Here is a 71,251-nt window from a genome sequence, read left to right on the forward strand (position 1 = left end):
CAGGTTCATTTCCAACTGTGCTACTTACATGCTGTGCAGGGCAGTTGGGGGCAGGTCCCTCAACAGCTCTGTGCTTTGTTTCCTCGTGTGTAAAATGGGAATGATAATGGTACCTACTTTATAGATACTATTCACACCAGTATTTCACAGGGTTCTGGGAGCACTAAATATAAAACTGCTCTGAGCAGTGCTTTGTACTCGATACATTTCTATTAGTCTTCTCCTCTCCAGAGACTTCTGAGTCTCAGAGGGTCCCTCTAGCACTGAGGACAGCAGCTCCCCAGCCAGCGCAGCCCCTGACACTCACTGTGCACCTGGATGTTGGACTGACGACTCCGCTTGGAGACACTGCGAGATGCTGTCATTGCCTCGCACCAGTAATTTCCGGAGTCTTCTTTCCATAATGCTAAGGTCCAAAAGTTGGATGAGCTCTGGGATTTTATGGTGTGGCCATCCCTGAAGAGGGAGTACTGAAGCTGGGTCCATGACCTATCTGAGGGGAGTCGGGTATCACACGACAGGGTCACCGAGTTCTCCTCAATGGGGTGCAAGGAGCTGACTGTCAGGGAAGGTGCTGGAAACAGCTCTGCAGGGAAGAATTAAACAGAGACCCCGTCAGGGAGCTGTGGAGCTCCTGTTGAGAAGTCCCTTGTCTTCTCAGCCCCAGTGAGCAGGACACAGTCCCAGACTCCCACACACACAGACACCCCAATTTCTGCCTCTCTGGGCGGTCTCTCCTCTGCCCTGCAGCCTGGGCCTCCCACACAGGCCCTACTTTTCCCCAGACTTTGCCACTTGAATAGTGAGACCCTCACCTTGGACAGTGAGCCGTCGAGAGCTTGATTCTTCTGTCACGTCTATGAAGAGGAACTTTTGCCTATCTGTCTTACAGTAATAGGAGCCGCTGTCACTGGGTCTTGCATTGGAAATGGTGTAGCTCGAGGCGCTAGAGTAGGTGGCTATCCGAGATCCATCCTTGTAGTACATCAGTCTACGTATTTTACCATTGTCTTCTCCAGAGCACCTCACAACCACCCTGTCTCCTTCGTAGGCGTAGCGCTGCAGATCGATGCTGAGCCAGTCTGCGAAAGACGCAAAACGGCTTGTAGCCCCGCGGCACGCCCTGCGCCGGCATTTTCACATCTGTTCCTACAGCGGCCACACGTTCCTTGGAATCTCCTGGCCTTTCTGGCTTCCCTGCTCAGCAAAGGTGAGCGCTATTTCTTTCTCTTTCTTTAAAATATATTTTTTTATTTATTTCAGAGAGGAAGGAAGAGGGAGAGAGAGATAGAAACCTCAATGATAAGAGAGAATCATTGATTGGCTGCCTCCTGCAACCCCCCACCCCCACCCCCCAGCTTACTGGAGATTGAACCTGTAACCCAGGCATGTGCCCTTGATTGGCATCGAACGCGGGACCCTTCAGTCCACAGGGCTGACGCTCTATCCACTGAGCCAATCCGGCTAAGGTGAGCTCTATTTCACAGACGTCTTTTGTCTTCTACACATCCTGCTGGCTTTATGTCTGTTTTTGATTTATTCAAGTGCCAACAATATCGTGGACTAAATATGCATGTAAAACCAATTCCACTTACATCTCCTTATATCCTTTCCAGATGACCTCCTGTCCCCGGGACAGTCGCAGTTAACTTCCTCTGCATCTCTCAACTCAGAGAGACTCAGCCCAGCAGTACAATTCAAAGACCTTCCCTTTGTCACTCTCCCTAGATGACACCATCGGGGCCACTGAGACCTCAGCCCGGGGTTCTACAATGGCAATTATTTAGAATTTTCTACGGGAATGCGTTTGGCAGAGGCTTCTGGAAATCTGCTTGTTGAGTCATTGCCTCCCCTTGGGAGAGCGTGGTCAGCAGAGAGCTAAGGAGCAGCACGTGGTAGTGGATGGGCCCTCACAGGAAAAAGCAGCAGCTTTAGAAGCTGAGAGAGGGGCTGGTGGACTGTTCTTTACAAGCTTGTGCAGCCCAGCTGGTTTGGCTCAATGGATAGAGCGTCGGCCTGCGTACTGAAGGGCCCCAGGTTCGATTCCGGTCAAGGGCATGTACCTTGGTTGCGGGTACATCCCCAGTAGGGGGTGTGCAGGAGGCAGCTGATCGGTGTTTCTCTCTCATCGATGTTTCTAGCTCTCTATCCCTCTCTCTTCCTCTCTGTAAAAAATCATGAGAAACACCGATCAGCTGCCTCCTGCACACCCCCTACTGGGGATGTACCCGCAACCAAGGTACATGCCTTGACCGGAATCGAACCCGGGACCCTTGAGTCCGCAGGCCGACGCTCTATCCACTGAGCCAAACCGGTTTCGGCTAAAATGTATTTTTTAAAAAAAGCTTGTGCAGAGGGAGGAAGAGCCAGCCGTCACAGTGCTTGCTGACCCCGCCCTGAACCCTCGGGCAGTTGGGAGGAAATTTTTTAGATGGTAACTGAGCTAGAAATTCAGGTTCCAGTATCAATTTGGAATTGTAATACACTGGGCTAAATTTCAGGGAAAGTGTGTGCTGTAATAAAATGCCTAACCCCAGGCCTGAGCCATAGACCATGCCCCTTTAGCATAAAGAGAGGAAGTGTCATAGCCAGTCTGGCTTGGTGGATAGAGCGTCGGCCTGCAGACCGAAGGGTCCCAGGTTCGATTCTGGTCAAAGGCTCCTCCCCGGCCCGGGCCCTGGTCAGGGCTCAGACAGAAGGCAAATAATCAATGTGTTTCTCTCACATCGATGTTTCTCTCTGCCCTTCCCTCTCTGTTCCTCTCTCTCTGAAATCAACAGAAAATACCCTCGGGTGGAGATTTAAAAAAAGAAAAGAAGGAAGGAAGTGTCGGGCCTGGAGGAACACAGGGAGGAAGAGAGAACCAGGGTGGGAGAATATTGGCTCAGGCCGCCTGCCCGGTGTGTTCCTCCAGCCGCGACTGAGTGCAGAGGAAAGAAGAACCCACTCTCGGGGGCTTGTCTCAGAACAGACACCATCTCCTCATGGAGTTCAGATCCAGTCTCCAAAGTGGAATCCGTAAGGAGGTGGGGAGAAAACATTTAGAACTTCCATATTCTAGCAAACATTCCTCATCTTTCCATTTTTGTGTGTGTATTTTAACATATTTTTTAAAATATATTTCAATATAGGAATCAGCACAATGTGTTGGAGGCACAGACTAAAATTTTGTTCCTGACAGAGCAAAGTGGTCAAACAAGTTCAGAGACAACGGCTCTGTACCTTTTAGCCACTTTGAAAGTCACATTCTTAGACGGGGCGGTTCCAGGGACTGGGGGGGGGGGGGGGGGGGGCACTCATTCTGATTAAAGAGAGAGAAATCTTAAGCCCTCATGAAGGCCCAACATTTCCTTTCTCTAGGTAGATACTGGGCGAGGTTTTCTGTGAAGAGGATAGAGATAAAACCAACTTGATTAAACAAATGTTTGAGAATATTTAAGATTTATGTGACCAATTTGTTAATAATGACAGGGCTAGAGAGAGATGACCAATGATGACTCCTGACTATCCTGAGCCTGGAACAAGAATTTCACTGTAAGACATCTAGGTAAATGGCCTTTAATGCTGACATTTTACCTGTTCCTTACAAGTAGGGGCAAATGTACATTCATACACATTTTACCGTAATTTCAGGAAGTTTACTGGAGTGTATGAGGCTGATCCTGAGACCCTATAATGTATTAATAACATTCTTGCTTAAAATTACCTCAGATATAGTGCAATTTATATAGACATAAAAATGTATCAGATATATAAATATTACGTCTCCTCCCTGTAATAGAATACTTTCTCAAATAAAAAATTAAAGAAGAAAATGTCACTTTCCAGTCAAATATACAGTAAAACCAAGTTTTCCTCTTTATTTTATTACATTATAACCTTAATAATAATGAGCCCTAGCCGGTTTGGCTCAGGGGATAGAGTGTCGGCCTGTGGCCTGAAGGGTCCAGGGTTTGATTCAGGTCAAGGGCACATGCCCAGGTTGCAGGCTCGATCCCCAGTAGGGGGCTGTGCAGGAGGCAGCCAATCCATGATTCTCTCTCATCATTGATGTTTCAATCTCTCTCTCCCTCTCCCTTCCTCTCTGAAATCAATAAATATATATTTTAATAATAATAATAGTAATAATAATAATAATAATAATAATAATAATAATGGTAAAAGAGTTGTGCCTGGGTAGTTAGCCATCCGAGTAGAATGTGTAAGGCAGAGCATCTCCTGGTCCTCTGGCTCCCTCCTATCACAGGGAGTGTGTCTCCCTCCCCGCCTCCATTGCTCTGGCGGGGCTTGTGAGTGTCTGTGGCCATAACCAGGAGAGTGCCTTCTCAAGGGCACGTCCTATGGTTTGCTTTCCCTTCACCGTGGACGTGCTTTCTGTCCGGGGGCTTACGCCTAAAGAGAAAATAACTTACTTCCTTTTGAGCAGGCAGGCAGCCACGCAGAGAAGAAGGTGACGCTGGAGCATTTGTACCACGGCAAGGACTGGGGTGAGGGCCTGGCCCCCACTCTTTTCACCCCGATTCTGGGCCTGATCCCTGCAGCCCCGAGCTCAGAGGCTGGAATAGGCAGTACCTCCGTTGCCTGGAAGGCGCGCACGGTTCCCAGAGATCTCAAAGAGCAAAGAAAAGAGCAACTCACCTGGCCGGACGCCGGCAGGGCCTGTGTGGGAACAGTCGGGAGGTTAGTGCGGCACCAGGGTTGGTTTACCCTTAGAAAAAATTGTAACTCTCTAACTGCTTGCCCAACAATTCTCTACGTCCTGCTTTTCCTCTATATCTTCTTCCCCCGTCCCCACTTTTTATTCCCTTCTACCCTTCCTCCCTCGTTCCCTTTATTGTTTTCCCCCTTCATTTATCCCTTTTTCCTTCCCTCTCTCACAGACAACACTCCCACAGAACCCAGCGCGCAGGCCCTAACAATTTATAAACATCCTTCATCCGCCTTACCAGATGTTGGCTGCTCTGCAGGCAAATTCTCAGACGTTTCCCGCTGTATTTATTCCTCTCCCACCTTATCTTTCTAGAGGTTTTAAGACAGGTTATTTTGTTTGAGACACATTGCCTGCCTGGTGGCAACACAGAAGCCAGGCAAGGCCAGGAAGGAAATGCAGGTGTCTCCTCATACAGCATGGACCCCGCTCCTCCCCCGCTCCCTATTCTAGGTCTGGTGTCATGGTTGCATCCATATACGAGACTCATCTTTATCAGCAAAAGCCACAGTCAGCAGGACTGGGAAGCCTCGCTAAAATGTAAGTCTAGGAAAGTCAGAGTTCGGAGAAAACTGCCGTGTCCTGGAGTGGAAGTGGAGAATATTTCAGTGGTCTGGAAATAGAGTTTACCCAAACAGAACATTGCTCTGCTATCCTTTAAAGAAGTTTCCTAGAGATCAGAGCATTACTGAATGTGAAACAAAGGAAGGAGGAATCAGTATTTGGAAAAGAGATTCGTAGTCAGCTGGTTTGCCTGGGGACCTTGCTGTGCTCAGTAGCCATTGCACAATACTTGTTGGTCCTGAAGTAGAAGCTGAAGCCCCTTCGTACTCATCCCAGCAGAGAGACCTGTGCCCTAAAAGAGGCTCTGAGCCCTGGCCGGGTTGGTTCAATGGCTAGAGTGTCGGCCTGTGGACCAAAGGGTCCCGGGTTCGATTCTGGTGAAGGGCACATACCTCCGTTGTAGGCTCCTCCCAGGCCCTGGTCAAGGTGCATCAGGAGGCAACCAATTGATGTGTTTCTCTCACATCGATATTTCTGTCTGTCTTTCTCTCCCTCATCCACTCTCTCTAAAAACCAATGGAAAAATATCCTCGGGTGAGGATAAAAAGTAAAACAAAAGTAAATTTTAAAAAGTAAATAAAATAGCCCTATCCGGTGTGGCTCAGTGGCTAGAGCGTCGGCCTGCGGACTGAAGGGTCCCAGGTTCGATTCCGGTCAAGGGCATGTACCTTGGTTGCAGGCACATCCCCAGTAGGAGGTGTGCAGGAGGCAGCTGATTGATGTTTCTAACTCTTTATCCCTCTCCCTTCCTCTCTGTAAAAAATCAATTTTAAAAAATAAGTAAATAAATAAATAAGTCAAAGAGGTTCTGAGATGCCCACGCACAGGTGGTTCCGCTCCGGTCCCACCCACGTCCTGCTCTAGCTTTCTACCCACCGAGGGCCAGAAGCAGCAGCCACAGCAGCATGAGGTTGGAGGTGAGCAGTTCTCCCGGGCGGTCAGGGTCAGGTGCAGCTCAGGTCCCGGAGCAGAGTCTGTCCCCACAGAATGTGAAGCTGGGTCTGGGCACTGTGACTCCTCAGCAACTTTATAGAAACAGAAAACAGGAAGTAGAAAAGCTCTGTGTGCCACTCAGCATTCTCCCCGCTCACAGTCTCCTGGGGGCTGAGAAAGTCACTGTTCTTTACGGAGCTGCTCGGGTGTGTGTGTGTTGATCAGCAGTGCTCCTGGAAAGGTCAGGGGTCTTCCTCCTGGAGCTGAGGTCCCTCCTGGAGAAACTGTCCTACTTGCTTTGACTTTGTAGGAAACGCTGATTGAGCTCTGGAACCGATAAATTTAAATCAGTTGCTGTTCTCTTTCTCAGGGAAATCCCCTTCACCACGCGGGATGCATGCTGCGCTATGCAATTCCTGCTATTGTGACACCATGGCAACACTGCGTGGATGCTGCTCTGTGGAAATCCACCCCGACCATAGGAGGAGACAAACAGAACCTGGTTAGACATGATGGTGGGAGTAGGATAATATTAGAAGGCATTATGGGCCAAGGATCCAGGAGGATGAGAATTCTTCCCAACCCAAGGCATTCCTGCCCATGAGATGTTCTAGCCCAGTGGTCGGCAAACCCATTAGTCAACAGAGCCAAATATCAAAGTACAACGATTGAAATTTCTTTTGAGAGCCAAATTTTTCAAACTTAAACTTCTTCTAACGCCACTTCTTCAAAATAGACTCTCCCAGGCCGTGGTATTTTGTGGAAGAGCCACACTCAAGGGGCCCTAAGAGCCGCATGTGGCTCGAGAGCCGCAGTTTGCCGACCACGGTTCTAGACAGATACGTGCAGAATGGAAGAAGTAATACAAAATAATCTTTGGTGTTAACTTTGGGACATTAGCTCCAAACTACTGTACCGTGGTCTGGAGGCCTGAACACACACATGACAGACATGTCTTCTACTACTTCAAAGTTTAAGAATAAATTTACTAGTAAGAAGAGAGCCCTTATACCAGGTGGAAATAGAATTCTTCCTAGTGGTTAAAATAAGGGACTTTAATAAAAAGAATTCCTTACAAAGGGGAACAAGGTTAAAGTAAACCGGGATGATGAACCACCCACCAGCCACAGTGGGAAGCTGTTAGAGACCCCAGCACTGAAGAAGCAAGGGGAGAAAGGATTAAAAAGCCCAGTGGGGGAGGGGGGCCAAGATCATGGCAGAGTAGGTGGCAGTTACACTTCCCTCCTCCCAGGACCAAACTGGAGTTACAACTAAAATATAGAACAAGCAACCTAAAGAGTCCACTGAAGACTAGCTGAACAGAAGTCAGATAGCCAAGGATTTAGAGAAGAAGCCACGTCAGGACTGATAGGAAGGTCTGAGACGTGAAAAGGGCTGGACCCACTCCCACGGCGGTGGCTGAGGTTCCGGAGGGATAGCTCTGCTGCAAAGGTCCCACCTGCGGAGGGTGGGATCTCGCCCCCACACTGGGCTTCCCAGCACAAAGCACTAGATCCCGTAGGAGGCGCCCACGTAACATCTGGCTGTGAAAATCAGTGGGGATTCTGTCGGCCAGGGAGGGATCAGACTCTGCTAGACACACGGATGCCCTCTTAAAGGGCCAACAGACAAAATCTCATACACAGCCACTCCCCCGGGGTTTGTGGCTCTGGGGAGAGAACTGAAGAGATATCCACCAGGATCCCCATACTGACTCCCTCGCCCATACCACTGGCCATGTTTTTGGGGGGATCGATATGGCATCAGCCTGGGGTAATGCAATCGCCCCACACTCGGGACACCCTGTCACCCCACCTTGCAAAGATCACACCCAGATGAGGAGTTAGCTGCCTGACTTGGGGTGTAGAGGTTCAGGCAGACTCGGGGGGTGTCAATGACTGAGTTGGGTGGCTTTGGAGTGGAAGCCCTCAACTTTCTCACGAACAAGACTGGCACCTCCCAGTCACCAGAGACCTGCCAGCCACACCTTCTGAGCTCCTGGAGTCCCCACCTCGACTGCTAGTGGCCCCACCCATCCAAGCCCAAGTTCCCCAGAAGGTCCTCCCAGAATCTGGATAAACTGAGTGGCTGTGGGGCAGGGTGTGTGTGTGTTGGAGGGAGGCGTTCCCACCAACTCCCCCCAGCCTGACGGACACATTTCCCTGGTGGGAGGTCACTAGCTCACCCACCAACGCCTGGCAGCCGCCCTGCTGAGCCCTGGCTCCTGGCAGAACCTAGAACAGATCGAGGTGTGTGGCTCTAGGATGGGGCCATTTTTTTCTCACACGCCTGACTGGTGCAACGTTTTCGCTTCACTCGGCAAATCTTGGCTTGTTTGGGCCTGGTAAGCTCTGGTGGCCAAACCCTGATGACTCCCTGAGGCCCTGCCCTTCCCCCCCTCCCCCCCCCCACCGCACCCCAAAGCTATGCAGGCACCCACAAGTGGCAGATAGACTTGGTGTATACCGGGCCTTTTGCTGAGTGGCCTGAGACCAGCACTGGCAATGACAGTAAACCTGCATCCATCTGGGGAACACTGCTCGCTCCTACCTAGCGACTAAAGAGAATCCACCTCATGCAACTAGAGTGCCCCAGAGGAGTCAGCTGACAGGCAGAGGCAGGCAGCTGACAGGCAGGCAGAGCAGGCAGAATCAGATCTCCAGGTGCCTTGAGCCTTATGCTGACTGCCCTGGGCTTGGTGCTGGTGGAAGCTGGCCTTGGTATGCAGCTTCGTCCTTCCCATGCACACCCAGGCTCAGGAAAGGCAGCCACAAATAGTGGATCGTTTTGTGGCTCCAAACAGCTTGCTCAGGGCCAGTCACAGGCAGCATCTGACGTTGACCCGCACCAGAGTCTGTTTCAAGAGGCCCCAGAACCAAAACACCCAGGGGCCAACCACAGACAACCTAAGCGCGGCATCCGATGAGCTTCACAAGCCGCAGGTCCAAGGGGACATCTCGGCAGGCACCAGCCCCCGCCGAGGCGAATGACGCTTTTTGTGTCAGTGCCTGCTCAGCCGCTTGTACACTGTGGTCTGCGAAGATCCTCAGAGTCAGCCAGCCTGAGGGCTGAACACACAGAAATGGGCCAATAGAAATGAAGACTCGATTACAACAGGAGGGCTCACGCAACACACACTGGGGCATTCCCGGAGAGCCCAGCTCAGGTGATCGAGGACTCTGCATCCCAGGACATAAGACCATCCTACCAAGATGGGGAAACATCGCAGATCTACCTAATACATAGAAACAACAACAAAGAGGAAGCCAAACAAAAAGGCTGTGGCTTTGCCTGACCGGTGTGGCTCAGTGGTTGAGCGTCAACCTATGAACCAGGAGGTCACAGTTCAATTCTGGTCAGGGCATATGCCTGGGTTGCGGGCTCGTGCACATCCTCAGTGGGGGACGTGCAGGAGGCAGCCAATCAATGAGTCTCTCTCATCACTGACATTTCTATCTCTCTCTCCCTCTCCCTTCCTCTCTCTGAAATCAATAAAAATATGTTTAAAACCAAAAAAAAGCTGTGGCTTTATCTCCTATCGGCTCTGGTCTCCCCAACATCCAGAAGCCTCAACACCTTTAGTGGCTGGATGTTATGTGGGCTGCTGTTCTCGGCTCTGGTGTCTGGACTGGGGAGCCCAGCCTGGGGTCTGGGCCTAGATCCTCTCAGGGAAACACGCCCCCCTCCTGACCCCTGTGAAGCCCCTCTTGCAACCTCACCTTCCTCCCAGTTTCCAAGTGGTTTCTGCCCTTCCTTGCTATAAGTCTCCTCCTCAGCTGGGCCTCAGTTGGTAATTCCAGGTGCATGTTCCCCGATTTATTTCCAGTCTGGCCATGGGAGGAGGTACAAGAAAGGTCTGTCTACTCTGCCATCTTCCTTTTAATTTTTTTATTGGTTTTTAGAGAGAGAGGAACTGAGAGGGAGAGAGAGAGATTGATGTGAAAGCAAAACATCCATCAGCTGCCTCCTGCACACCCCCTACCAAGGGTTGAGCCCAAAACCTGGGCATGTTCCCCGAACAGGAAGGGTACCGAACTGGCAACTGTTGAACCGGCAACATTTTGATGCACAGAATGATGCCTAACCAACTGAGCCACACTGGCCAGGACAAGATCAGAAGATTTTAACTGATATCTTCAGAGCCTTTTATTCCAAAGCAGCAGAATATACATTTTTTCAAGTGCAAATGAATAAGTATCAATAAATTGTAAACATTTGAAATTACATCAAGCATCTTCTCTGACCATAATAGTATGAAATGAAAATTAATCACAAGAAAAAAACTGGAAAGCACAGAAAGTCTTGGAGGTTTGTTAGCATCCTACTAAATAGCATTCTACTAAAAAATGAATGGGCCGAAACCGGTTTGGCTCAGTGGATAGAGCGTCGGCCTGCGGACCCAAGGGTCCCGGGTTCGATTCCGGTCAAAGGCATGTACCTTGGTTGCGGGCACATCGCCAGTAGGGGGTGTGCAAGAGGCAGCTGGTCGATGTTTCTCTCTCATCGATGTTTCTGACTCTCTATCCCTCTCCCTTCCTCTCTGTAAAAAATCAATAAAATATATTTTAAAAAAAATGAATGGATTCACAATGAGATCAAGGGAAAAAATAAAAAGAAACCATGAAACAAATGAAAATGCGAACACAACAACCCAAAATCTATGGAATACATCAAAAGTTTTCTTCTTAGTTCTAAGAAGGAAATTCATAATAATATAGGTATACCTCAAAAAAAGAAAACATCTCAACTAAATGATCTAACTTTAATCATAAAGGAACTAAAAATAAATAAACAAGACCCAAAGTGAGTAGAAGAAAGGAAATAATAGCAATAAGAGCAGAAATAAATAAAACAGAGTCTAAAAATATATAAAAGATGAATAAAACCAAGACCTGGTTCTTTGAAAAGATAAATAAGTTTGACAAACTAAGAAAATATTACGAACAACTATATTCCAACAAGTTGGACAATCTGGACAAAATGGATAAATTCTTAAAAACATACAATTGTCCAAAACTGAATCAGGAAGAATCAGAAAATCTAAATAAACCACCACAACTAATGAATTTGAAGTAGTGATTTAAAAAAAAAAAAAAAACTACCAAAAAAAACCCAAAAGAAAAGAAATCCTGGACTGGATGGCTTTACAGGTGAATTTTACCAAACATTAAAAGAAAAACTAACAGTATCTTTCTTAAACTATTCCAAAAAATATTCAAGAGGAGGGAAATCTATCAAGCTCATTTTACAAGGACAGCATTATCCTAATTTCAAACCAAATAAAGACACTACAGAGAATGAAAATTAAAGACCAGTATCCTTGATGAATATAGATGCTAAAATCCACAAAAAATATTAGCAAACTGCATCCAACAATACATTAAAAAGATCATACCCTATGATCAAGTTCAATTTATCTCTGGGATGCAAGGTTGGTACAAGATACACAAATCAATTAACCTGATACACCACATAAACAAAATGAAAGGTAAAAATCACATGGTCATATCAATAGATGCAGAAAAAACATTCAATAAAATCCAGCAATCATTTATGATAAAACTCTCAGCAAAGTGGGACTAGAGAGATCATACCTCAACTTAATAAAGGCCATATGTGACAAAACTGCAGCCAACATTATTCTCAACAGGCAAAAACTAAAAGCGTTTTCCTAAGATATGGAACAAGACATATATCATGTTCATTGATGGAAAGAATTAACATAATTAAAATGTCCATAACACCCAAAACAATCTATAGATTCAACACAATTCCTATCATGATACCAATGGTGTATTTCACAGAACTAGAACAAATATTTCAAAAATTTATATGGAAGAATCACAGAACCTGATATCAAACTGTACTATGAGACCATAGTAATCAAAACAGCATGGCACTGGCATAAGAACAGACATATTGATCAATGGAACAGAATAGAGAGCTCAGAAATAAATGCATGCCTTTATGGTCAATTAATATTTGACAAATGATGAAACACATATAATAAGATAAAGAGAGTCTATTCATTAAATGGTATTGGGAAAATGGGGTAGATATATGCAAAAAATAAAATAAAACTAGATCACCTACTTGTACCATACACAAAAATAAACTCAAACTGAATTAAAAACTTAAATATAAGACTCAAAAAACATAAAAAATCTGGAAGAAAACATAGGCAGTAAAATCTTAGACATTTCCCCTAGCAATGTTTTTTCGGATATATCTCCTCGGACAAGGAAAACAAAAGAAATGGGACTACATCAAACTAAAAAGTTTTTGCACAGCAAAGGAAACCATCAACAAAGTGAAAAGACAACTCACTGAATGGGGGAACATAGTCGTCAATGATACAGCTGATAAAGGGTTAATATCCAAAACTCATGAAGAACTCATACACCTCAACACCAAAAACAAACAATCCAACTAAAAATGGGCAAAGGACCTGAATAAACACTTCTCCAAAGAGGAGAGATGGCAACTAGACATATGAAAAGATGCTCAGTGTCACTAATCATCAGAGAAATGCAAATTAAAACCACCATGAGATATCACCTCATATCTGTCAAAATGGTATCATCAATACATCAACAAACAACAAATGTTGATGAGGTTGTGAATAAAATGGAACCCTAGTACACTGCTAGGGAATGCAGACTGGTGCAGCCATTATGAAAAACAGTATGGAGTTTCCTCAAAAAATTAGAAATGGAACTCCCGTTTGACCCAGTGAATTTATCCCAAGAAACCTGAAATATCAATCAGAAAGAATGTATGCACCCCTGTGTTCATAACAGCACAGTTTACAATAACTAAGATCTGGAAACAGCCCAAGTGCCCATCAGTAGACAAGTGGATAAAAGAGCTGTGGTACATTTACACCATGGAATACTGTGCAGCAGTAAAAAGAAGGATCTCTTACCCTTTGAGGCAGCATGGAGGGACGTGAAGAGTATTATGCTAAGTGAAATAAGCCAGTCAGAGAAAGGTAAGTATCACATGATCTCACTCCTATGTGGAATCTAATGAACAAAATAAACTGAAGAACAAAATAGATTCAGAGACATGGAAGCATGGAACAGACTGCAGAATCTCAGAGGGAAGGCGGGGGAGGGCGGGTGGATGGCAAGAGATCAAAGAACTTGTATGCACATATGAATAACCCGTGGACACAGACAATAGGGAGGTGAAGTCCTGGGGCAGGTGGTAGGGGCGGGCTAGAAGGGGCCAATGCGGGGGAGAGAGGGGCATATGTGATACTTTCAACAATAAAGATTTAATTTGAGAAAAAAAATTTTAAAGACTGCCAAAATGGAGCATTCAAAAATGTCTTAGCTGAAACCGGTTTGGCTCAGTGGATAGAGCATCGGCCTGCGGACTCAAGGGTCCCAGGTTCGATTCCGGTCAAAGGCATGTACCTTGGTTGCAGGCACATCCCCAGTAGGGGGTGTGCAAGAGGCAGCTGATCGATGATTCTCTCTCATCAATGTTTCTAACTCTCTATCCCTCTCTCTTCCTCTCTGTAAAAAATCAATAAAATATATTTTTTTAAAAAAAAAAGAAAAAAAAATGTCTTAAGTAGTGTATTTCCCTCACAGCTAGTGAAGCTGGGCATCTTTTCACATATGGCCATTTATATGTCTTGGGAAATGTGCGGTATCTTTTCAGGCCCTTTGTCCATTTTTTAAAAATTGAATTATCGTTGTCGTTGTTGTTGATTGGTATGGGTTCTTTATCTATTTTGAATGTTAGCCTCTGATCATAGGTATCATTTGCAAATATCTCCTTGCATTCGGTTTCTTGCCTTTTTCTTTTATTGATGGTTTGTTACCAGACTAAAGGGATCCTTTTGCCTGCATGCATCAATGCTCATTTAAGACATGAACAGAAGCTTGCAGCAAAGAAAGTAAGAGTTTAGTGTTAGCAAGTGGCTCATGCCCAGAGTTCCCCATTGGCTTCCAGGTGATGGGTTGTGTGTATAGGGCAGTTAGGGCCATGGTCAGGGTTAGGGGAGGGGGTAGTGGGTCAGTTCATTTGGTCCTGATGTCAGCCATGGTGTCACTTCATCTCGTTATGCCCCTCTCTGGGCCTGGAGCTCAAACACAACTGAGGCCAGATGTTATCTCTAGTTTGACTGAAACTCTATATTTGGGTCCACAAGCTCGAGGTTTTGTTTCCTAAGATTACTTGACGCTGACCAAAACCTGGCTGTCCTGGGGGATTAATGATTAATGGAGTGGCTGTGCAAGGGAGAAGGAGGCAGGCAAGTGAAGGTTCCGGGTGAGGCCGTTTGAATATTAAAAACGGAGAAAAGGTCATATTAAACAAAGTTTCTACACAGTTACGGTTTCTTCCACTGTGCAGAAAATGCTGGTTTAATGCAGTCCCATTCATTTATTTTTGCCTTTACTTCCTTCGGTGTCAATTTCACAAAATCCTCTCTGAGATTAAGGTCCATAAATTTAGTACCTCCCTAGCCGGTTTGGCTCCGTGGGTAGAGTGTTGGCCTGAGGACCGAAGAGTCCCAGGTTCCCAGGTTCGATTCTGAGTTAATTTTTGTGCATGGTGTCAAGTTGCAGTCTAGTTTCATTTTTTTTTGCATGTGACTATCCAATTTTCCCAACACCATTTATTGAAGAAGCTTTTCTTTCTTCATTGTTTCTTTTTGGCTCCTTGATAAAAATAAAAAATAAAAAAATTAGTTGCCTAAATATGAATGAGTTAATTTCTTTTAAAAAAAATATATTTTATTGATTTTTTATAGAGAGGAAGGGAGAGAGATAGAGTTAGAAACATCAATGAGAGAGAAACATCAATCAGCTGCCTCCTGCACACCCCCTACTGGGGATGTGCCTGCAACCAAGGTACGTGCCCTTGACCAGAATCGAACCTAGGACCTTTCAGTCCACAGGCTGACGCTCTATCCACTGAGCCAAACCGGTTTCGCCTGTGTGAGTTAATTTCTAAGCTCTCACTCAATTCTATTCTATTGGTCTGTGTGTCTTTTCCTGCCAATGCCATTCTGTTTGGATTATTGTAGCTTTGTAGTATATTTTGAATTCAAGGAATGTGATACTTTTGGCTTTGTTCTTTTTTCTCAGGGTTGCTTTGGCAATTCAGGGTCTTTCGTGGTTCTATATAAATCTGATGATTTTTTGTTCTATTTCTTTTAAAAATGCCTTTGGGATTTTGATGAAGATTGCATTAAATCTGTATATTGCTTTAGGTTATATGGTAATTTTACCTATGTTGATTCTTCCAATCCATGAATATGAAATATCTTTCCATTTCTTTGTGCCTACTTCAATTTCTTTCAACAATGTCTTACAATTTTCAGAGTATAGGTATTTCACTTTCTTTGTTAACTTTATTCCCAGGCATTTTATTCTTTTTTTTTTTACAATTGTAAATGGAATTTTCTTCATTTCTTTTTCTGATATTTTGTTAGTACAGTGGTCAGCAAACTGCGGCTCGCGAGCCACATGCGGCTCTTTGGCCCCTTGAGTGTGGCTATTCCACAAAATACCACGGCCTGGGCGAGTCTATTTTGAAGAAGTGGTGTTAGAAGAATTTTAAGTTTAAAAAATTTGGCTCTCAAAAGAAATTTCAATCGTTGTACTGTTGATATTTGGCTGTGTTGACTAATGAGTTTGCCGACCACTGTGTTAGTATATAAAAACACAATAGATTCTTATACTGCTTCTGTATCCTGTAACATTACTGTATTATTTTATTTTTTCTAATAGTCTTTTGGTAGCATCTTTAAGGTTTTTTATATAGAATCATATCAACTGAAATAAGTGACAATTTTACTTTTTTATTTCCAATTTGGGTTGCCTTTTTTTATTGCTTAGTTGCTATGGCTAGGATTTTAGTACTATCCTATATAATAAAAGCCCAGTGACCATAACAGCAGAACGACCAGAACGACTGCTCAACCAGTCACTATGAGGTGCACTGACCACCTCTTAGTCCCTTTCCCCAGACAGAAGGCTCCCATCGCCAATGGCTAACGGGGACCTGGGGGTGGGTGGTGGGGGATACAGGCAGTGTCAGGCCAAGGCCCCCACCCCGTTGGTCATTCCACACACAGAGGGCGACCTGCGGCAGGGGCGGGTCCATGAGTGGGCGGGACCGGCCGACCTCTCAGTCTCCCCATCTACCACCCCCCCCCCCACGGCCTTCACCCTGGGTGGGTGGTGGCGGGGAGCGAGGCCTGCTGCAGTCAGCCAGGGAAGATGGCCCTGATCACAGGCTAGGCCTAGGGACCATACCCACCACAATTTCGTGCACTAAGCCTCTAGTGTTGAATAATAGTGGTGAGAGTGGGCATTTTTGTCTTGTTCCTAATCTCAGAGATAAAAACTATATATTTTCAAAGGTCAGACTTTTGAAGAATATAACTTTCTTAGCAGATAATTAAAGTTGATTCTTCTCTTTGTTAATTACATTAGCATTGTAAGCCACGAGAAGACATCTGTGTACTTTGCCAGTTTATTATCCGAGCAAGAGAACACAGAACCTGGAAGGTGTCACAGCTGCCATGGCTCCTGTTCTCCAGAGCATCCTTTGTCTTTGATGGAGAGGACATCCCTCTGGTGAAAACAGAGAGTTTGGAGCATCTGGTAACCGGCAGAAAAGGGATCCTTCCAACACCCTCTAGCTCCACATGCACCCTTTTCTCTGTAGAAGTCTCATCTTTCCCAGTTTGGGGCTTTCCACCTTAGGGGGGCACAACCTCGCCCAAAACAAAAAGAATGGCAGCTGCCAGTGGTAGGGGCTAATATGTTTTCAGAGGAAGCATGACCTTAAGAGCAGGAAAGCTCTTCTTTGTAGCCTTTGGCAAATGGGGCTGGACCGGCCATGGCAACTGACAGACATCTAATAACTTTGTGTCAAATGGAATGATACTACCCAGTGGCTAAGAACAAAGAAAGGGAGCTCATGAAAGCTCATATATACTAGGGGGCAAAGATTCTGGGATGGCCTAGGCAGGACTTCTCAAACTTTAAATCTTGCAACCCTCTGAGGAATGTTGTGAACTCCCGCCTGTCTTCTCTCCATGTCTGCCGGGGTTCTTGTCCCAGCATTAAGAAGGGTTCTGCAGGGGGCAATGGTAAGATATGTACACATATAATACCTCAATAAAAATAAAAATAAAAAAGAAGAAGCGTTCTGCAATCTGGAGAAATGCTGTGCAGTCAGCCAGGGAGTCCAAGGACGAAAGATAGTTTTGAAAGGCATTGGGGGTAAGAGGAGCTTCAGCTAAAGGAGCTAAAGACTACCCCTTGACTCAGGATCCCATGCTTTTTATTAACACAATTTTTCCTAAAGCAAGGTGGAGATAATACACTTCAAAGGGTAGGGTTTCAAAGGGTAGGGTTTACAGAAGCATTGTCAGATTGGGGAATAGCCTACAGCTGTTCAAGTGTTTGGCCAACAGGAGGCAATAACATGCAGATTAAGATGCCCTGAGCTGTCTGGCAGCAAGCAATCCTATTCAGGTTTGGGGGAGATGCTTTTTAGCCATTCCAACAGGTAATTACATATGTGGCTCAGCCCTTGTTGAGCCCCCCAAGCTTCATCAACCTTTTGATGAAACTCTTGTAATTATGACATGCTGGAACTGGTTCCTGGCACATGTCTCCAGTGTGGAGGCTATGGCCAGGAGAATGAAAGAGTCACAGAGGTGATAAGTAACTTCCCTCTGAAGCATAGTAATCCCTCCTTTGGAAAACTGCTGTTTGAACTACTCTGTTATTCTTAGTCCCTAATTCTGTAGGTCAACTCTGTTATTTTTAGACTGTAAAATAACTTTGTTTTTTGCTTGAATAGAAAAGATAAACTTAATTGTCTGACCTTGCAAGCTAGCCATCTAACTGATATGCTGATATTGATGGCAGGTGCCTGTATAGATATGATATGTACTCAAAGTTACAAGTTGTCTGTATAGATATGACAGGTGTTTGTTAGATACGATATGTATTCAAGGTTACAAGCTGTCTTACACAAAGAACTAGAAGGATATAAAAAGGAAATACTCCCTCCTGTGTTTGTTCAGAATTTGACAGAGGTAATCTGCTCTGAACCTGTGTGCAATAAAGATGACTCCTGACTAACTGGCTGATTGAGGTGTCTTGTCTAGCTCGTTGATTTGCGATACAACACCTCGACAGCAGGCCTTGCTTTAAAGTTCTATCATGTCTCCTGGAGCAGAGGGACCGTGAGCTTCAGAAAACAGATTCTGTTAAATTTGAAATAAAACTCCTCTCATGCTCTTGGAAACTTTGAAAGGAAAAGTAACCTTTCCCATATCTCTAGCAATACTTCAGGTGGCAGACTTTCTGTGTGGTATGACCAGTCTCAGCTGGTACATTTCCTGCAATAGCCTCCCATTTGATGCTGACATAGCTTTTCAAAATATTCCTTTTTTTTTTTTTAATTGGGGTCCCAATGTCTACCAAGCCTGTGAAGGATTAGCTGGTCTGTGGTACCTTTGGCCTGTAGGTTATGACCATGATAAACATCTTCTCTCAGCTGTATTCTAAGTGTACCCATTAGCCTAAACTAAACAGGGGGCAGCCCTGATCAGGCAGTGACTGTACCAGAGTCATAGTCACAGCACTATGCTAAATTCTCAACGTTTAGATGCCCCTTGCACTAATAAGAATTTCTATCTCTTTCCAGAACGGAGGGTAAGCAGGTAAGGTAACAGGTACAAGTTTCAGAAGCAGCTATTATGTAGATGTTTCCCAGGAAGATGGGACTATGTTGGAATATTGAAACCCGGCAGCACCCCCAATAGTAGAGATAAACAAAGCAAAGTTAAAAAATTGAAACTGAGCCTGGCCAGTGTGGCCCAGTGGTTAAGTACCAACCTATGAACTAGGAGGTCATGGTTTGATTCCCAGTCAGGGCACATGCCCGCGGGCTCGATCCCCAGTGTTCGGCGTGCAGGAGGCAGCCAATCAGTGATTCTCTCTTATCATTGATGTTCCTATCTCTTTCTCCCTCTCCCTTCCTCTCTGAAATCAATTAAAAAAATATTTTTTTTTAAATGTAAACTGATATTTAGGACCAACTTCTGCTACCAGGGAGAGGAAAATGGAAACATGTCAGCAAGTTGCAGCTGCCTGGGAAACCACCCTCTCTAGTTTAAAAAAAAAAAAAAACCCTACCATTTGTTTGTGAAAATCCCCAGTGTAGGATTTCGTTGTGCCCATCTAGGCCCATGCCAGTCTAGGCCCCTGTAAAATCAAAGGTCAACGCAAACGAGACAAAATCTTTTCTCCTCGGGACTGGTAGAACTGTGGGCAAACGTGGAAGTCAGATTTCAGCGGGTATGTATCATGGTGTTAAGAACTGGCTTAATATCATTTTCAGTGTTCTCCGTCATTAAAATCTGAGCTGACTCCATAGCAAGGCCTAATTTTAAGGTCTTTGGGGATTAAATACTGAGGCTGGCCCAGACCCAGTTTCAATGGTGGTGAGTTTAGAGCACTGTCAAGAGATTTTCAAAGAGTTGGTGGTGGATGCTCAAAAAGGAGACTATGACCAAAGACAGTGAGTCAATATCAAGCCCCAGGTGACTGCGTGGAGCAAGCAGGGCCTCTCTCAGGGTAAATCTAACTTTTGGATTGTGACGGGCAAAAACTTAGGTTGATGTTATGAAAAATTGCAACACCCATGAAGGACAATGAATAATTGTGTTCCAAGCACAACATTTTCCAGTTCTGAAAGAGTTATCTGAATATGACAAGGAAAAAACAATAAAACTGAAAAGGCCTATATTTATCACCTCAATATTTTTTTAATCCTCACCCGAGGATATTTTTCCTATTGATCTTTAGAGAGAGAGTGAAGGGAGGGAGGAGAGGGAGAGAGAGAGAAACATCGATGTGAGAGAGACTCATCAACTGGTTGCCTACGGTACGTGCCCCAACCAGGGCTGGAGATCAAACCTGCAACCACGGTAACTTGCCTTTGATGGGAATCAAACCCGAAACCCTTCAGTCCTCCTGCTGATGCTCTAACCACTGAGCAACTGGCCAGGGCAGTTCAAGACTTTTTTTAAGAGTATCAAAATGCAAACATGAGATGGATTTTTGCTTTTAGGGAGGGTGCAGGCCAGGCTGAGGAAACCGCCCCCCCTCAGTGCACAAATGTCGTGCACTGGGTCTCTAGTTGGTGTATAAAAATGCCATTGAGTGTCGGATGTTAATTTGGTATCCTGCTACTTTGCTGAATCCATTTATTAAAACTAGTAGTATTTTGGTGGAGCCGTTAGGATTTTCTATGTACAATATCATGACATCTGCAAATAATGACGATTTTACTTCCTCCTTTCCAATTTGTATGTCTTTTATTTCTTCTTCTTGTCTGATCACTGTGGCTAGGACTTCCAGTACTGTGTTGAATAAGAATGGTGAAAGGGACATCCTTGTCTTATTTCTGTTCTTAAGGGAAATGTTTTTAGTTTTTTCCCATTGAGTGTAATGTTGGCTGTAGGATTGTCATACATGGCCTTTATTATGTTGAGGTACGATCCCTGTATTCCCACTTTGCTGAGAGTTTTTATTAAAAACCAGAGGCCCGGTGCATGAATTCATGCACCAGTGGGGTCCCTCAGCCTGGTCTGCAGGATCAGGCTGAAACCAGCTCTCTGACATCCCCCGAGGGGTCCCAGATTGAAAGAGAGCACAGGCCAGGCCAAGGGACTCCACTGGTGCACGATCAGGGCTGGGGAGGGACGCAGGAGGTGGGACTGAGGGAGGGCTCCAGGGCGTGTCCAGCCCGTGTGGCTCAGTCCCAATTGGCCAGACCCCAGCAGCAAGCTAGCCTACCAGTCAGAGTGTCTGCCCCCTGGTGGTCAGTGAACATCATAGCGAGTGGTTGAGCAGCCTTAGCATATCATTAGTATATTACGCTTTGATTAGTTGAATGGCTGATGGGTCAACTGAACATTTAGCATATTAGGCTTTGATAGGTTGAACGGACAACCAGACTGGACACTTAGCATATTAGGCTTTTATTATATAGGATGGTGCTGAACTTTGTGGAATGCTTATTTTGCATCTATTGATATGATTATGTGGTTTTTGTCCTTCATTCTGTTTATGTGATGTATTACATTTATTGATTTGTAAATATTGTACCAGCCTTGCATCTCTAGAATAAATCCCACTTGGTCATGGTGTATGATCTTTTTAATGTATTGCTGGATCCCATTTGCTAACATTTTGTTGAGGATTTTATCATCTGTGTTCATCAGGGATATTGGCCTGTAATTTTCTTTTTTTGTAGGGTCTTTATCTGGTTTTGGGATTAGGATAATGCTGGCCTGGTAAAAAGAGCTTGAGAGCCCTCCCTCCTCTTGTATTTTCTGGAATAGTCTGAGGATAGTAGACGTTTATTCTTCTTTGAATGTTTGGTAAAACTCACCTGTAAATCCATCTGGTCCAGATTTCTGTTTGCTGGGGCTTTTTTTTTTTTAATTTACTGCTTCATTAGTTGTTATCAGCCTATTCAGGTTTTTTGATTCTTCCTAATTGAATTACGGAAGATTGTATGTTTCTAGAATTTGTCTATTTCACCCTGGTTGTCCAGTTTGTTGGCATATAACGGCTCATAGTATTTTCTTACAATTCTTTGTATTTCTGTGGTGTCAGTAGTTATATTGCGTCTTTCTGATTTTATTTATTTGGGTCTTTTCTCTTTGTTTCTTGGTGAGTCTGGCTAAAGGTTCATCAATCTTGTTTATCTTTTCAAAGAACCAGCTCTTGGTTTCATTGATCTCTTGTATTGTTTTTTTAGTCTCTATGTCATTTATTTATGCTCTAATCTTTATTATTTCCTTCCTTTACTTCCTCTGGCTTGTTTTCCCCCTGTTTCTTTCTATTTACTTTAGTTGTAGTGTTAGATAGTTTACTAAAGCTTTTTCTTATTTCTTGAGGTATGCCTCTAACCCTAGAAACTACTACACCAATGTCTATATCCATGGATTATGCATATAAATTCTTTGGTTAATCTCTTCCTGCCCCCTACCCCCTCTTCCCTTTGAGATTCATAATTGGCACTTTTTAAAAACCCACTATTGCTCACTTGCCTTTAAAAAAATATATGTCTCATTTTGGATCTGTTTGATGTTTCACATGAACTCCCAGCCAGAAAACTACATAAGTGATGCTGTATTTTGAGGTTTATTATGTTTATCTGCCTCTTACTGGTCATGTCACTTTCATCATCATTAAAACGTTTTCCAATTTCTTCTCTCTATAGTTACATTTCCCTTTGCACCTATTATGCAATTTATGGGGAGACACTTCAAGACAAAGCAAGCATCCTGCTCCTCGTGTCCAAGTTTTACCCTAGATTTACCCTATTGATTGCCGCCCCAGCCTTTGCCAAGATGGTAACAAATGGTAATTTCCCAACTGCACACTCCTGAACACTTAGGTGTTACTTGTCATTTATCGTTCTACTCTAAGCAAGGCTTCTCCTTCTCCTCATATAAACTTCAGTATCAATTATCTACCTCGGTGATGAGTCACCCTAACCAAAAACAGGTGTTTCCACTAGCTCAAGTCTATTTCTGTGACTTCAGGTGTGTTTTGGGGTTTTGTTCATATAGATTTTTGAAAATTTTCTGTTCAGTTAATTCCTACGTATTTCATGTTTTTATTGCTCTTTAAATGTTTAATCTATTGTGTCTTCTAACATAATTCTAACAATAATTGTCAACACTTGGGTATATAAATGGTATTGATTTTGCAGATGAGTTTTATATCTTATTACCTTCTTAAATTATTTTATTGAGTTAGTTTTATAATTTATTTTTCAGTGTTTTCCAAATATATATAAATTTATCTATAAATATCAATAACTCTATTTTTCATTTTCTTCTTGTACTTTTTACTACTTCCTCTATTTAAATTGCATTGGATAATAGCTCCAGAACAATGTAAAATAGATAAAAAGTAGTGGGCACTTTTGCCTTGTTCCTGATTTGATTGGAATTACTTCTAAAGTTTCCCCATTAAATAAGATCTTGGCTTTAAAATTTATTTTAACATGTTTAGAAACTATTCATAAATTTCTATTTTTTCAAGAGATTTCTGTGAGAAATAGATGTTGAATTTTTATCAATAACTTTTTAGCATTTATAAAGATATTCATATTTATTGCTTTAAGCCTACTAATATGGTAAATTTCAAGCTTTTCTTGCTAGGAAAATGGTGTTTCTCCCTAATCAAAATATACTTTCTGGTTTTGAGTCTATCTAAATTTTAAAGAATAAAAGGAGTTTAGTTCAAACATATATTTTTCAGCAGCTTAAAAATTATCATTAAAATACAAACATTTAATTCTTATTTTTAAAACAATTTTATTGAAATATGAATGACATGCACAAAGCTAAACATATGTAATGTGTGCAACTTAATAAGTTTAAATCTTTTGAACTTATTCATCTTGCATAACGGAAACTACGGTCTAAAATAAGTTTCCATTTTATTCTCTTGCGTGTGGATATTCAATTTTTCCAATATCACTTCTTGAAGACACTATTACTTTCCTAGTGTGTATTGTTAGCACTCTTGTCAAGATTGGTTGACTGTATATGTATGGATTTATTTTTGGTCTCTATTCCGCTGGTCTATATGTATGTCTCCATGCCAGTTTTAATTGAGTACTGTGGGATTGAAATACATTTTGTAATTAGAAAGTATGATGTCTCCAGTTTTGTTCTTCATTTTCAAAGTCGTTTTGTCTTTTTTGTAGTCTTTTGTGGTTCTATATGAATTTTAGACTTTTTAAAAATTTTCTGTAGAAAATACCACTGAGATTTTGATAGGATTACATTGAACCACTTTTGGCTGTCTGGATATTTTAATAATAATAAATATTTTAATTCATGAATATGATTTCATTAATGTTTTATAGTTTTTCACCTCCTTAGTTATTTTGAGGTATTTTATTTTTTAGTACTATTATAAATGGAATTATTTTCCTAATTATCTTTTAAAAAATATTTTTTTCCGTAGATTTCAGAGAGGAAGGGAAAGAGAAATAGAAACATCAATGATGAGAGAGAATCACTGATTGGTTGCCTCATGCATGCCCCCTACTAGGGATCAAACCCACAACCCAGGCATGTGCCCTGACCTGGAATCGAACCATGACCTCCTAGTTCATAGGTCAGTGCTCAACCACTGAGCCATGCCAGCCAGGCCTAATTACCTGTTTGGATAGTTTATTGTTAGTGTATAGAAACACAACTGATTTTTGTATGTTGATTTGTATTCTTCAACTTTACAGATTAGGGCATCTGTGCTGAGCACTGATACCTTCTCAGTGTCAATAGCAGTTGCTGGTAGATAGTATATAACAAGTGAATATTTGTGGAATTAGTCTATTATCGCAGATATGTATGTCTGTCGTTCACATAAGTGGACTTGTTGGGGGTAAATATATATTCTAAAATAAATATTAGAATATTTTAAAAGATAATACCTCATAGAGCTGTTAAGTGTACTAGTATAAAAATAACCTTTTCCCACAGCTTTAGCAAAATATGGTGTTACCTTTCCAAATCTGATAGTATTCCAGTGTAGGTAAATTCACTTTTTAAATAAATCTGAGTGAGGCTGAGGGCCACTGATATTTTCATTTTAAATGCCTGTTAATATGTATTTATGAAGTGAAATCAGAGGAATGGTTTCCCCTCATCTCGCCACCTGAATTTACAACAATTTGCACAGCTAGGTATCACCCAAGGGTTTCATTGTCAATAAATGCAACCATCTGAGAAATATGCACATTGCAACATCTGAAGGTCAGCGAGTCCGAGTGGGTGGGGGAGGAGGTAGGGGAGGGCGTGGAGACCGGTGCGCGGCAGCTCCTGGGGGTCCCGGGGGCGGAGAAACGGGGCTGCTGCCTGGACGCCCTGTGCGCGGAGGAGCAGGGACGCAGCGAGCGGTCCGTCTGCGGTGGAAGAACCCGTGTCCTGGGAAGAGATGGCGCACAGAGGGGCCTCTGTCATTGTCCGCAGCTGCTATTGACAGAAACAAAACACCCCGCAGAGCCCGACCACCTGCTCTCCCTTCTCAGAGCTCGCCCCGCCCCCCGCCCTGGAGAAGCTAAGGAGGCGCCGGAGGACGCTCTGCCCGGTCCCGGTGCAGCTGCAGGACGCGTGTCTGCAGCCCTGAGAGCGGTGACAGCGCGACCCCTCTGAGCGGCAGGCTCACGCCGAGGCGGCCCCAGGGACCGGGAGAGACGCAGGGGCGAGGCAGCTGGGGTCCGACCGGAACCACCTCCGGGAGACAGAACCGCAAACGCTCCCGCCGCCTCCCCCAGCTCGCCCAGCCCACCCGCTCTGGCTGCACGGCCAACAACGTGTGGTTTCAGGGAAGAGGGGGGGCATTTCCCAGGCTCGGAAGCCCCTGCCCCGCACCTTCCCGCGTCGGGGTGGTGCCCGGAGAACAGGTGACCGGGTCACGGAGAAGATCACACCTCCCCAAGGCACAGGGCGCTTCTCAGCGCCGGGCACGGACCTGAGAACCAGAGCCCTGGCTGCTCACGAAGCAGAAAGACAACGCCAAGTTGTGCCTTCGACACCACACACTGGAAAGCTAAAGGAAGAAGGTTTCTCTTCTTCTCTTAAACATATTTTTATTGATTTCAGAGAGGAAGGGGGAAGGAGTGAGAGATAGAAACATCAATGACGAGAGAGAATCATTGATCATATGCCTCCCGCTCGCCCCCTAGTGGGGATGGAGCCTGCAACCCAGCATGTGCCCTTGACCAGGATCAAACCTGGGGCCCTTCCGTCTGCAGGCGGGAGCTCCATCCACTGAGCCAAAGCTGCCAGGGCAAGAAAAACTTTTTTGTACCCACCTAATAGAAAAAAATGCTACTTATAGATGTCTAAACAGAGAAGAAATCCGTCAAATATCATGAATAATCAAGGAAACAAGGCAGCTGAGAAAAAAACTAGAAAATCTCCAGAAAATAAACTTAAATACATGGAAATGTGTAATTTAAATAACAAGGATTAGAAATTGTAGTTCTGAAAAAAATTCAATGAGATACAAGAAAACACAGCTAAGCAGCTTAATAAACTAGGAAATAAAATCAACAGAGGCTAATGCTCACGTCCTCTCTCTCTCTCCACCTGTGACCTCCCTCTGTAGCCCCAGGTGTGCTCTGTAATTTCCAGGTTCTATTTTTCTGGTAGAGAAGTAGAACCTGGAAATTACAGAGCACACCTGGGGCTATGTTAGATCTATGTTACTAATTTGAAGATAATTCGCCAAGATGGCTGTGGAGTAGGTGGAAGCTACACACACACCTCCTCCCGGTACCAAACTGGATTTACAGCTAAAATATAGAGCGATCAGCCTGACTAAACAACTGAAGAAACACCTGAACAAGCGTATTATACCAAAGGACTTACAGAAGAAGCTTCATGGAGACTGGTAAGCAGGGAGGAAATGAGGTGAGGGCTAGCCCCACACCCAGGTGCAGTGCCTGAGAAGCTAGAGGGATATCTTGGCTGCAAAAGTCCCCCTGAGGAGAGTGGAATCTCAACCCCACATTGGGGTCCCAAACCTGAGCGCCAAGGGCAGGAAGAACAGCCCACAACAACACCGGGCATCAAACTGTACTACAAAGCCATTATAATAGAAACAGCCTGGTACCGGGACAAGAACAGGCATATAGATCAATGGAACAGACCAGAGAGCCCAGAAATCAACCCACATCATTATGGTCAAGTAATTTTTGACAAAGGAGGCAAAAGCATGCAATGGAGTAAAGACAGTCTCTTCAGTAAGTGGTGTTGGGAAAATCGGACAGATATGTGCAAAAGAGTGAAACTAGATCGCCAACTCACACCACACACAAGAATAAACTCAGGTCTTCATTACCCTACTGCGCGTGCCCATGGGCTGTGCATATAAGCATCTAAGTTCTTTGGTTTATCTCTTCTCATCCCCCCAACCCCACACCGAAGTATGTCAGTCTGTTCCATGCCTCCCTGCTTCAGGTCTTATTTTGTTGGTCAATTCATTTTATTCATTAGATTCCACAAATAAGTGAGATCATGAGATATTTGTCTTTCTCAGACTGGCTTATTTCACTTAGCAGAATATCTTCCAGGTCCATCCATGCTATCCCAAAGGGTAAGAGGTCCCTCTTTTTTTATAGCTGCATAGTATTCCATAGTGTAAATGTCTCACAGCTCTTTTAGGTTCTGAATTTAACTTGTAACGTTTTCTCCTATACACATACTTCAGGTGCATGAGTTGCAGTTTTGTTTTGTTGTCTCTCTCAATAGCTTGTAAGAAACAGGATAGGGCCGGTTTGAGCTGGTTCTTAGGTTACAAACGCACCTTTCTGTTCATTTCTCACTTGTGCAGAATAGGGGCAGTGACTGCTCCAGCTGCTTACTGCTGATAAGGGAACAAAGGATGTGATTTAATTCTTCAAAAAAAAGTTCAAGAAAGCACAACAAAGTAGAATACTTAGGACCATACAAGCAAATATCACAATCAGGAAAGTAGAGCACAGCGTTTAAACCAAAACAGTAGCAAGTTAAAATGGAGAGTTTAGTGACATGATTAGGTTACTATAGTAACTCTAACTACAGTAACAGTTTAGGGTGACACAGGCCTAGTCAGGACTCTTGGGCGGAAGCAGTCTCCTTTGAGATGTCTGGGTCTTCTCCTGGCCCAGTGGTCGGCAAGCTCATTAGTCAACAGAGCCAAATATCAACAGTACAACAACTGAAATTTCTTTTGAGAGCCAAATTTTTTAAACTTAAACTTCTTCTAACGCCACTTCTTCAAAATAGACTCGCCCAGGCCATGATATTTTGTGTAAGAGCCACACTCAAGGGACCAAAGAGCCGCATGTGGCTCACGAGCTGCAGTTTGCCGACCACGGTCCTGGCCAGCTGGGATCTCGGCCATCCTGTTTCTTTTAAAAAGTAATTAAAGACCAGTTAAGGGTTCACAGGTGTTACTCGTGGGTGGTGTATCCAAGGCTTGACTAATAGGACTTCACAGGGTCCACTCCACTTTGCTTGCAGCTGATCTTCAGGGTCTTGATTTCCCTCAGTCTAGCCAGTGGTCGGCAAACTGTGGCTCGCGAGCCACATGCGGCTCTTTGGCCCCTTGAGTGTGGCTCTTCCACAAAATACCACGGCCTGGGCGAGTCTATGTTAAAGAAGTGGCGTTAGAAGAAGTTTAAGTTTAAAAAATTTGGCTCTCAAAAGAAATTTCAGAATTGGAGAACATTATGCTAAGTGAAATAAGCCAGTCAATGAAAGAACAATACCACATGATCTCACTCATTTAGGGATAGCAAAGAACATTATAAAGTGGTGAACAAAAAGATAGATACAGAGACAGTAAAGCATCAAACAGACTTTCAAATTACAGGGGGAAAGTTTGGGAAAGGTGGGGGAGTTATGAAATCAAACGAAGGACTTGTATGCATGCAAATAAGCATAAACAATGGACGCAAAACTCTGGGGGGGGAGGGCATGTGTGGGTGTGGGGTGGGGGGGTAATAGTAAGATATGTACACATATAATACCTCAATAAAAATATTAAAAAAAAAAAAAGAAAGAAATTTCAATCGTCGTAATGTTGATATTTGGCTCTGTGGACTAATGAGTTTGCCGACCACTGGTCTAGTCCATCTAAAAGAGTGCCCAACACCCTGGACTTCTGCAGTGTAAGAAAGCATCTGTGGGGACCTAACCAGTTTGGCTCAGTGGATGGAGTGTCGGCCTGCAGACCAAAGGGTCCCAGGTTCAATCCAAGACAAGGGCATGTACCTTGGTTGCAGGCTCCTCCTCAGCCTAGGCCCGGGCAGGAGGCAACCAGTCAATGTGTTTTTCTCACACCGATGTTTCTCTCTGTCTTTCCCTCTCTTTTCAACAGAAAAATATACTTAGGTGAGGATTAACAAAAAAATAAAGTATCTGTGGGAAACAGTAATTGGCTAGCAATATATTTATGTATAACACATAAAGTAGCACCTAGAGACTGTAGACATTTTAAAGTGTCTACTAGAGGCCCTGTGCATGAAAATTCGTGCACTTGGGGGGATCCCTCAGCCCGGCCTGTGCCCTCTCGCAGTCTGGGAGCCCTCAAGGGGATGTCCGACTGACAGCTTAGGCCCGCTCCTAAGCTGCAGTCTGGCCTCCCTCTGCGGGAGGTGACCGGACAGGCCGATCAGGGGATGGAGCCAGAGGGCGAGCTGCTGGCCCTGCACACCCCCTACCCCTGCCGCTGCCACCACCACCACCAGTGGCCTCCCTCTGCAGGAGGCAACCAGGCAGGCCAATCAGGGGTTGGCACTGGCAGGCGAGCTGACAGCTCTGCCCTCCCCTTCCCCTCCCCCCCCCCAATCTGGCTGGTTGCTGCCACCCCCACATTGCCGTCCCCGCCCTCTGCCTGCTGGCACGTGCCTTGGCTGGCCTGGTCCTGCCTGCTCACTGGCCCAGCCTACCCGCTGACCAGTCGTTTCACCGTTTGGTCGATTTGCATATTATGCTTTCATTATATAGGATTTTTTACAATGTGGCTGACTACTTTCAAGATTATAATAATATTCAGTCTTTTTTTTTTACTTTGTTTTTAGTGTTGACACTATTGCAGATATCTATTTCCCACCCTTTGCCCACCTCCACCCACCCCACCACCACTTCCCTCTGGCGATCCCACACTGTATCGGTGTGTATGGGTGATGCATATATGTGCTTCGTCTCATCCCCTCACCTCCTTTTATCCAGTCTCTCCTTCCCCCCTCCCCTCTGACAGCTGTCATTTTGTTCCATGTATCTTTTCCTCTGTTTCTATTTTGTTCATCAGTTTACTAGATTCCATAAAGTAAGATCATGTGATATTTGTCTTTCTCTGACTGGCTTACTCTGCCAGTAATAATGCCCATTCATGCTGTCACAAAAGGTAGGAACACTGACAGAATTCAGAAGCAAAGGCTGCTTTTGAGTTTATCATATAATTTTCTTTTTTATATTCATCATATTTGTGCATTGATATGTTTGTCTAAAGGAATAAATGGTAGCATTTTCAACTTTAAAAAATATTTCATGGTATTTTATTAAATAGGTATATTTCTAAATATTTACATATTTACAACGATGTATGAATGTCTGTACAGAAATAGAAAAATCTCTGCAGAGCTGTGACTTGAACAATGCTCAGCGTTTAACAATGGGGCCACTTGTGGTGTCAAATTATAGGGAGGACTTTAATTTTTTACATTTTGTGCTTTAAGTTGTTTAAATTTATAAGCGTTAACAAATGGTTGATTTAAGATTAAAATACAAACTCCAAACCATATTGTCACATGTTTTCACAACATTTTCGAATGAAAACTTATATTCACAAAGCTTCTAGGGCTGCAGCAAAGGCAGAACACTGGATGTGGTCACAAACACAAACATCCTCATTACAAATCCAGATGGGCCTGTGCATACAAAATACGCTAACATGGAGTATAACTGCAGCGATGTCTTATGTAACGTTGTTTTAACTCTGCTCTGGTATCAGTGACTTCAAATGTGATGAGTCACATATTTCATGGAGAAACAGGGAGATTAATGTCAGTGGTCAGTACCGTCTGAGCAGAAAAAGCACCTGAAAAACATGATGGACACAGCTCTCTGTATGGAGAAGTCCCACGAAATCACTAACCTTGGGTTTTGTGGCCCCTAAGCCTCACTTTCCCTCTACCCCAAAGTCCTAAGTTCTTTTATCCTGTCCTGTTTCCTCTTAGAAAAATAAGTTAGAGCACAATTTGACCTGGGCCTGAAAGAACCAGCATGCATCAAGTTCTGGTAGCAGAGTCCTTCCCATTTCTTCATTCATGTTGGGTCTCTGGGGTGGTCTCTTCGGAGCTTGAGCCAACTTTGCCTTCCAGCAGAGGTGGAAATCATCCCGTGGAGGACATTCCCCTGGATGAGGCTACTGGAAAGCTGATTCCCCAGATCTCTGAAGAACACACTGGTTCTGAGGCCTGGGGTCACAGAATCTTCCATAACTTACACAGCATTTTCGTAGTCATCATCTATAATGCTTGCGGTATTCACTCCAGAGTAGATGGCTGAGGGGTCCTAGAAGCACAGGCACAGGGATAGGGACAGAGCAGGGAACACAGGTGGAGCATGCCTCCCACCGATGCTCTTTCCCAAGCAGCATAAAGGCATGGTGCGCCGTGCAGCACAGGAATTAGAAGTTACTGGAAGACTGTGGCCCTAGGGCAGCCTTTTCAAAGGGTCTGCATTTCACTGGTGGGCTGCAGAGGTGCTGCCGATGACCTGCAAACTTATCCAAACACACGAAGCCTTCTCTCATTCTTATGGGCCATTGCTAGGCAGTTCCAGTATTTTTGTTTAATGTCAGAATTTGGTATTCATAAACTAAATGTAGCATGCCACCTAGAGGTTTACCAAGGACCTGAATTCTGTCCTGAGACCTTTGACTGTCACACCACAAGTGACAAAATTGCAAAGCACCTGCTGTCCCTGCATCCATGAAGAACAGGTATTTCTGCATTTTATGAAAGCATTTTTGTATCATCAGTGATGTTATGAATTGTTCCAAGTTTAGAAATTACCTATTTTTAATTATAAACATTACTGTTTAGCTTATTGATTTATATTTCTACTAGAAGCCCGGTGCACGAAATTCATGCACAGGGAGGGTCCCTAGGCCTGGCCGGCGATCAGGGCTGATGGGGGCCTTTTGGCTGCCGGCTGGGGCCTCCCTTGATTCCACGCCGCCCCCCTGATGGTCAGCGCACGTCATAGTGAGCAATCGAACTCCCAGCCTCCCGGTCGAACTCCCGAGGGGACACTTTGCATATTAGCCTTTTATATAGAGAGATGTGTTGTTTAGTTAACCTTACAGCACAAAGTTATGTATGTACGGCTTAACAGTATTTCAGTGTAAAGACTTTTAAATAAAAATTTTAGACTGGGTAAACACTACAGTTTAGTCCCAAGTCACCCATATGTCCATGGCTAAAATACACGTATATGTAAGCCTCCCGAATGTCCTTCTACAGTGACACTTTGTCATTATAACTGAATGTTTTTATCCCCACTGTGTGAGAAGACAACGGGATCTTTCATTTTTCCTTAGGGGCCATCCTTTTAGAAGTATGAGAACCAGACCCCAGAAGAAAGAGCTGGAGGAAGAACAACAGGAATTCCAACTCACCTGACCCTGCACCTGTGTCCTCAGGGATGGTACTGGGAAGAAAAAGGTGCATGCTGTGAGGTTGTACTTACACTTAAAGTCCTTCACAAAGTTAGTGTTAATAAAGGCTTCTTCCTCTCCTGTCTACTGCCCATGGATTTATTTCTATTAACATTTTTGCCTCACATTTCTGCCCATCACAAATGCACTTCCCTTACTACGCAGAGGAAAAGTGACAGCCTGGGGGTGGGAGGAGACGTAGGCCCCTCCGGGCACTCACAGCTGTCAGCATTTCTGGGCCCACCGTGTACTAGGTAGGACCGCAGTAGCAACTGGGCAGCTGTGTCAGGTGCTGTGGGGAGTACATAGGGCTCCTCGCGGAGAAAAGCAGCAGCCACCTGACTGCAGAGTGAGGCGCACACTCCACGGTCAGGCCACGGCCACGTAGCCTCGGCACTGGCTTCTCCTCGAGGCAGGTTCCAGGCCAAAGGCCGGCCCTCAGAGAGGCACAACAATGCTCCGTCAGCGCCAAGGGCAGAGCACAGCTCTACACAACCCTTTCTTGGCTCCAGGAAAGACAAAAGTCAGAGAAAAATGCACTCCCCCGTGTCTTACCTGCTGGTGATTGCCGCTCCTGTTGCATATAGTACACCAGGGAATACACCTCGCCTCCACTTACAACATTCACTGAAAGAGGGGAAAAGGAGGCATTGCCACACAGTCCCTCCTTCCTGCCATTTAAGCTGCTTCAGACACACCACCTCTCAGCCGTGAAGACGGGTGATTCATCTATTTGGAGAGGTGGCCGGAGCACAGCAGGGCCAGGTGTGACTAGCAGGCATGACCCCATGGCCTCTTCCCTGGCTCGCTCTCCCTGCTTTGGTCCAGGTCATTGGGAAGCCTCACCATTTTCATAGATAGGCTGCTGTTGCACTGGCGCTGTTGAGTTCAGGTATGTGGATTCTCGGGGTACAGGGCTGGGAGGGCTCCTGCAAACACAGAGACTCGTGCTATCCATCTGTGATAGCATTCCAGACATGGCTGTCTGAGATTATGAGTAAGACAATGAATGAGAGGGGCCTGTTAGGAAGAGTTCTAAGTAGCATAGTGACTTCTGGGGAAATCAGCAATCCTCACAGCCCAACACAGGGGCTGAGTAAGACACGGCAGAGTATCTCTAGGCATACATTCCATAGGTGTAAGGTCCTCATCTGACTGGCTCACTGTGGCATTGCCCACACCCGGAATAGTGCCATTCACATTACGGGTGCTCAGTAAGTACAAAATGAAGAAATATCGATTCACTCCAGATGGAAAACATGTTGCTAGGTAGAACAAGTATCTTGAGGAAAGAAAATAAGATAATTGTCTTGGCATGTATATGCTACTCTGATCTGGAAAAAAACACACCTCAAAGAACATTATAACCTGATGAACAAAAAGATAGATAGAGAGGCAGTAAAGCATCGAACAGACTGTCAAATTACAGCGGGAAGCCTGGGGAGTGTTGGGGAGATAAGAGATCAACCGAAGGACTTGTATGCATGCATATAAGCACAACCAATGGACACAAGATACTGGAGGGGTGGGATGAGGGCATGTGACAGGGGGTAGGGGAGGCTGGGGGAAGGTCAATGGGGGGGGAAAGGAGATATATGTACTACTATGTGTAATACTTTAAACAGTAAAATAAAATTTAAAAGCACCCCCTTTTTGGCATAAACTATAACACACTATAAAAATATATCAACTAAATATTGATATCCCCAGATGAAAACATTCTAAAAATCTTTCCCTCTTCTAAACTTCTAAAGGACTTTATCATGAAAAATTTCAGTATGTTCTCTGCCTGTGTTACAGAAATATATATTCATCTATGATACTTCATGACTCTCAAAATTTGTATATATTTTCAGGCCTTTCAGCACTTGATGGAATGACTTGCAGACCCTCAGATATTGGTGAATTGATTGAATGAATGCATTGAATGAGTCAAAGTAATGTAGCTTTCTTATTCTACAGATTTAGTGAAGGCAGTAAATTAGGAAGAAAGGATTTAAATTAATTTGTTAATATATATAAGAAGAAGAGTAGCAAATGAATATTCAAAGTTATCAGTGAGGGAACTGTGTAGTGGAAATTTTGGATATAATAAAAATATGGTTCGGCTGCCATGGCTCAGTGGTTAAGCATTGACCTATGAACCAGGAGGTCACGGTTCAATTCCCGTTCAGGACACATGCCTGGGTTGCAGGCTCAATAACCAATGTGGGGTGTGCAGGAGGCAGCCGATCAATGATTCTCTCTCATCATTGATGTTTCTATCTCTCTCTCCCTCTCCCTTCCTCTCTGAAATCAATAAAATATATATCTATATTTTAATATGAAAAAAGCTCTTGAGAGAGGACCATTTAATTTTTATAAAATAGATTTTTCTACACTGTCCGTGCAGACAGAGAAAGCAGATGCCTCACCTGGGTGGATCCCTGGCTGAGCGTCTTCCTGAAAGTCAAACACATGAGCACATGTCAATGGGGAGACTCTTTTCATCAGTTTTTTCTTGTAGCGCTTGTGCGGGGCATGTTTTCCATGCCAGCACGCCTGTCACAGATGCCACTGTGTGCCCAAGGGACAAACTGGCAGCCATTCAGGCCGGTCCTGCATTTTGCAGACAAAGAGACTCAGGTCTAGAAGAATTAAGTGAGCTTTCCAATGACAGTCAATACCAAAGCTTAGACTTGAGCTCAAGCCTTCGAACCTTCCCATCTATTGTATCTTTTTGCTTCTGATCTTACAACCACACCACCTAGTTTTATCGTGATAAGATCCCGCAGAGGAGGCACTGCCCAGCCCCGTGGTCAGCAAACTGCAGCTTTCAACCCACATGCGGCTCTTTGGCCCCTCGAGTGTGGCTATTCCACAAAATACCACGGCCTGGGTGAGTCTATTTTGAAGAAGTGGCGTTAGAAGAAGTTTAAGTTTAAAAAATTTGGCTCTCAAAAGAAATTTCAATCGTTGTACTGTTGATATTTGGCTCTGTTGACTAATGAGTTTGCCGACCACTGGCCCAGCCCTATCATAGATGGGGTGAGGTGCCCGAAGGTAAAGAAAAAGCTTGTAATTTAAATGAGAAGCTCATAGTGTTTTCTCTTGCCTCGTCTCCAACTTGATCAATGGAGACTAAGAAACCAAGTTAAAGGTACAAACAAATATTTAATTACCATTGGGGATAAAGTGAAAAACTAAATAACTTGGTACTCAGTTGATGAATACTGGAAGAGAATTGTAGGCTGTGTGGCCAGGTGAAGCCTCTTGGGGGGAAATGACATGTAAACCCAGCTGGTGTGGCTCAGTGGTTGAGTGTTGACCTATGAACTAGGACAGTGATGGCGAACCTATGACACGCGTGTCAGCACTGACACGCGTAGCCATTTCTGATGACACGCGGCCGCATGCCGAGGATGAAACATTTGCTGCTCCTGAGGATGAAACATTTGCGACTAGAGTCTTGGAGTTAGTTTTTTTCCTCAAAGTGACACACTACCCGAGTTATGCTCAGTTTTTTGGCGAAGTTTGACACACCAAGCTCACAAGGTTGCCCATCACTGAACTAGGAGGTCACGGTCACGGTTCAATTCCCAGTCAGGGCACATGCCCAGGTTGTAGGCTCGGTCCCCAATGTGGGGCGTGCAGGAGGCAGCCGAACAATGACTCTCTCCTCATTGATGTTTCTTTCTCTCTCTCCCTTTCCCTTCCTCACTGAAATCAATTTTAAAATATGTATTTTTTTAAATGACATTTAAACTGAAAAGTGGAAGAGACCCAGCAATGGGTAGAATGTGAGGATGTGTGGACAAGCATTGGGAATGCGGGGAGCATGTAAGATGCAAAAGAACTGATGCATTCACTGTAGTTGGGAGATGGTCAGGATAGCTGGAACTGCTCCCTGTAGTTCTCATCCAGTAGCGGATTCATTATTTAAATGGTTACATTTTCATATAAAATTAAATCACAGACTCATTAGGTATCAGCTGGATTTCAACTGATAATACAAAGGGGATAGAAACTTGACCAACAACATTACACTACTCTCATAGGTGCCATTCCCTGCTGGGAGTTGTAAGCAGATCCGCAGGCAGGGTGACTCACACGATGCATTCATTCTTTAGAGTATCCGTGTCACAAATGTAGCCTGTTTCAGTGAAAACCAAGGTCACAGTAACAACATGCCAATCTCTAGAAATACTCACCTGCTCTTCTCTTGAGCCAACAGCAAAATAATAGGGCCACAGTGGTGAGACCAAGGCTGCCGAGCAGTCCCTCAAGGACGGTTGAAGTAAGATTTTCTCCGTCCTCCACAGGCACTGAGGAGAGAGACCTGTGCGTGAGCTGCCAAGGAGAAGGACTTTGATTTGGAGAGCAGACGTCTTGAGGCCAAGGTCAGCCCTTCGCAGGGGGCGGGGGCAGTGAGACTTAGTTATCTAGAGACTTGCAGCTCTTCACAATGATTGAAGAACCAGAGGTGCACTCAGCCAGTAGGTCCTCCAGGCCCCCGCAGAGACATCCCCCCCGGGCAGCACCACCCACCGAACCCCATCTGGGGTAACACAGCGGCAACAATGGCCCCTATTAAGGCAGTGCAACGTTGTTAGTCATGTTGTTTGTATTATCAGTTCACAGGCCGTGAAACCCTCCCGGGATGCTGAGAAAGAGGCGTTGACCAAGACCGTTCTGTAGGCTGCGCGGTACCTGTGACGTAGAGTGGCACCACCTCACTGCGCTGGGCTCCCCGGCCGTTGTCGGCCTCGCAGGAATAGTTCCCAGAATGTTCTGTGGTCAGAGAGAGGTTGAAGGCTGCTCCTCCTCCGAAGGGGGCCGAGCGGTTCCCCAGAGGGACATCCTCGTGGTAGAACTGGTACAGGACTGGAGGAGAGCCTCTCCCGGCTTCGCAGTGCAGCTCCACCACCTCCCCCACCGCCTTCTCGGCCCCCGGGGCCTTGAGGGTGAGGACAGGCTGAGACACTGGAACTGAGGAAGATGGTGGGCTGTCTAAGAGGGTGTCTGATCGTGTGACAGACTCACCATCTCTTCCCTCAGGGGCTCAGCCCCACGACCTTCCTCAGGATGCCCCCAAAGAAACATGGAGCCCCTGTGTGAGCTCCTGAGGGCTGATGGGCAGGGCCCCCTGTGTGAGGTCCTGGCGGCTGATGGGCAGGGCCCCCTGTGTGAGGTCCTGGCGGCTGATGGGCAGGGCCCCCTGTGTGAGCTCCTGAGGGCTGATGGGCAGGGCCCCCTGTGTGAGGTCCTGATGGCTGATGGGCAGGGCCCCCTGTGTGAGGTCCTGGCGGCTGATGGGCAGGGCCCCTGTGTGAGCTCCTGATGGCTGATGGGCAGGGCCCCCTGTGTGAGCTCCTGATGGCTGATGGGCAGGGCCCCCTGTGTGAGCTCCTGAGGGCTGATGGGCAGGGCCCCCTGTGTGAGCTCCTGAGGGCTGATGGGCAGGGCCCCCTGTGTGAGGTCCTGAGGGCTGATGGGCAGGGCCCCCTGTGTGAGCTCCTGAGGGCTGATGGGCAGGGCCCCCTGTGTGAGGTCCTGGCGGCTGATGGGCAGGGCCCCCTGTGTGAGGTCCTGAGGGCTGATGGGCAGGGCCCCCTGTGTGAGGTCCTGAGGGCTGATGGGCAGGGCCCCCTGTGTGAGGTCCTGAGGGCTGATGGGCAGGGCCCCCCTGTGTGAGCTCCTGATGGCTGATGGGCAGGGCCCCCTGTGTGAGCTCCTGAGGGCTGATGGGCAGGGCCCCCTGTGTGAGCTCCTGAGGGCTGATGGGCAGGGCCCCCTGTGTGAGGTCCTGATGGCTGATGGGCAGGGCCCCCTGTGTGAGGTCCTGGCGGCTGATGGGCAGGGCCCCTGTGTGAGGTCCTGGCGGCTGATGGGCAGGGCCCCTGTGTGAGGTCCTGGCGGCTGATGGGCAGGGCCCCCTGTGTGAGGTCCTGAGGGCTGATGGGCAGGGCCCCCTGTGTGAGGTCCTGAGGGCTGATGGGCAGGGCCCCCTGTGTGAGGTCCTGGCGGCTGATGGGCAGGGCACTTACCTCTGACAGTGATGCTCACGAGCCCACTGAGGCTGGGGCCGTGGCCATTGTCCGCCGCACAGTAATAGGTCTCCACGTCGCCTTCCCTCACCGCTGGGATCTCAAACTCCGCGGTCAGGGAGCGCTGGGTCTTTTCTCCCAGGTTGGAACCCAGGGCCCCTCTGTACCAGCGGAAGGTGATGTCTCCGGTGCCCGCAGTGGCCAGGCAGACGAGAACCAGCTTCTCTCCCTCCATCACACGGCCCCCTGGCGGCTGTGTCTCCAAGCTCACATTGTGGACGGGGATTCCTGCAGCAGCACAGGTGACACGGAGGGCGCTGAGGAGGGAGCGCCAGGGGCGGGAGGGGATGACTGTCCCGGGGGAGGCACTGGACAGAGTCACTCACTTGTGTAGTTATATTGGGGGGGCGGGCGGGGTTCTGCTGCTTTGGAATTGGCATTGTTTGGGTTGAAGGGGGTAGGCTAAGAAAGGCACCATGGTATTACCACGGAGGAGGCAGCATCCCCTCCCGCCCTCGGACATGGACTCCCACCACCTGCTGCCTCTCACACACTCACTCCTCAGGGCACAGAGCACGGGTCAGTCTGCAGCTGAGGTCAAACCGCCTGGGTCTGAGTGATGCTGCCACCGCTGTGCTGGAACAGGGCCTGCTCTCTAGGTGTGTGTGTGTAGGTATGTGTCTGTGTGTGTGTGTGTGTGTGTGTGTGTGTGTGTGTGTGTGTGTGGTATGTGTGGAAGGTGTGTGTGGTGTGTGTGGAGTATGTGTGGAGGGGGTATGGGGTGTGGGGTGTGTGGGGTGTGTGTGGAGGTGTATGTATGGTGTGTGTGTGTGTGTGTGTGTGTATATGTGGTGTGGGGTGTGGTGTGTGTGTGTGGTATGTGTGGAAGGTGTGTGCGGTGTGGCGTGTGGTGTGTGTGTGTGTGTGAGTGTGTGTGTGTGTGTGTGTGTGTGGTGTGTGGAGGTGTGTGGTGTGTGTGTGTAGTATGTGTGGAAGGTGTGTGGGGTATGCGGTGTGGTGTGTGTGTGTAGTATGTGTGGAAGGTGTGTGTGGTGTGTGTGTGTGTGTGTGTGTATGTGTGTGTGTGGTGTGTGTGTGGTGTGTGTATGTGTGTGTGTGTGTGTGTGGTGTGTGTGGTGTGTGGTGTGTGTGTGTAGTATGTGTGGAAGGTGTGTGTGTGTATGTGTGGTGTGTGTGGTGTGTGTGTGTGTGTTTCTCCATCACCAATGTTGACTGCCAGCAGGTCTGGGGAGCCCAGGCACCTGGAGAACAGCTTATGGCACAGTGGACACGTGTTTGTCCGAGAATGAAAGGGTCTCAGGAGCATCAGCCCTGACTTGCCATAACAGCTGTGATTTTGAAGCAGAAAACGCCTTCTTTTCGATCTTTAAAAGCCAGGCCACACTTCCTTCCATAAGCCCACCGGAAGAGCCATTCCACAGAGCCTTCTCTCGCAACCTCGGTCATCGCTCTCTCTGTGTGTTTGTATCAGGGCCACCCCTACCCAACAGCACCCTGTGCTCCCCCAGGGTAGCTCAAAGCGCTGACGGAGCGGCAGCTACGTGTACTCAGGGCCCTGTGTTACGGAGACTTTCTCCACTCTCTCCAGCTGAAGACGCACAGCCAAGTTTGCCTGAAGTTCTCCTGCTTGGATGGGAAGAGCCGTGAGGAGGGAGGACCCCTGAGGACTCAGAGAGCAGCTCCGGCACAGCCCGGCCAGCACGGCCCAGGCGCACGCCCCTCAGCCACCAGCAGAGGCCCCGGCACTCACTCCGCACGTTGATCTGGAGTCTCTTGCTCCGCACGACTTGAGGTGCCGCGGTCCGAGCTTCACACCAGTAGGACCCTGAGTCCTTCCTCGTCAGGGCAGGGATCCGCAGCTCCGGGGAGTGGGTCCAGCGCAGCCCCAGGGCGGAGCCATCCTTGAAGAAGCAGAACTGGACTCCTACCTTCTGCAGAGGGTGTGGGGTCCTACAGGCCAGGCTCATGGAGTCCCCCTCGATGGGCTGAGAAGGGCTGACTGTCAAAAGCAGCCCTAGAGAGAAGGATTAAACACACGTTCCAGGGCACTGGCATTCAAAGTCACTTTGTATTCTTAGCATTTGAAACAAGCCTGAGAGCCTGCCCTAGCCATCTGGCTCAGTGGATAGAGCGGCAGCCTGTGGACTGAAGGGTCCCGGGTTTGATTCCGGTCAAGGGTACATGCCTGGGGTGCAGGCTTGCTCCCCAGTAGGGGGTGGGCAGAAGGCAGCTGATCGATGATTCTCTCTCATCATTGATATTTCTATCTCTCCCTCTCCCTTCCTCTCTGAAATCAATAAAAATAAGAAAAGAGTGAGAACCAGCCAACTGGACACACAGATCACATCACCACCCACAAGTGGGCTTTCCTCTGCCATGTGCTCACCCCAACACACCCGCCTTTGTGGCATTGCCTCCTGCCACAAGGCAATCCTTACCTTTGACTCGGTTCTTACTCACTGAGGTGTCTATCCATAAACTAAGCCCCTTTTCTGGAGACAGTGCAGGGACCCTGAGAGCTGGCATTGGGGAAGACAAAGCTTGAAGCCTTCGGAAAAGTGAACACATTTCACCCACCCTTGTTGTAGGCCTTGGTGGTTATTTTCTCGTGTCTCCTTTCCCCTGACATCTCAGACTCTCTCTTTCAAAGACAGAATACAAAACCTGGAGGATCTGGGAAAGACTTCGAGAAACTCGATTCCTTCTTTACTGATTCTCTCTTGCCCTTTTTATTGTAATGAAAGAAGCAGGCATGTACTTGCTTAGAAATGTCCTCAATCCACACGTCTACACAGCCTGTGTTCTGAGACTTTTCGTTTGTTTACTTTTTTCATATGTATTTATGTCTGTTTGTGGGTTATTTTTCTTTTCTTTTCTTTTCTTTTCTTTTCTTTTCTTTCTTTTCTTTTCTTTCCTTGTGAGACTTCTTTATGAGCCCCTTTAGAAGCCATGCTTACAAGGAGAAAATTGAATCCATATCTTGAGCCTCAGGGGTGTATGTTTTTGCCTTAGGAGCTTTCTCCTGGATGAATTAAAGATGGTTATATTTGTATTCTGCTTTCACCTCATCTCCTTATGGTGAGGAAAGAAAGAGGTATTTCTTAGGAAAATGCTTAAAATTTCCCAAATAGTAGAGGCTCTGGGGGTTGAATAAACAAACCCCTGAATGGCCAGTGCTCTCGGGATTCTGATGTTTCATGGGCTGCTGCATCTTGAATCCACCAGATAAAAACGCCGAGTGTCCCAGATCCCCGAGGGGGAATTTCTGGTTTGATATCTGTAATCTTTCCCCTGGAATGCTGTACCCTGGGACTTGGAGAACACCAGTTCCAGAATGATGCGACCAGAGTCGCCCCGTGCTGGGGGGTGGGATGCCCTGCACAGTGGAGTCACTTTCTCTCCTTGGATAACTGCAGTCCCTAGAGGCCTGAGGAGCAGCACAGATGTAGGGTCTGAGCAGCAAAGGGAAGAACAAAGGTACCTGGGCACCCGTAGGCCCCTTTTCTGAATGAGTCTGGGTTGAGGATGGAGTAGGACATCAGAAAGCGCAGTTTTCAAGGGTGTGAAGCTCAATCTTACAGCTTGGAGCTTATTTCAAATTAGAGGCCCAGTGCATGAATTCGTGCACGGGTGGGGTCCCTTGGCCTGGCCCACGATTGGGGCCGATCGGGGCCATCTTGCCCAGTCCTGACCAGGGCCTGTCAGGACCCGCCAGGGGGAGGGACCACAGGAGGTTGGCGATGGGAGCGCACTACCACCAGGCGCAGTCCCTGTGTTGAGCATCTGCCTCCTGGTGGTCAGTGTGCCTCGTAGCTACTGGCCGGTCATCCGGTTGCTTAGGCTTTTATACATACAGATAATCCTCAGGCGCAGGGGCTCCATGGGAAATTCCTGGTGGCAGCAACTTTCATCACCCTGGGTGTGGCTTAGGCTAGGACTAGGCACGTGTGTGCCTTTACGGAGTGAAAACGGGACCAAGGACAAGACACCGTGGCATTAACCAGGGGTGAGTTTGATTGGACAAACACCAGGCGAGGGGCCCAGCCGGAGGAGTCGGCTCTGAGTATCTCTCCTCATAGGAACCCTAATCTGGGGTTCCCTCGCTGCACGTGCAGCCTGTGCTCCTGATGGGACAGCACAGCCTCCTTTAACTCTGTGCTCAGTATTTTATAGACAAAAAAAAAAGTTCTGACACAGATTAGATTTAAACACACTTCAGTGAAATATTTCTTCCTGGGGAGATGGCCTCCTCTCTCCGTCTGGTAAAGGTAAGACTTTAAGTGAGGATCAGAACAATGAATCAAGTTTGCAGAAACCAGAGTCCGAGAGAGAAACCACGCTGGGTAACTGCTGAGGCAGCCTCAGAGCTGACACTGGGAAGGAGTCGCAGCACTGTTTTACGTTGCACGTGGCCCCGGGGCTGGCTGTAAGGTGCTCTCCAGGGTATGTGACTCCTCTCTCCCTCCTGGTGTAACACCAGCTGAGGAATACGCTGGGGCCTCAGAGCCCCTGAGGCTGTGAGGGCAGAGATGCTTCTAAGATCAGTCGTTGAGGGAGGGTGGCTGGGTGGGAGGTAATCAACCGAAGACCTCATATGCATATATGCACAACCCATGGACACAGACAGTGGGGTGGTGAGGGCTTGGGGTGGGGGGCGGGGGCGGGCTGGAGGGAGTCAATGGGGGGAGAAGGAGACATATGTAATACTTTCCACAATAAAGAATTCTGAAGACAATTGTTATAAAAATAAATTAAGAAAAATAAAATCAATCTTGGACACCCATGACTTCGGTGTGCAAGCAGCATATCCCTCCCTGAGCTGGGGCTTCCCAGGGAAACAAGACTGTGGCTTTGAGGTAAGACCAACACCTGCTCCCCAAGCTGAACATGCAAATACCAGGTACAGAAACAAATGTGAACGCAGCAGCCTGGGCCCGAATGAGCCACGGCTATTTATACACCGCAGTAGCCGTCACCAGATGCCAGAGAGCCACCCACTGGCCTCCGGGGTTGCCCCACATGTCAAGGTACCCACAGACCATAAAGAAGAAAGGGGCCCTGACCGGTTTGGCTCAGTGGATAGAGCGTCGGCCTGCGGACTCAAGGGTCCCAGGTTCGATTCCGGTCAAGGGCCTGTACCTTGGTTGCGGGCACATGCCCAGTAGGGAGTGTGCAGGAGGCAGCTGATCAATGTTTCTCTCTCACTGATGTTTCTAACTCTCCATCCCTCTCCCTTCCTCTCTGTAAAAAATCAATAAAATATTGAAAAAAAAAAAAAGGAGGAGGAGGAGGAGGAAGAAGAAGAAGAAAGGGAAGTGCAACTCACCTGTTGGTTCACAGCGCTGAGCTGGGAGAGAATTCGGCAGAGGTCAGTGCAGAACACCAAATCCAAAACGCATGCCAAGTTTAATTTTCCAAAGAGCTTTCCCAACAACAAACCCTCCCTCCCTGCACGCACCTCCCCCACCCCCACATCTTTCCCTTCCTCTTCCTTTACTCTTTCTCTCTTCCCTTTCTGCTCTTCTCTCCTCCCTTCCTCCTGATTTTTATTACCCTTCCTTCCTCCCTTCCTTTCTTCTTTCTCTCCATTCCTTTTCCCACATTCCACATCACCCATAGGACACCTGCCCATAAACAGCACATAGTTCATTTTATGATTATAAAGCAATTTCCAAGAACTTCTCTCATTTATAATTACAAGATGGTGCCTTTGTTTTAGAACTACTTAGCAGCTCCCTTCTTCAAGCCCCCATTTCCAGACCCTCCTCTCAAAGGTCCGGATGACCCAGCTCTAATGCTGCCTCCTGTAACGGTAGCCAGGATAGTGGAAGGCGCCTGCTAAGGCCTGATAATCACTGAAACTGCACCTCCTGTGGGAAACCAGGCTCTCCAGCCCCATGGCATTGGTAAGAGGCTCTTCCTCTTACACGTTGTGTCACCCAGAGAAAAAGGTTCCATCTCTCTGTACGTTCCTTTGCTGAAGAAATGGAGACAATAACAGACTTGCCTCATAGTTTTGTGAGAATTAAATAAGTTGATAGCCATAAAATGCTTAGAATAGTGCCTAGAATTTATTTAACATTATCTCATTATTATTGTCATCTATTTAAGCCCATGTTTAGTCTGAGATGCCTTCTTTTTTTAGGTTAAATGTTTATTATTTAAGAAATTAGTTCCTCAGGTAGAAGAAAAAAAGGATAAAGGCTTACATAAAAATCACATTTTCTTTATTCATCTATACAACAAATACTATATACAAAGCATTGTAGATGGCACTTACGTTACAGGAATAAAGATGAATTGTAGTCTTTGTTGTCAAAATTTTACATTTTAGTGGAAGAGAGCCAATTAAAAATAAATATATAGCATGATTTCAGAGAGTGATTAGTGCCATAAGGAAAATAAATCAGAGAAATAAGTTATTGATGATCTCATGATGGTCTTGACTATTTAGATAGATATCAATCGAGAAGAAACCTAAATGAAATTAGAGTGAAAGCCTACTGAGTACTTGGAAATGATCATTTCTGGAGGAGACGCAGCGCCTGCAAAGACGTTAAGAAGGCATAATCTCTCCCACGGTGGGATAAGAAGGCCAGTGCATCTGGAATTGACCAGGTGGACTGACAGTGGTTGATATTGGTGTGAGAGAAGTAAGCAGAAGCCAGTCGGGGGATTTCTGGACTTGGTAATAGTTTGGGATTTTTATTTTAGACTAGAGGCCCGATGCACGAAATTCGTGCAAGAGTAGGCCTTCGCAGCCTCGGCTGCCTCGATCCTCCCTTGAAGCCGCGGTGGCCCTGGCTTCATCCTGGAAGGACGTCCGGAAGGACATCCAGTCTAATTAGCATATTACACTTTTATTATTATTATAGATATTATTGGGAGCTATGGTCAGTTCTGACTTAATTTGCATTTGTAAAATCACCCTTACACTGTGAGAAGAATAAAGCATAGACATACAGAGGAAGCAGGGAAAATGCTAGTGGGAGTTTAATCTGAAAGAGTGACGATAATCATGGCCCAGGTTAAATAGTACTGGTGCTGTGATGTGGCCAGATTACAGTGTATATTTTGAAAATATAAGTTACTTATGGATCAGATATAAAGTATAAAAGAAAGAGAGGAGTTAAGTATAACTCCTAGATTCTTAGCAATGGCGACTGGAAAAGTGGTGAGGACATTTATGAAAATGGAGAAATCATGGGGAGAAATAGGTTATGCTTTTCAGTAGTGGTGATCACTTGGAAGAGCAAAGGATCTGTTTGGATATGTTGAGTTCAAGATACCTACCAGACAGTTGAATGGCAACTGAATACATGAATATTGTTCAAAGGAAAGATCAAATTTGGAGAAATAAAGTTGATTTTAAGTATTTTAAGCTTGAAATAGCATATAAAGTGACCAAATTGTATAACTTGCAGAAGTGAGTAGGAATGGAAAAGAGAATTCTAGGTACCAGCCTTAAGAAAGTGAAACATTTTGAGATCAGTAAAGAAGCAGGTATTGAGTTAAAATGAACAACATAATATAGTGTTCCAGAATCTAAGCAAAAATGTATATCCAGAAGACTGAGTGATCAACTGTCAGATACTCCTGAGAGGGTGAATAAGATGAGAAATGCAAATTGAATCCTGAATGGGTCAACATACAGGTGGTTGATATTAGCAAGAGTGGTTTAATGGTGTGGTGGGAATTAAAGACTTATTTAAGTGAGTTTAAGAAAGAAGAAGAAGGAATTTTAAGGAGCTGGAATAGTTTAGCAGGAATTAGAGAGGAGGGCGTATTTGACTATAAAGAGAGGGCTGAGGAAATTTTTGAAGTGATGAAATTTATTGAAGTTGTGGAAATGTTCTCTACTTTGTGCTGGAGGTCACATGACATTAAGTCTCTGTCAAACATCATAGACAGTGTGTTGAAAAAGTAAAGCTTACTCTAATGTAAATTAAAAATAAAATTTTAAAACAGGATGAGATGATATGAAGTTAAGATAGCAACTTATGGAAAAACGTATCAAGGGAGGCAGAGGCATGGTGGAGACATTGAGGAGTCACATTTCTATTATTTTCAGATGAGATATATTATGGGAATAACCCAGATGAAGAAACATTTTGAGGGGATCTGGCACCCAAGGCACAAGTGGAGAGTCCTGTCTTCGATAGGATGAAGAACAATATATTCACGATAGGGGAAGGAAAGACGGAGTACCAAGTATAGAGGTGGGTGAATTGAGATATATATATAGCAATACCACGAGGACATGTTCTTCTGATTGCTTTTATTTTCTTAATGAAATATTAATCAAAATTATAAATTGGGACTAAGAAGGAAGAAATTTGAGAAGAAAGCAGAAGGTACCACATAGTGGTCATCAGGAATGGAAGAGCACTGATTGGGAAAGTGCAGGATTGCGTGGCGCAGCTGATTATGGGTGGCCCTGCATGTACAGGGAGATAAGTTGGCAGGATTGTGCCTTTGGTATGAAGTCACATGCAGCGGCTCAGGCACAGGTGTGAAGCATGCGGAAAACTGTGTTAATCAGGAGACTGCTGTGGGGGAAGAGAGATGAAGGTATATGCAAAGGAGTATTGGGATGGACTACAGAGTCTAAGTTGACTACTGTGAGAAGAGAGGATGTAGAGCATAGTGATTGACAATGGAAAAGTCATCCTGGGGAGCTGAAGACACGCTGGAGACAGAGCATTAGAGAACGTGAGCTGGAGACACAGTCTATTCATTGTGTGGGGAAGGGGGGCTGATGCTGAAAACAACGATTTTGGAAATAGGGCGGTTGTAGGCAATGTTCTAGGGATCGATGGTGGGAATGGAAGGTCATAAAAAGATAAAGAAAAACAATGTTTATAGTAAGAAGGGCAAAGAACGGAGAGACCGATTTGTTGTACAAACTCTCTTTGTGGCTATTGAAAATACCGAAAACAAAATCAATTAAAAGTAGAAAGACAGCCCGGCTGGTGTGGCTCACTGGTTGAGCATCAATCTATGAACCAGGAGGTCAGGGTTTGATTCCCAGTTAGGGCACACGCCCAGGTTGTAGGCTCCGTCCCCAGTGTGGGGCATGCAAGAGGCAGCCGATCGATGACTCTCAGTGATCATTGATGTTTCTAACTCTCTCTCTCTCTCCTCTCCCTTCCTCTCTGAAATCAACAAAGAATATATAAAAATAAATAAATAAATAAATAAATAAAAGTAGAAAGACAGACGGTGAACACATCCTATGAGATAAAAGCTAAAATGGTAATTTCCTTTTTAAAAATCTGGCTTTCCTGTATCTACCACTTTCTGCCTGACTACACCCTCCGTTGGAAGTAGAGATCTAAGCATCCCTGAGCATGGCCAGGCAGAATCTTGTCCTGCGAGCCCCACAGCTCTTCAGAAGACAGAGCCCCCGTGTGATGGAATCCCATACTCCGTTCTGCGTTGTCCTACTCACCACAGAGCAACAGCAAGAGCTCCAGCAGCATGAGGACAGGTCGGGGCTGTAATTTGAGATGCTCTCTCACCAAAAAAAGCATTTACCTCAGAGTGAAGAGGTGGGTTCCTCAGCTGTTTGAGGAAGTCAGGACCGGAAGTCACCCTGCAGTGCGAGTTTACAAAAATAGCAGAAGAAACAAGAGTGCTCCAATGGCCAGTTTCTATCTTCTGTTCTGTAGAGGCGAGAAGATGAAAGGGGCCCTGCCAAGCTTCAGTCAGGATGCCAAGGGCCAGCCGGGGACAGCAACTGATAATGACTTACACGCGAGAACCTCCCGGAAGGCCAGGGACCAGCACACCATGTGGCCAGATTTGGACAAAACCAGAGCAAAATCCGACAAGCTCCACAAATAACAGATTGAAAGGGAACTAGTAATAGCAGCAGGCTCGAAAATATGTGGAGAAGAACTCCACTTTTTTAACCTTTTATTTGTTCATTTATGTTTTATTTTTTCATTTATTTTCTTTCTTTACTATTTCTGTTTTATCTCTTATTTATCTCCTTTTCTTTTCTATTTTTTCTCTTTGTCTTTTCTTTTTCTGTTGTTCTTTTATTTAATACTAGGGGCCCAGTGCACAAATTCGTGCACCATGAAAGGAACTGGGGGCCTCAAGGTTGTGGTGGGCACAGGGGCAGGTCTCGGCCCACCCTCCGTGCCCCCACCTGGCCCCTCCCGCCATGGCCCCCAGTCCCCTGTCTGCTGGCAGCCCTGCTCCCGCTGCCACTGCTCCCACGCACTGACAGCACAGGCCCTGCTCGCACCGGCTGATGGCACAGAGCGATTGGGGCCAGCGCTGTCAGCGGGTGTGAGTGGTGGCTGCTGCCCCGATCGCCCCTCAGGAGCAGGGGGAGGTGGAGAAGCCCTGAGGGGCAATCAGGGCCAGCAGCTGCTGCTCCCACCCACTGATGTTGCAGAGAGATCGGGAATAGCGCAGGGCACCAGCAGCGGGTTCAAGCAGTGGCTCTCGTGCTGGCAGCGGGTGCAAGGGCCGGGTGGGACCAGGGTGCATGGGAGCAAAGAATTTTCAGTAACCACCAGAGGCTTGCCCCAATGACAGCAACCAGTGCCCCACCTTGGTCGGGTGCCCCCCCCCCTCACCTGCTCCACCATCCCACCATGGCCAACACCCACCATGTTTCGCACGCCCCCTGGTGGTCAGCACATGTCATAGCGATCAGTTGTTTAGTTGTTCTGCCATTTGGTCTATTTGCATGTTAGCCTTTTATTTTATTCATTATTCTTACTGTTTTATATTATTATTATTATTATTATTATTCCACTCATTATCTTTATTTTCTTTTGTATTCTTATTCTGTTTTCCCACTTCCTTCTCTTCTTTCAAATTTCTTTTTTCTTTTTTTTTTCTTCTTTAATTCTTTTGGTTTCTTATCTTTTAGTATCCATACATTTTTTCTTAATCTTTTTTTGTTGTCTTTATTTTATTGTTGATGATGGTTTGGTGTTTTTGTGTTTTTTCTTGGGAGGGTGGTTTTAGTTTGCTTTTGTTTTCTCTTGATTTTTTTTTTTCCTGTCAACGTCTGTGTAACAGTTGGCATGAGGTGGTCGAGGTTGAACCTCACAGTCAGCCAGCACAAGGGCTACACCCACCTACTAATGGGACAAGAGCAATCAAGAGCCAATCACAACAGGAGGGCCCACATAACCCATGCAAAGGGCATTTCTACAACACCCAGCTCAGGAGATCAGGGAGACTACACCACTGGGTCCCACAAGACAATCACTGCAGAAGGCCACCCCACCAAGACGGAGTCAGAGCAGGCCTATCCATTACATAGAAACAAACAGAAATAAAAAGCAAAGAGGGGGAAACAAAGAAACAGACCCAAGAAGCTACAGACAAAAAAGCTAAATGAATTGGAGGCAAGCAATTTATTAGCAACAGAGTATAAAGTAATGGTTTTAAGAATGATCAACAACCTGAAAAGGGGCATAGAAACCATGAAAAACAACCACTCAGAAATGAATAATGACATATCTGAAATAAAGAATACACTGGAAAGAATAATAGTAGCTTAGACAAAGCAGAGAATCAAATCAGCGGATTAGGAGACAAGGAAGAAAAAAAAATCACTCAAGCAGAGCGGCAAAAACAAAATATAATAAAAAATCATGAGGATAATTTAAGGGGACTTTGGGACAACATGAAACTTAACCACATCCACATCATATGGGTAGCCCAGGGAGAAGGAAGTAAGCAAGGTATAGAGAACCTGTTTGAAGAAATAATAACAGAAAACTTCCCTAACCTGGAGAAGAAAAAAGTCACACAAAAAAGAAGAAAGATCTCAAATTTTTAAAAATCTAACATTTTATCTTAATGATCTAGAAAAAAATTAAGCCCAAAGTCAAAAGAAGAAAGGGCATAATAAAAATTAGAGCAAAATTAAGTAAAATAGAGAACACAAAAACAATAGGAATAAATTCATTTAACAAAGACCTGGTTCTTTGAAATGATTAATAAAATTGACAAAATCTTGGCTAGACTCACTAAGGAGAGAAGAGAAAACATCAGAAATTAAAGAGGAGAAGATACAAGACCCCACAGAAATAGAAAAACTACACAAGAATACGATGAAAAGCTACATACCACCAAATTCAATGACCTAGAAGAAATGGACAAATTCTTAGACATCTATAGCCTTCCCAGATTGATTCATAAATAATCGGAAGGTCTAAATGGACCAGTAAACAGTAAGGAAACTGAAACAGTCATCAAAAACCTCCCCAAAAGTAAAAGTCCAGTACTAGATGGCTTCACACAAACATTCAAAAAAAAAAAAAAGAAGAAGAAATGAATACCCACCCTTCACAAAATCTTTCAATATAATAGAGAAAATACTTTCTAACTTAATTTATAAGGTCAACCTTACCCTGCAGCGTAGCACTGACCAGACCCGACCCGGACTACAGATAATTGAAGCAGCTGGACATGTTGGCAGTGCTGCCGGGTAGAGTGAGAGTCATCTAGCTGAGTGGTGCTGAGAGGGGGCAGGAATAGCAAAGTCCAGCCGTGTGAACACAGGCCAGGGCGGCCCAATGGAAAAGCAGAGCTAGTAGGGGTTGTGATGCAGGCACCCAACCAGAGTCTGCTCTGACTGCGGGTAACCTAAGCAAGAAGACACACACAGGGCTGCCTGTGTGACGTCAGGGGCTCGGCTGAGCGCCCCAGGAGCCTTCCTGGCCAGAAGGAAGCAGAACTAACAAGTGCGAAGGCCGGCACGTGCAGGCCTTTCTCACGGGGAGAGAGGAAGAGCTGGCGGAGCCCTGAGATGTTAGCACACAGAGAAACCCCACCCAGATGCAGCTCTGACACACAGTTAAAGCAAAAAGGCTCCCCAAGAGTACACCAGGAAGCCCCATTTACATAAGGCAACCCGGCCCGATAAAAAAAGACGAGGCAGTGTGCCCACACCAGGCTCCCCCACCCGGAACTCACCCCTTTATTCCAGGTGACGCACCAGGCACCACACAAACCTGACTTCAGCCCCAGCTGGTTTGGCTCAGTGGATAGAGCGTCAGCCTGCAGACTGAAGGGTCCCTGGTTCGATTTCAGTCCAGGGCACATGCCCGGGTTTGCAGGCTTGATCCCCAGTAGGGAACGAGGCAGCCGATCAATGATTCTCTCTTATCATTGATGTTTCTCTCTCTCTCCCTCTCCTCTCTGAAATCAATAAAAATATATATTTTTTTAAAACAAAAACCTGCTGAAACCGGTTTGGCTCGGTGGATAGAGTGTCGGTCTGTGGACTGGGGGGTCCCGGGTTCGATTCCGGTCAGGGGTATGTGCATTGGTTGCAGGCACATCCCCGGTGGGGGGTGTGCAGGAGGCAGCTGGTCGATGTTTCTCTCTCATCGATGTTTCTAGCTCTCTATCCCTCTCCCTTCCTCTCTTTAAAAAATCAATAAAATATATTTTTTAAAAAAAACAAACACAAATTATAATAGTACAAGAATAAACTCTTTTGGGTATGTATTCACAACTGTAAACCTAAAAAAATAAAAATTAAAAATAAAAAATAAAAAACAAACACACAAAAAAACCTGACTTCAACTGGCCTCCACAACTATTCAACACACAGTCTACTCAGAAATGATCTTTGAAGACTGGGAGAGATACAACATACAGGAACAAATACAGAAAGTAAAATGAAATTGAGAGTCAGAAGAATATGTCCCAAATGAAGGAACAGGAAAAACTTTAGAGAAAAGCCCTAATATAATGAGACTAGAGGCCCGATGCATGAAATTCGTGCAACAGTAGGCCTTGCTTTTCCCAGCTACCAGCACCAGCTTCCCTGCAGCACCTGGGACCGGGGCTTCTCTCACAAAGGGAGGCCCTGCCCACCCGCCGCAGCCCACCGGTCAGTGGCCTGGGCCTCCCTCTGCGGGGCGATCATGGGGCAATGGCCAGGCCCCCAACCAAGCGCATTGCATCCGCCTGGCCTGGTGCCAGTGGGTGTCATAGCGTGGTCCCAGATGGTCGTCCGGATGGTCGTTCTGCTCTTTGGCTGTTTGGTTGATTTGCATATTATGCTTTTATTATATAGGTTAAGTAATTTACCTGATCAAGAATTCAAAAAGGAGCCCTAGCCGGTTTGGCTCAGTGGATAGAGTGTTGGCCTGCAGACTGAAGGGTCCCAGGTTCAGTTCTGGTCAAGGGCACATGCCTTGGTTGTGGGCTCGATCCCCAGTAGGGGGCGTGCAGGAGGCAGCCAATCAATGATTCTCTCTCATCATTGATATTTCTCTCTCTCTCTCTCAATTCCTCTCTGAAATCAATAAAAATATATTTAAAAAAAAAAAAAAAGAATTCAAAGAGCAGAGATCCAACATGGATGCTCCCAACACCACCAAACAGATTTGTGGCTGAACTGCAGGGCAACTGCGGTGAAAAAATAGTGGAAGTGAAACTGATGTAAAATATTGTGAACAGGAAACACAGAGAAAAGACAGAAAGAGACAGGAAGAGGGAGAGCCAACTCATACAGGTCTTCGATACCCCCTCAGAGCAAAGATCTGTGGGGGAAGGGAGAGCAGGTCCGAGCAGAAACATTCAAGGGGCAAGACCTGAGGCAGACCCAGTCTCTGAGCTTCAGAAGACCCGCCCACAGGACTGTTTGGTTGGCCGAAAGCCAGGCAGGGATAGTGACTGACAGGAATTGCACCAGAGAACCTACTGGGAGGCCTGTGAACCGCACACCAAGGGGCCAGTCTAGCTTCTGAGCAAACTACATTGAGTGCCACAAATAGCAGATCCAAAGGGTGTACACAGAGGCTGGAATCTGTGGAGCCAAACTCCACCTTTTTATTCCCTTTTTATTTCTTTGTTATTATTTTGTATATAATCTTCTTGTTTTTTTAGATTTCACTTTGTTTCTGCTTCTCTTTTTCCTCTCATATTCTTTATTTCTATTTCCTTTTCTCCATCCATTTTTCTTTCCCTGTATTTTATTTTTATTTTATTCTGTTTTTCTCTTGCTATTCCATATAGTTTTTATTCATTATTACCTTTTAAAAGTATTATTTCACATATATATTTCTCTTCTTTTCTTCTATTCTTATTTTTTCTTTCTTTTCCATGCCTTCTTTTATATATATATATTTTTTATTGATTTTTTACAGAGAGGAAGGGAGAGTGATAGAGAGTTAGAAACATCAATGAGAGAGAAACATGGATCAGCTGCCTCCTGGACACCCACCACTGGGGATGTGCCCGCAACCAAGGTACATGCCCTTGACTGGAATCGAACCTGGGACCCTTGAGTCCGCAGGCCAATGCTCTATCCACTAAGCCAAACCAGTTAGGGCTCCATGCCTTCTTTTCACATTCTCCTCTTTCATTTTCTTCTTTTTCCTTTAATTCTTTTGGTCTTTTGTATTATAATATTTCTTTTTATTTCCCTTTCTTCTCTTTTCTTATTCTTTTGTGCTGCTGGTGAGGTTGTTTTGGTTTATATTATTAGTTTTTATTTTGTGTGTGTTGTTTTTTGTTTAGTCCTGTTTTATCGTGTCTTTTCCTGCTAACACCTGAATAATGGGTGCCGTGATCTGGTTCGGGTTGAGCCTCATAGTCAGCCAGCCTGGGGATCGAGTCTACCTATGAAAGGGACAACAGCAGTCAAGAGCCAATTACAACAGGAGGGCCCACATAACCCATGCAAAGGACATTTCTACAACACCCAGCTCAGGCGGTCAAGGAGACTACACCACTGGCCCCCACAAGACAGCCACTACAGAAAGCCAGTCCACAAGGACTGGGAGTCAGAGCAGATCTAAATAATAAATGGATAGCAGCACAAAGAGGCAGACAAAGTGGGAAGACAAACAAAGAAGGCCCAAATGAAAGAACATGAGAGTTCTCCAGAATAAGAGTGAATGACATTATCTGATATAATAAATAAGCAATTTATCTGATATAGATTTCAGAGTAATGGTTATAAGGATGTTCAACAACATGACAAAAGACATAGGAATTATTCAAAACAACCAGTCAGAAAGAAATGAAGCCTGACATAGCAGAAATAAAGAATACGCGGGACAGAATAAACAGCAGATTAGAGGAAGCAGAGAATTGAATCAGCAAATTAAAATACATGGGGAAAAAACTTCCCTAACCTGGTGAAGGAAAAAGTCACACACAGTTCAGGAAGCACAAACAGTCCAAAGCAAGAAGAACTTAAAGAAATCCACGCCATAGCATGTCATAATCAAAATGCCAAAAATTAAAAAGAAAGAATCTTAAAGGCAGCAAGAGAAAGGGAATTTGTTACCTACAAAGGAGGTCCCATAAATCTGTCAGCTGATTTCTCAACAGAAATACTAAAGGCTAGAAGGGAATGGCATGAAGTATTTAAAATAATGGAAAGAAAGGATCTGAAGCCAAGATTACTCTATCTGGCAAGACTAAGATTCAAAATAGAAGGTGAAATAGAGAGCTTCTCAGACCAAAAACATGCTAAAGGAATTTATTACAACCAAACCAGCATTGCAAGAAATGTTAAAGGGACCGCTGTAATAATAAGTCAAATAGAGAGGGGAACACAGGCATAAAGAATAAAAATGGTGCCCTAGCCAGTTTGGCTCAGTGGATAGAGGAGGTCGTAGCTCGGTTGCAGGCTCAATCGCCGCATGCAGGAGGCAGCCAATCCATGTTTCCCTCTCACATCATGTTTCTCTGTGTCTTTCCTTCTCCCTTCCAGTCTCTCCAAAAATCAATGGAAAAGTGTCCTCAGGTGAGTATTAACAAAAATAATAATATTAATAATAAAAATGGCAATAAAAAGTACCTATCAATAATAGCCTTAAATGTAAATGGATTAAATGCTCCAATCAAAAGACATAGGGTAGCTGAATGAATATAAAAACATATACAGCCCTGACCGGGTTGGCTCAGTGGATAGAGCGTCGGCCTGCAGACTGAAGGATCCCGGGTTCGATTCTGGTCAAGGGCATGTGCCTTGGTTGGGGGCACGTCCCCAGTGGGGGGGGGGTGTGCAGGAGGCAGCTGATCGATGTTTCTAACTCTCTATCCCTCTCCCTTCCTCTCTGTAAAAAAAATCAATAAAATATATATTTTTAAAAAACATAGGCATATGATGTCTACAAGAAACCCACCTTAGAACAAAAGACTCACAAAGGATGAAAGTAAAGGGATGGACAACATTTTGCCATGGAAATGAAAACAAAACAAAACAAACAGCAGGAATAGCAACACTCCTATCTGACAAAATAGACTTCAAAGCAATGGCCATAAAAAAAGACAAAGAAGGTCACCACATAATATGAAAGGGATTGATCTAACAAGCAGATATAACCCTGGTAAACATATGTGCACCACATATAGGAATACCTAAATATGTATTTTTTTTAAACTCTAGGAGGGTTTATCTTGAGCTAAAGGCACTTGGCCAATGCCAGGTGCAAAAGGGTACTCTGACCGCACCTCTCATTTCTAAAAGCAGCCGATAGAACCTCCACATGAACCATGTCCTCCCTAGACTGGAAAGGAACATTTTTGTCACCAGAGACAGGAAGTCAAGACTGAGAGAAGTCTGTGCAAACAGGCCTTGTTAAAATAACTCGTATCTTTCTTTAGTCTTCCCATGTAGTTTACCTTCACCATGGCCTCTCTTCCTTCAGTGCAGTATAAACACTTAGGCCTGGCCACTTCTCAGGGTTCTCATTTTCCTGGTGGGGCCCCCAGGTGCATGTAAAACTCGGTATGTATCTTATGTCCATCTAGTTCTCGGGCCCAGGGGAGGCCCTAAGAAGGTCCCGGTAAAGGCTTAGAGGTGAAGTTTTGCCTCCCTTGCAGACTCTTCTGGGACCTCAGAAGAGAGGATTAGCCAAAGGCCATCTCTAAGGCGCCAGGATTGGTGCTGGTCGGCTAAGTAGACCCACTAGACAATTCCCAGAATCACCTGGGTGGAAGGGTGAGGGGCTGCCGGGAAAGACAAAGGCTGAGGGGAGGGGCAGAGAGACAAATGGTCATCGCTGGGACCAGCCCTGGGAATCGTCTCTCTCCTTCCCTTTCCTCTTCCTCCTCCTCCCAACTCTTTGTCTCTTCCTTTTGAGCCTTCCTTCCCACCCTCTTCTCCACCAGCTTTGTCCGGTCCCACCGTGTCTTGCTCAGTGCGTGCCGGGTTTTAGCCTTTCTCCCACTGAGGATTCCCTTGGTGGTCTGAAACCTGCGGGTCCTTCTCGGAATAAGGCTTTTAATGCGTCGAGTAGAACATTTTGAAATACAGGGGAAGTCCATTGCTTACAAGTCCAGTTGGCTGGCTCGGCTACCAGAGGCTGGGAGCAGGGAGAATGGGCTGGGCCACCTCGCTTACCCAACCAACCCAGACGGCCCTGGAGTCGAGGTGGCGAAAAATAAGAAGCGTGCGGTCCCGCCAGTTGGGTCTCACCAGTCCCAGAGGAACGGAAACTCCTGGACATCATTGCTCTTGGCTAACCAAACGGCGGAAAAGCCGTGTGTGCTGGGACCGAGTCCCAAAGGGAAGGATCCGCGCCTCCTCCTGGCCACCGCCGGGCCCGGATCCGCAGAAAACCCAGGAGAACGCGCGGCCTCAGCTCCACCCTCAGGACCTGGGCATTAACTGAGTTTGGGGTGACGGGGAGAGGATGAGCCTCCCTCCCTGACAGCCTGGGACCAGTGGCCCAAAGGTACACCATCTGAGCCGAGGCCGGAGGCAGCCTGGCGGGGTGCTGGCGAGGACACAGGTTTGCAGAGTTTGAGGATCTGCGCCGGCCCAAGGCTGATGGGCACCAAATCAGGTCCAGGCCCGTGATGGCCCTGCTGTTCGCCTGGGCTTCTAGAACCGCCTTCCTGAGGCTCGGTTCCGCCCAGACGGGACCCAGACTTGGACGGCAAGCACATCCCGGAGGAAGGGATCTTTTCCGTCCATCCCCAGAGCACCCCCGCGCCCCCCCACCCAGGACCCACTGCGGAGCCACCCCCTTGGTCCTGATACTGGAATTTTCCAACTTTCACGACACCCGTGGGCACTTTCCCCGCGGCCTCAGGCCCACGTGAAGGTTCCGCGGAGCCAGGAGCACTGCCTGCCTCAGCCCCGGCCGCCTCTGCCTCTCCGGGGCCGCGGGGAGGGAGACACCCGGGCTCCCAGGAGCGCGCACGTGGACCGACGGAGTGTACGCTGCGTTGACTGTTGAGAAGAATGCGGAGTGCCCGCCGGCAGGTGGCGCTCGCCCCGCCTCGGAGCGATCGCGGACGTGCGGCTGTTTACCGATGGGGCGTTACAGCCACCGCGGTCCTCGTCCTCCTCGGTCCAGGCCGCGTTCCTCGGTTTCTCCGGACCGATACCGAGCTTCGTCTGAGGTTCCGCTCCGAAACCCTCCATCAGGGCCTCTTGCGGTGCATCTGTGTACAAAGCGTTCGTCACTTTCTCCAACATTGCCCCGCCAGCGCCGCACGGGGGCCGAGGGGAGGCGGCGGCGGAGTCGGGGAGTCCCGAGGCGGAGGGGGAGGGCCGGTGCGCCCGGGAGGCGGCGGCGGAGTCGGGGAGTCCCGGGCGGTTTGCAGCGCGTCCCCCCCGCCCGCGCCGGCCAGGGATTGCGCGTCCCTGCCGAGGGGGCCGCGAGCGCCCCGCCCTCCCACCAGGTCGGAGGAGCAAAGACGTTGCTGTCTGTACCGGAGCATTTAAAAGAGGAACTCTGTGCTCAGTAGTTGAACTTGGACCTGTGAACTAGGAGGTCCCGGTTCGGTTCTCGGTTGGGGCATAAGCCCAGGGAGGGGCCTGATTTCCAGTGCGGGAGGCAGCCGATCGGTGATTCTCATCACTGATGTTTCTATCTTTCTCTCCCTTTCCCTTCCTCTCTGAAGTCGATAAAAAAATTTTTTTTAATTTTATTTTAATAAATAAAAGAGGAACATTGTCTTTCGGAATCGAGAGCATCAACCATCAACCGTACATGATCACAGCCTTTATGGTTTGTTTGCTTGTTTATAATTTCTCACCAAGAAAAAAATGAATTTCTCTGAAGATTACAGCTTATTTTTCCATTTAAACTTTAAAATTATGTTGTCCAGTTTGAATTAAAAAAACCTTTTTGATATTTTAATGAAAACTATGTTGAATTCAGACAGCAAGTTCCAGAGAGGTGCTATCTTTAGGACGTTGAGGCTCCTACCCCAAAGCTTGGTTGAGCTCGGTTGCTAGGAAGCTGCCCTCAGGCAGTGATTCCCAAACCTGAGCATTTCCCGCATCCCCTGGCGAGCCTCGGCCACAGGCGGCTGGGCCCACGCAGAGTCCGGAGACCTCAGACCTAATGAGGCCTGAGGATGTGCATTTCTCACAAGTGTCCAGGCGATGCTGCTGTTCGCCTTGGCACCACACTGAGAATAACTGGTAGCCTCTCGATCCCCTTGGAGAAGGTTAGCGGGATAAAAAAGAGAGATTAAAGCATATTTACAAAAAAAAAAAAAAGTAGGACTGGTAAATGAGGAGTTAAAGGAATGTTGTAGAGAAGCCTGTGGGCCGGTGCCAAACTTGGCTTCCGCTCACCAGCTTAACCTACACCTCCCATCCCAACAAGGAAGCGATTTGCCGGGAACAAATGCAAAGCCAACCTCAGGCTCTGGCGGCAGAGCAAAGTTCTCCGGGGTATCAATAACTAATATCAATGCCTATCAAAGCCCGTGGGCGCAGCGCTCCCCCGCGGCCGCCCGTGTCCAGCTGGTCAGGCAACCCCTGCCTACTCCCCACGCTTCCTCTCCCAGCCCTGGTCCTGGCTCCGCCTTCTCCTTTCTAGCTCCACTTCCCCCTTTTTCTTTTTTTGCTAAATATGGGGTGAATAGAGATAATTCAATTTAAAAAAAAAAAAAAATCCAAGAGGGGGAAAAAAGGAGTGCGCCCAACGTGGGGCTCGAACCCACGACCCTGAGATTAAGAGTCTCATGCTCTACCGACTGAGCTAGCCGGGCACTTCCGGGAGCTGGCTTGTAAAAGTTCAAGTTAATTTCATTCCAGCGAACAAGCGTCTACATTAATGACGTAACAGCCTGAAAGAAATGTCAGGTCCTGAATTCTGTGGATCCAACAGAAATTCAGGGCCGAGGAACCCGAAGCTTCAAGAGAGTGATGGGGGGCTGCGCAGGACCAGGTGGGCTTGCCGAGGAAGGAAACCCCAATGTTTCTGCAAATGCCTTTTGGGCCGAGTCACTTCGAGAATCCGGCGTCTGGGACCGACTTCTGAGGCTGAGAAGCGCCGACAAGCCGCAGGGGTCGGAGGGGCGCGGGGACTGGTGCTCCGGGACCTTGGGGCTGCAGCCCCTGCTGCCTTGTCCCCAAATCTTGACAACCGGGAGGCCGAGTGGGGGGGCTTCACGCATCACTGGGAAAATAGGTGCAATTCGCTCTTCATCTAGGACACGAGTTTGGTTTTAAATACTACAATCTTGTGTGTCCTGAGTAAAAGACCACGCTCATTACGTGCATAGCTCTCCCCGAGATTACGCGGACGGGGTTCGGGGGTCTTAAGGAGGTTTCACTCCTCTCCAAACCCTGGAAGAGGAGCTGAGCTCCCGATTCCCCAGCGAGGGGAGCCTCCCTCTGCGCCTGCGTCAGCTCAGAGCTCTGCACCCCTCCCGCGGCTACTCGCGGGGCTGGTGGGGTTCACCTGGTGGGGGTGGGGTAAGGGGGGGGCAGCGGAGTGAGTTAAGTGGGAGACAATCATTCACCCCGTCGTAGGCTGCAGTTCTGCGACACCGCCTCGAGCAAATTATAAGCTTGTTTAGCTTTTAAAAGGCTAAGTAAGTTCAGATGCCGAAGCCAACCAAAATGAGCGGCCTGACTCCGGTTCCAGCCGAGTACCACCCCCCGGATCGGGCCTGCCCCCTGCGAAGCAGCTTGGCGCCTTTTGAGATCGGAAACGACCTCTGCTGCTCGTTCTATTTGCCTCGTTCCGGTGACGCGCCTAAGTCAGAATCCCAAACAAATCCTTCCACTCCGTAACCTCCAAGCCGGGCACCTCAATGTGGCTTGGAGCCCCCGAATCCCGCGATGTCGGCAACAGCATCACCCCCTCTGCTGGGCGGCGCGCCCAGGTCCCGACTGGATGGAGCTCTGAGTGGCGTTCCCAGTCGCCCCTCCTCCGGTCACTGCTCTCTTTCCTCTAAAAAAAAAAATAAAAATAAAAATAAAAAAATCAAGCCGCCCCACCCAAGGGTGCGAGAGCAGCCCGAAGGATTTTCCCATTTACATCTCCAGCTTAGAAACTGGAATTGAGGTTGCTGTCCCGGAATGGTGGGGCCGGAGAGAAGCGAGCTAGTGACTGCGGGAGGCGGGAGGGCTACCCAGCCCTTCACTTTGCGTGGCTCCCGAGCCGCTGCACGGAACTGGGCGCGCTCTCATCCCCAACGCGGGCGCTTGAGCTGACTTCCTTACTCTGACCCCTCAGTAAATCAGACCACCTCGGGGAATCGGGAAAAACAAATCTGACCAGCCTCTATTTCAGGATTTTCCCTACCCTTGCACCACCCAGCACATCCCCTCCGCAAAAAAATAAAAACAAATAAAAGTTGTATATCTGAGAAAAACGAAATCAGATGCGTTGGCCGGGAATCGAACCCGGGTCAACTGCTTGGAAGGCAGCTATGCTCACCACTATACCACCAACGCAGCTTGACAGCAAGGCTGCTGTGAGTCTCCTTTCCTGTGAAGATTCCCATGTCAAGCTTCGATTCCCACAGTTTTACTATTATTTTGAGATTTATGTTTAGGGGAAAGAGGGAGAAAAGCTCTCTAGAATTTTTCCTATGATCATATTAAAAATTCTGGTAATTTTTTACTATTTCACATGTTTAAAGAAAGCCACTTTTAGTTCATCTAGACGAGTTAAGGCGCTTTATGGGGAGTTATCTCTCATACAGATGGTTGCGCATTTGAGAGTGTTTCCTTAGGGCAACTGCATAAAGGTAAAATTGCAATTGAAAACATATGTACAAATTAAAGCTTTGGATAGCTATTGCCAAACTGTCGGGTGGAGAGATATCACCAATTTTCAGTATTCAGTGAATACATCTGTCAACTGGATGTCTTTCTTTCCATCTTTAGAAAGCACAGGATAAACATATGGAGTCTCATTGTAACTTGCGTTTAACCTATTACTACTGAGGTTGATCATTTTCCATAAATAACAGTTATCTGTTCATTTTTAGACTTTCAAAGTTATATGCTTTGTCTCTTTTTTCTATTGTGTGTTTATATTATATATTATTTATGCCAGCTGATCATTTGTCTTTTACTTATTTATAGGATTTTTGATGGGCAGAAGTTTTCTTTTTTATGTAGTGTAATATGTCAGTTTTATCTTTCGATTTGTCTAATTCAATATTAAGATAATTACCCACTAATATACTTTTCCTAGCTCTTAATTGTTCCAGTTCTTGCATTTAATTATTTAATCCATTTAATAGATGGTATAAGGTGATACTTCTATGAATTTATCCTAATATCTAAGTATATACACAAAGATATATCTATACAGATGTTACTTGTAATACCAAAAAAAAAAAAAAAAATGAGAGGGAGGACTAAAAGATTGACTGATGAAAACACATGAGTTGTTATTTTGTGTTTTGTTTTTTTATTTTATTTACATTGTGTGTTGCTGGTGAAAGCGTAAATTGCAGCATTTGAATTCCTGGACATTTATTCCAGAGCCGTGCAAAACGACATGTCCAAGATCATTTGTGGCAGTATTGTTAGCAATAACAATCAAGTGGGATCCTATGTGCCATGGAATGAGGAGGTTCTTCATGTCTAATCTGGAACTATTTCTAAACTATATTGTTAAGTGAAAAGGAAACGTGCAGAAAGGCGTGAATAGATTGCTGTCATTTATGCAAGAAGGGGAACATATTTAAATGTGTGTGTGTGTGTGTGTGTGTGTGTGTGTGTGTGTGTGTATGCATATACTTGCATAAAATATTTACATTATAATTATGAAACTTTCAGCTTTGGATGGAGGGAAGAAGTGATTGGAAGAAACAATGTTAATCTTTAAAAGGGGTTCTGTAAGAATAAAAATCCAAGTTCCCTGACCGGGAATCGAACCCGGGCCGCGGCGGTGAGAGCGCCGAATCCTAACCACTAGACCACCAGGGACTGTGGTATGGGCTCTCGCTAAATAATATATGGTTCAAAATTGTATACATTGTTGTTGTTTTTCAATATCGGCCTTTCCCTACAACGAAATTACTACTTATTATTATTTCTCTTTTGAAGTAGAAAACCCGTGAGAGAACTGCCAAGCCTGATTCCTGAAGCTGAAGGAGGCTGGTGTACACACCGTCACAGTCCCCAAGACCAGAGACAACCCATGGACACAGACAATGGGGCGGGGAGGGGAGGGGGGGAGGGACGGGTAGGAGGAGACCAATGCGGGGAAAAGAGGGACGTATGTAATACTTTCACCAATAAAAAATTATTAATAAAAAAAAAAGTTCAGCGAAGAGAGGCTGAGAAAGGAAGATCTCAGCTTCACACAGTTCCAGTGATTCCCTGAATTGTAATCAGCAGGAAAGTAAAGGTTTCCAGCTGGGGCTTTGCCCATTGACCAGGAACTTTTCCTTGAGGTGCAGAAAGGTCCCCGTGCAGGGGACGCTGGGAGACCCAGGTCCTTCAGCAGCTTCTCCATCTACTGTGAACTTAGACCTGTCAACGTAAGAAACATTCACACCTGTAAAGAATGTATTTGAGCCAAACTGTCGACAATTGTCGGGAAGCAGAATCTCAACGGATTGAGATTCTACTAATGCTCCGAGAATGGCACTTGGGAACCTTATTTTATATATTACAATCAAAAGAGAAGGCGCAAGCGGGTTCCGGAATATTCATTGGCGCTAGATTAGGGAGGCGGAGAAAGCAGCGTTGGGGAAACCTCTGGGATTGAATAAAAAGTAAAATGATAGCCATCCACAGACCAAACTCTGTTGGCCAAAGCGAATATTACCTACGAGTCACTCATCCTACGAGTCACTCATCCAGTGGCTGCTTGGAGGTCACCAGGACCTGAGCCTAACTCACTGGTGGGAGACTAAGAGAAGGGCGGGGCTTTGGAGCTTCACATTTTTTAAAGAATAAGGAAGAGAGGGAGTGAGGAGAGAGAAAAGAAAATTGGGGTGCGTGTAGGCATGTAGTCTAGGGACTGAAGGAGATTTAAAAACCAAATCCATCGATGTATGCAAATTAACTTGAAAGAGAGAGAAAAGAAAGCAAATGAAAGAGAGAGAAAAGAAAAGCCACATGCTGACCTGACTAGCTCAGGGGAGGCCTTGAGGACTCAGAGACCTAAAGTAACCACAGAGGATGGTCTGAAACTGCAACTTTCTGACTAGAGCGGTTTATGGCAGCTAATCATGTCCTAGGCTAGACTCTTCCCTGACAAAAGTCATTCTTTATCTTGACTAGGCCTGTCTTTTGCATCTACCTTAACATTCCTGTGGCATGTCAAGGTAACTCCCTTTTCCCAGACCCCTCAGGGCACAACCACTGCACCAGGGCGGAGGCCATAAATCCTCTCTGTTACTGTTATCATGTTCATTGTTGACTATTAACTATCCTGTGCCCACCTATGTAAAAGCAATATATGTCTATCATTTTACTTGTTTGTGTTTTTATTAATTTTTTAGTTAATCCTCACCCAAGGATATTTTCCCATTGATGTTTCCATAGAGTTTAGGGAGGGGGAGAGACAGAGAGAAAGAGAAAAACATGGATGTGGGAGACACATTGATTGCTTGCCTCCTGGGCCAGGGCCGGGGATTGAGCCTGCAATGGGCCTCTGACGCTGTGCCCAGCCCTCCTTCCCCTGAGCAGGACACCGAGCGAGCCCACCAGGCCCCGGAGCCTCTGGCCCTGGCTTCCCTGCTCTCCGAAGGTCTACCTGCAGGGCCTCGCCAGGAAAATCTGCTCCCAGCCCAGCCCGGAGCCGCAGAAGCTGAAGTTGGCTGGCAAACTCCTTGCCTGACCCTGGATGTTGTGCAGCAATGACTGCATGACAAGGTACAGGAGACCTGGAGGCAGGGCAGCACCAAAAAGTGTCTGTTACCACATTGGAGAAAAGAGGGCTGCAGGAGCGGGAGCGGGGACGGGAAGGGGAAGGAAAGGAGCTGAGCGCGAAGGAGAAGGCCGCAGAGGCCGAAGGAGAAGCCACAGAGGCTGAGCCACCATTGAGGCGGCCGGGGAGAAGGCAGGACAGCAGGAGCTGCCCTCCCATAAGGTGGGGGTGAGCTAGGAGTACCTGGACGGCAGGGAGTTGCAGCTGCAGAAGCTTAAGGGAACTTGGCTCCACTGATGGGGAAGAGCCACCAGCAGCTGCTGGGGCGCTGCAGGCCTGCAAAGCCGGCTGGAGGAGCTGGAGGAGCTGGAGGAGCAGGAGGAGCTGGAGGAGCTGAAGGAACTGGAGGAGCTGGAGGAGCTGAAGGGGCTGGAGGAGCTGGAGGAGCTGGAGGAGCTGGAGGAGCTGAAGGGGCTGGAGGAGCTGGAGGAGCTGGAGGAGCTGGAGGAGCTGAAGGGGCTGGAGGAGCTGGAGGAGCTGGAGGAGCTGGAGGAGCTGGAGGAGCTGAAGGGGCTGGAGGAGCTGGAGGAGCTGGAGGAGCTGGAGGAACTGGAGGAGCTGGAGGAGCTGAAGGGGCTGGAGGAGCTGGAGGAGCTGGAGGAGCTGCAGGAGCTGAAGGGGCTGGAGGAGCTGGAGGAGCTGGAGGAGCTGGAGGAGCTGGAAGCAGGAGGCAGGGAAGCCCGAGAGCTGAGAACAAGACTCAGGGGAAGCAGGTGCCGTGCATGGCCAGGGTGTGAGGCTCTACGAAGACTGACCACACAAGGAGCACCTGCTGCAGGAGGCCCTGAAGGGCAAGAAATGGTGCACAGCCCCCCCCCCTTCTGCCCCCTCAGGACAGGCCTGGAGGGGTCTCCTCAGGCCGGCTTCGTGTGTGAGTTCTTGACTTCACGTGGAAAGATGTCACAGCAGGAGGCCAGGCGGTCCTGAGAGAATGTCCTTTAAAGCTGGGGACAGTGAAACAAGAAGGACTTAGGGGAGAGGCAGCAAGAGGGGAGCCTAGGACCTAGGTGGTCTCGGCTAGAAACCTCACAGGAAAGAAGTGTGCCAGGCCGGCCGGGCTTTTCGCTCACCGGGGAGTCAGGGAGGAAGGGGCCTTGAGACAGGATGGGGGGGGGGATAGCCTGGGGGAGCTGCTGCTGCCCACAGCTTCCCTGGGTGCACGTCTCGTGGGACCCTTAGAGTTTAGGGAGAGATACATATTTCATGCCCAGAAAGCGGCCTGGGCATGCTCTGGAGTGAGCCCACCTTGGGTCTGTGTCCTGAGGGCTTTTTATCATTCTTTTTTTTCTTTTTCTTTTCTTTTCTTTTTTTTTTTTTTTTCTGTGAATGAGCATCTTAAGGGAAGTTTTCAGCAGACTGTTCATCAGCTTTCCAGGTGCATTTGTCATATGCTGATGCATCAAAACTAGTGCATCGGGGAGTTTTCATTCCTCTTTGGTCTGCTTTACTGTTTCACTTTTTATCTGGGGTCTGCCTGGCTTTAGTGGGTTTTCGTTTCGTTTGCTAATTTGTTACCCCCCCCCCTCCGCTCCCCCTGACTCCATCTGCCCTTGGGTTTAGCACCAATGGCATTAATTGGGTGTTTGTTCTCTATTTCCCAGACCAGGGTGATGTAAGCTAGGTATTCTCTGGTTAGGGGAGGAGAGGTATAAACTGTTTACTTTCAAGTGCCCTTGGTTGGGGAAGATAAGGTCTTGCGATTCACAGGCTGGCTGTAAGTTTTTAAATTGCCTCGCCTTGTTTAATTTTCTTGTCTCAGTTTCCCTCTTCCCCTTGCCCAGGAATTTTCCTAGCTTCTTACTGTCCTGCCGCAGGAAAGGACACAGCCCGTGTGGTGAAGATGCAGCAGCAGCAAGACCAGCGGCTCCAGAACCTGCGGAAGAAGAGACGGCCAAGTCCGAGCGGCACCTGGAGCAGGCCGGCAGGAAGTGCTAGATCCTGCCCAGGGCCTGGCCTGCTGTGAGGCCGGCAGCCTTGCCCACTGTGGCTGCACGGACGGTGGAGGCTTAAGGAGAGCCTCCAAGTCCTTTGATGCTGGGCAAGTCCCCAGTCTGTGCAGACTCGGGCTCCTCCGTGTCAAGTGCACACGGGGCTCGGGTCATGTGCCCAAAAGAGAACGCTGTTGAGAATAGGGGTCCAGATCCTTCAGACCTAGGGAAGGGGTGAACCAGATCCTGGCTCCAGCTTCCTTTTGTGAGGCCAGAAAGCCCCCAAAAGGTTGCAGGGTGAGGGACGAGGGAGCAGTGTGGAGGGCATGGGAACTGGAGGGGGCACTTCACTGGCCCCTTCCCCCCCTCTCCTGTTCAAGGAGAAGGAAGGGAATGGCCTTGGTGACTGCCATGTCAGTCCAACTCCCAAGCTGAAGATGGAACTGAGGGCTCCGGTCCCTGGGAGAGGGGTAACTTCAGGCATGACTGCCATGGAATTACTCTAAGGTTATTTGTAGGAAGGGTAGAAGTTAGAATGTAAATTAACATGCACATTAAGAATTCTAAGATAACCGCTGAGAGAGAGAAACAGTGTATACTAAACTAAGAGGAAGACATGGAATGAGGTGGGATGATGTCAACCTGGAAGGCAGGAGAGACAATAAGACCAAGAACTAAGTGAGGTGCATGGAAGATACAGCGTTAAGTGGCAGAATTAAACCCAAGCCTATAGGCAATCAATGAATGCAACGTGACAAAACTCAGATGGATTTTATGGTATGTGGATTATAGTTCAATAAAGCTGTTAATAATAAAAAAAAAATAAGGCTGAAAACTCCCCCAAATTTGGCAGAGGGATAAACCTACAGATTGAAGAACATGAACAAACCCCAAAGAGGATAAATGCAAACAAATTCATGCCAAGGCACATCATTGTCTAACTGCTAAAAGCTAAAAAAGCTAAGAAAAAAATTCTTGAAAACAGTGAAAAATGACACATATTGAATGACAGCAAATTTCTTGTTAGAAACCATGGAAACCGCAAGTGGCACAAACATTTCTTAAGTGCTGAAAGAAAAGACTGTCATTCCAGATTCCTATGTGGTAATATAGGAATCCAGTAAAAATACCCTTCAAGAATAAAGAAAATACATTGTCTCCATGTGCCAAGGTTATAGGTTCAATCCCTGCCCTGGTCGTGTGCATACAGGAGATAACTGATCCACGTGTCTCTCTCACATTGGTGTTTCTCTTGTTCCTGCCCTCCCTCTCTCCCTTCCACTCTCTTGAAAGAAAGAAACAAAGGAAGATGAACCACAGAAAAAAAGAAGAGAAGAAAAGAAAAGAATCAATGGAAAAAATATCCTTTGGTGAGAATTAACAAAAAATAAAATAAAAAACAAAATTTCTGTCAAACATCAAAATCAAGACATTTCTCAAAATAAAACATGATTGTGGTACCAAAAAAAAATGAAATTAGTGAGGGGGATCCTAGAAAGATTTTTGTAGATACAGACAAAATTATTCAAAAGTTATATGGGAAGGCAAAGGAACTAGAATAGCTAAAACAAATTTTGAAAAAGAAGTGGGAGAAATCAGCTTTCCCATTTTACTTAAGACTTTACCCAAGATTTATTAAAAGGCAAAAGTAATTGAATGAAGAATAGCATTTTTAAAAAATATTTTTTATTAATTTTACAGAGAGGAAAGGAGAGGAATAGAGTTAGAAAAATCAATGAGAGAGAAACATTGATCAGCTGCCTCCTGCATGCCCCCTACTGGGGATCAAGCCTGCAACCAAGGTACATGCCCTTGATCAAAATCAAACCTGGGACCCGTCAGTCTGCAGGCCAGCGGTCTATCCACTGAGCCAAACCAGTTACGGCAAGAACAATAGCTTTTTAAAATATACTTTGCTGATGAAATTGGACATTCATAAGCAAACAAACAAAAAACCTTAACCTCGATCTCAGACTTTATACAAAAACTAACTCAAAGTAGATCACGAACTTAAATGTGAAGCACAAAACTTTTAGAAGGGCTAGACACAAAAAGCATTCTCTGTAAAGGGAATAAACTTCATCAAAATTAATTTGCTCTGCAAAAGACCCTGTTCTGAGGACGAAAAGAGAAGCTAGTGATTGGGTGCCAACTGGATTCCCAATTAGGGCACACGCCTGCCGTTTGGGGCTCACTCCCTAGTAGGGAACATGCAGAAGACAGCTGATTGATGATTCTCTCACAAGGATGTTTCTCTCTCTCCACCTCCTCCCTCTCTCTCTCTCTCTAAAAAAAAATAAAAAAAAAATTAAAAATAGATATCCCAAAGGTTGCATACTATAACCTGTTTACTGCTGGATGTTAAAGTGGAGATGTGGCAACATGAGGTATTCTTCTAATGGAAATGCCCTGTAGCTTGATGTAATGATGTCAATATTTTGGTTGTATGTTGTACTATCGTTTCACAACATGTTACCACTGGGGAGTGAGGGTGGAGGAAGCTAGGAAAAGAACACTCAGATCGCTCTATTATTCATTACAAATGCATATAAAGCCATAATTTCCCCAAAATCAGTTTAACTTATGTTTCATGGGAATATAGTCTCAGTTTTGCAAGACGAAAAGATTTCTGGAGATTGGCTGCACAATAATATGCTTTATTTTTTTAATATATATGGTTATTGATCACAATAATATGAATGTACTTAACACTACTAAACCGTACACTTAAAATGTTAAGGTAGTAAATTCTATGCTATGTGTATTTTACTACAATTAAGTATCATTGTGAACTCAGATTTAAGCATTTTTAAACGCATCAAATATGTTGAAATTCATTGTAGTTACTGTTCATTTTGACACTCAGATTGCCTATCTTTGGCCAGTAGAAATTATTCTCGTAGCTTCTGATTCCTTTTGATACAATCTTAAGTCTTGGAAAGCTTCCCTGCTTATCTTGGACAATTCCTCCCCCTACCTGAAACTAGTTATTTCTCCAAGGAGTTCCTTTAGTGGGAAATGGCATTAGATAGCTCAGTTTGAACAATAGCATGATCATTGCTAATGGGTCATTGTTTCTAGGCCTTTTAAAGATAAAGTTAGGAAATGGGATAAAAACACCATGAGCTCTGCGTAGTATTTCCAATTGAAATTCAGAATTATAGAGTTTTTACTTTAACTGTATCAACTATAAATCTCTACCTCTTTGTTCTACACCAAAAATCCTGTTTCATAAATACACTGATACTTAACATTCATTTGTTTTACCTCACAACACACAATAGTTTCAGAACAACAATACCAACACTCCCACCAACAATGGGCCTACTTTAAAATATTTCTGCACTTCTTTTTGTCCTTAGAGTATATTCCACTTGGGAGGCCATGGTCAAATTATTGTTTTAAAGTCACTTGGATAGTTTGGTTGGGGGCATTTTACATTTTGGTAATAAAAGCCTTTATGATGTGGCCTTGAGTGGTCACGGGAAGAACTGCCTTTTTCAGAAATATCTGTATAATAAAGAGAAGGGTCCTCTGTGGGCCTCTAGATTCTGAATTAAATGTAGAGCCAATTAATGCAGAGGCCTTAGTGACCCAATTTGGAACCAGCCGTGTTAATTTCACTTGGCAAGTCCTAAGGGATGAATGGTCCCAGAACCCTCTGGCTGCAGAAATGTGGCATGGCTAAAGTACTGCAGTATTTTACAAGGTCGCGGGATTATGTTACTCCACAAAAGTATCTTTCTGAGTCTCTCTTTCTCCGTTTATCTCTCCAAGTGCCCCTCCCTTGGGGGTTAGTAACTGTCAAAAACTTCTATCCCCCCATCTTTGCCTTGGTTAGCCTCTCCACCCTCCCACCCACCCAGCAACTCAGGAGTGTGTGTGTGTGTGTGTGTGTGTGTGTGTGTGTGTGTGTGTGTGTCGGTGAGAGGGAGGGAAGAGACATTGCTGTATGAAAATGGAGGTAGTAGGGGCATAGACAGCTGCAAGGATCTGAACTGGCAGACTGAAACCCTCATCCTAAACAACTTAGAGCTCAGATTTCTCCTCTGGACAGCTGGCTTTTTCGGTCCTTCTGAAATAGTCTGCAAAGATGGGGGAGGGCTGTCAACTACTTCCGCTTTGGACCTTGTTTAAAGTCAGCTCCCCCCTAGATATGTTCTGTAGAAACGAAATGCAATATTCAGTACAGCAGAGATGAGGGTGGTGAACGAGAGGCACACAAATGCCCACTCCAACTTGATTATATTTTTATTGATTTCAGAGAGGAAGGGATAGAGCTAGAGAGATAGAAACATCAATGATGAGAGAGAATCATTGATTGGCTGCCTCCTGCACGTCCCCTACTGGGGGGGGGGGGGGGGATCAAGCCTGCAACCCAGGCATGTGCCCTTGGCCGGAATTGAACCTGGGACCCTTTAGCCCATAGGCTGATGCTCTATCCACTGAGCCAAACGGGCTAGAGCACCCACTCTAGTGTTAAAGGCCAGGGGCTCATTAGTGACCATGCTGGAGGGCTGCCTGGAGTAGGCAGTGACTAGAGTCCTAGAAGCTGGAATTGGATATTCTGACTTGCCTGTCATATTTCTGTTCGCCCTCCCCTACTTGGCACCCTACACCCCACATTCTTTCTAATCCTCCTACCCCTCCCAACTCCCACACCCTACCCCCATCAAAG

General features: G+C 46.1%; 2 protein-coding genes and 3 non-coding genes across 5 annotated transcripts in view; all 5 read right to left on the bottom strand.

Moving 5' to 3' along the window:
* LOC103296588 (Fc receptor-like protein 2) overlaps nucleotides 1-6,524 on the bottom strand; it is a 13,319-nt gene extending 6,795 nt beyond the window's left edge. Inside the window, exons 1-5 of the mRNA XM_054711600.1 lie at nucleotides 6,400-6,524; nucleotides 6,149-6,297; nucleotides 4,639-4,659; nucleotides 816-1,082; nucleotides 308-586 (exon numbers count right to left, since the gene is read on the bottom strand). Of these exons, the coding sequence (XP_054567575.1) occupies nucleotides 308-586; nucleotides 816-1,082; nucleotides 4,639-4,659; nucleotides 6,149-6,179 (598 nt within the window). The 5' untranslated portion in view covers nucleotides 6,180-6,297; nucleotides 6,400-6,524. The remainder of the gene's footprint in view (nucleotides 1-307; nucleotides 587-815; nucleotides 1,083-4,638; nucleotides 4,660-6,148; nucleotides 6,298-6,399) is intronic.
* A 25,844-nt stretch (nucleotides 6,525-32,368) lies between these two features.
* On the bottom strand, nucleotides 32,369-40,573 carry LOC103296587 (Fc receptor-like protein 1; the record flags this gene model as incomplete). Its single annotated transcript, XM_054712266.1, is given in 9 exon segments — nucleotides 32,369-32,431; nucleotides 32,434-32,492; nucleotides 33,055-33,126; nucleotides 33,346-33,428; nucleotides 34,914-34,941; nucleotides 36,690-36,803; nucleotides 37,189-37,467; nucleotides 38,526-38,813; nucleotides 40,297-40,573. Coding segments are annotated over 9 exon segments (1,263 nt in total), but the record flags the coding sequence as incomplete, so codon positions are not given.
* Nucleotides 40,574-59,434: 18,861 nt separating this feature from the next.
* TRNAK-CUU (transfer RNA lysine (anticodon CUU)) lies at nucleotides 59,435-59,507 on the bottom strand. The gene has a single exon. It is a non-coding gene; the product is annotated as a tRNA-Lys (tRNA).
* Nucleotides 59,508-61,131: 1,624 nt separating this feature from the next.
* TRNAG-UCC (transfer RNA glycine (anticodon UCC)) lies at nucleotides 61,132-61,203 on the bottom strand. Its single transcript has one exon. It is a non-coding gene; the product is annotated as a tRNA-Gly (tRNA).
* Nucleotides 61,204-62,619: 1,416 nt separating this feature from the next.
* Nucleotides 62,620-62,691, bottom strand: TRNAE-CUC (transfer RNA glutamic acid (anticodon CUC)). Its single transcript has one exon. It is a non-coding gene; the product is annotated as a tRNA-Glu (tRNA).
* Between the last annotated feature and the right edge of the window lie 8,560 nt (nucleotides 62,692-71,251).

Source organism: Eptesicus fuscus, chromosome 22 (assembly GCF_027574615.1).
Source record: "Eptesicus fuscus isolate TK198812 chromosome 22, DD_ASM_mEF_20220401, whole genome shotgun sequence".
NCBI classification, from domain to species: domain Eukaryota; kingdom Metazoa; phylum Chordata; class Mammalia; order Chiroptera; family Vespertilionidae; genus Eptesicus; species Eptesicus fuscus.